Here is a 60,948-nt window from a genome sequence, read left to right as displayed (position 1 = left end):
CATGCCTCTCGGGTGGGGGTGAGGGAAGGGGGAAGGCGAGGATTCCGAGTACATGCCCACACCATGTGAAAGATATCGCAGATCTCTCCACAGTGCGGGCAGCGCCCATCTGTGTTCGGATCGAAGTGTTTTGCTATGGCAGGACAGAGAAGAGTTCCTGTCTGCAGGCGGCGCAGAGTTCGCTCCTCCGCCTTACTCAGCCCCTTGGCAGGTACTGGGTAGAGACGGTGGCTGTCGCAATAATGAATTAGGATTTCGCGGAACCGCAGAAGCGGTTTATGAGCTTCTGAGCCAGGAGAGCTAGGATGAGGAGCCCGGTGTGTGAGTGCTCGGGCGGCCGCATCAGCGGCCTCATTGCCTCGTAGACCCTGGTGGCCAGGAGCCCAGATCACTTGTTTGTGTCGTTTCCTTTCTCTGTGTTCGTCTTTTGCGCTGAACCGAGTGCCAACTATGTCCTACCAACTAGCCCAGCCCGAATTTTTGTTAAAGTACCCTTATTTTTGCACTGGAATCGAACGCTGTTAGCATTTCGTGTTACTCGACTTGTTACATAAAGAAAGCAGGCTCGCTGGCCACATTGCTGCCCTTGAGTAAGCTCAGGAACATGTTAGTTTAGCCTGTGGACGCTCCGCTACAAATCGCCACACACACTGAAGGATCAACATTATGTACAGCGCGAAAAACGAAGACAGGGGAAGAAACACGTGTTTCTTTCCCTGTCTTCGTTTTTCGCGCTGTACATAATGTTGAACGCTCACCAACTCGCCCAGTTTTCGGTTCTGCAGTGAAGGACACTCTGTGGAGTAAGAAATAAGGTCTCACTCTGAACATTTTGCAGATATTCCGCATATCGTCCATCGATCGTGCAGCTCAAGGAGTCCCGCCCGAAAAGGAACACCGCTCTTCAAGTTAGCACGCTGCCGTATGCATGGCCTCAACAGCTGAAAAACCTTTAACTCGAGGAAGGGCAACTACTGGCGAGGAGGAAGAAGACCGGGAGAGCAGCGAGGAAGAGGCCAAACTGGGACGAAAGTCAGCGGTTCCACAGGGGCGAGTGGTACTTGGCGCATCGCGCCCCACCTGGGACAATGAAGCTGAACTGTTCCTCTCCTGTCTTGGCTTGTCTATGGGCCTGGGAAACTTCTGGAGAATTCCGACCCTCCTGCGGGAAAATGGCGGAGGTAAGCCTTTGCAGAGGTGCCATGGCCGCATCGCAATCGACGCCATCTTCGTGATGATAAAAAAAAAGCTCTCTGCATTTTGTCGTTGTGAGCCTTCTACAGAGTGAGGACGCGGAGGGCGGTGAACGATCCACATGTCACTTCATTTCAGAAAGAGGATTTGCGATGTTTCGAATTGATAATCAAATGTTTTTATTCCTGAAGAGAAGAACGCATGTGAAAAAGTGATTTCCTAGCAGGTTCACAAATGCTGAGGGCCATTTAAACGTGATAGACACAGTAGCGTTAAACACAAGACACAATAATGTGGCATAACATTAAATTAAGGGCGCAAATGTAATAACGTTTGAAAAAAGGTAATAGAAGCGCAACTATGGAGCCTTAGGCTAGACTTTCTTCAAGTTTTACGATTGTCGATGACTATCATCTTTGTTGTAGAAATACGCTCCTTATTTGTGCATCTTTAGTAACGCAATGGGCCCCATCTGTTATTGCAGAAACAGTTGTACCGGTAAGACATTGAGATGTCGTGTCAGCTGCGGTGTGTATGTGCCATGCCTGTGTCAGGTCAGCCACCGTCTTACATTGCCTCGTCTCTGCCCAGTCGCCTTCCTGGTGCCTTACGTGCTGCTCTCTCTCACCGTGGCCAAGCCGGTGCTCTTCATGGAGCTCTTTCTGGGGCAGTTCTCCAGCCAGGGGTCCGTCGGCATCTGGCGTTGTGTGCCGATAGGCAAAGGTACGCAAGTGCGCCCCTCATGCGGGCCCCCTGCATATCAGCTTGATCCTGTCGCCTAATTATCCTTGCGGCTGAACGTAAGCCGCATCGGAAACTGCAGAATTGTCGCATACTGTTAAACCGTAAACTGCCAAGCGTAAAGCAGTGACAGCTTTCCAAAACCTTTATTAAATGAGATATTGGCTTGTTTGAACAATGAATCGGTCGTTCATCCCATAAAAAGTATAATTAATTATGTGATTTACCTGGAAACCCCACTAAGCCTTGCATAGATGTTCTAGCGGAGTGTTGGTAGCCGCCACCAGGTATACGATACGTGGTATTGTGGACAGCCCTTGCTGCAAATGTACTCTTTTGTGTCAAACGGATCACCTTTCATTCCCAACCTGAACACGCCGTGATGAGTAGGTACTGGGTCCAGGGTAAATCATTTGAACTACCTTGAATAATTTCCAGTTCTACGTATAATTCTTGAACTTTGATTTTGTATTTACGGCAAGTAATTAGAACCATATCGTTCAATGGGTTGTGGAGCCCTTCTACTCGTCGGACAAAAGCGGATGTAGTTTCCTTCTTCGTTGGCTCCGTGCTGTTCAGTCGCTTTCTTCAGTCGACTCCTCGCCCACCGACGGTGTCTTCTCGCAGGCATCGGCCTGTGCATGTGCATCGTGAGCGTGCTGATGAGCGTGTACTTCGTGTGCTTCATGGCGCACTCGATGCTGTTCGCCTGGAGCTCCCTCACCGCGGAGCTCCCCTGGGCCGTGTGCAGCGACCGCTGGGGCGCCGACGCCGGATGCTACATTCCCCGACCAGGCGTGGTCAGTGCACGGCAACTCATTGCACCTTGTCAATATTAAGGCGCAAGCCTTTAATGCCTCATCGTTGTAAGCAGGGATTGTCGACAGAAATGTCACGCTTTTCAATTGGTCCAAATGGTCGTGACGTCACAGTCAGGGTGTCGAACCGGCATTTTTTCGGGTTCGGTTCGGGTTCGGGTTCACGCCTTTCGGGTTCAGTTCCGGGTTCGGCTCCAGAGGGCCATTTCGTTCCGGTTCGAACCGGTTCGGACCGTCCCGAACCGGTTCGAACCGGTTCAAACGGGTTCAGGACAAAAAAAAATTGAACGCAGATGAGTTTGTCAACCCTGCTATGCGTTTTCATTTTTCCGGCACATCGTATACATAATAAAAAATGCAAAGATTTGTTTACAAGAACATAAAACTGGGCTAGCTGGTAAGAGTTCATGCTTAAGCAGCGCAATAAACAGGAAAAAGGAAGACTGGAGACGACACAGACGCCGACTAACAACTGGTTGTTACATTCTAGGAAAAGTGTATGAAGGCGCAGGACACAGTGAACCATGCAAAAAAACAGAACAACAAAGATTAAAACTAAAAAAAACATACTGCACATGCCCAGCATAGTCGAGTCATGACATCTTTTTCAACGAAATACGAAGACTATATTCCATAGTAGACAGCAATTCCCTATCTTCTGGACTTCATACAGTTGGGAAGAAAGCCTGACTCCTGTATACAAATTGACGGATGGTGAAGCAACACGCCCATCTGCTTCCTTACTAATCATAAAGGCCTCCACCATGTCCCTACAAATTCGATCTGAGTGAATAAGCAGGAGACTTGTCTTTCTGAATGGGTAAGCAATGAGCATTTGTTCGAACATCACAGATGGGTGAAAAAGTAGCGGTGTCGTACAACTTGGCTTTGCATTGCAGCGAGTGCAACGATTGCTTACCCCGTAGATAAGACAAGTGTCGTGTTAATAACCCTGTTTGCATAAGTAGGGAGTTGGTCGAGGCCTATATGACCAGGAAGGAAGCTGATGAGTGTGTTGCCTCACCATCTATCAATTTGGTAGATAAGGAGTAAGGCTTTCTTGTCAACCGTGTGAGGTCCAGGAGATAGCGGATTGCACTCGTGTCGTCTCCAGTCTTTCTTTTGTCATGTTTACTGCGTTAATTAAGCATGAAAAATTGTTTAATGCGAGATGTTCTCACTTTACCCATTTTACTTATTGTCCGCAGCAAAGACGAATTTACGGCAAGAGCCGCAAAATGAAATGAACTCGAAATTGATGAAAATCGGCTATGTATACGCTATAATCCACCTTATGAGGTGTAACGCGAAAAGCCGGTGGATTTTCAATCTACAAGACCCTCCTGCGTGAGCAATTTGGGAGACCCAGTTGCGCGAGTAATAGGTCTCTTTTGAAGCTTGAGTCAGTTGGGACTTTCTTGTACGCAGTGTAATTACGGGGCCCCAAGATTGCCGACGCACGCGCCCTCTACGTTCCCGCGCACTACTGAGAACAGAAACTGCCATGTATCGGTACCTACATACAGACGGACACCTTTCCGTCGCCCCGAAACCGACTTGCCAGTCACCCCTCCTTTACTAAATGGTAAGAAAATGTGCGAAAATCCCTCCACCGCCCATCTGCCGCCCAACGAGAGCCTCGTGGGAGCACAGGCTCTCCCTAACTTGCAGAACGTACCAAACATATTTTATTTAAATCACCTATTCGACACCACCTTTGTGACTCACGTTATATATCCCGAACCCATATAGCTCAGTATCTTCAAAAACACAGCTAATCGTGGCTTCTCACTATAATGCAATAAGAAATTACGACACTGACTTATTATGATGACGTCAACCTCCACTCTTCTGATAAAAATAGTATCATAAAAACGCATGCTTGGATGGGTTGAGAACGCTTCGTTTTTGCACGGACACAAAATGTCAGCAGCCCCGCCGCGGTGGCTCAGTGGTTACGGCACTCGGCTCCTGACCCGAAAGACGTGGGTTCGATCCCGGCCACGGCGGACGAATTTCGATGAAGGCGAAATTCTAGAGGCTTGTGTACTGTGCGATGTCAGTGCACGTTAAAGGACCCCAGGTGGTCGAAATTCCCGCAGCCCTTCACTACGGCGTGCCTCATAGCCTGAGTCGCTTATGGACGTTAAAATCCAATAAACCAAACCAAACCAAATAAATTGGCAACATGTTTGTTGCGACGTTGAGCTGCAACATTCTTGCAAGTGCAGCATTGTGCGAGGAAGGAGATATACTTGCACTACATTGAATGTTTGAGACTTTTCCTGGGGCGCTATCAAAGGGAACCTTTGCGTCAACAGAATTTTTTGCGCCCTCGATAGAGTGATAAAGAGTGGTTAATCTGGCGTGCACCATTTCTCCACCAATTTGTTTCACGCATTTATTTTCAAAACTACAAACAACCCCTTTCTGGCAGCTATGCTTTCTGGGCGTGATCACTAACGCATGCCAGCGAGCGCATATATTTCCGCATTGCCCTTTTGATTATCCGGTATTTAATTTTTTTTTCTTATTAGTGCATCTCCACCGTTGCCAAGAACCCGCCTTTCGTTGCTTATTTCCGTCGCTGCAAACAAGAATATGCGGATTCCAGAAAAAAAAAAAAAGCTGCACCAATTTAAACATCCTCCTTTTGGTAATACTAGTAGTAATATCGCAGGTTTAACGTGTCGAGTAGACATTGAGGCTATAGGATAGACGGTGTAGTGGAGGGCTCCAAATTAACGGAGATCAACTGGGGATTTTCGGCGTGCGACAGAGCACGCTGGTTTTTGTATTTTTAGAATCAGCAGCCAAGCTCCACAGTCATTGAGCCATTTTTTTTCTTTGTTGCCCTGCATCGTGAGGGGTTTTATTTAGAACCTGCTGTCTGAGACAATGAGCGCCTACAAAAGTATATGTTGCACTACCCACTGCGGTGGCTCAGTGGTTACGGCGCTCGGTTACTTATTCGGTGTATCCGGGTTCGAACCCGGCCCCGGGGGACACGTTTCGACGGAGGCGATGGTGGTGGAAAAAATTTATTTACACATGCACTACTGGAGGTATTGCATGAGCTGACCCAGAGGGGGCAAGCCCTTACAAGTACTAGGTGGAGGTCCCTAGTTCGGGACCCCAGTGGCGTCGGCCGCCGCCCGGGCTCGCGCGACCAAGGCCCGTTGGGCCTGCAGGTCAGAGCAGCCGAGCAGGGTCGCCTCCCAGTCCTCCCGGGTTGGGTTGGGGTGAGGGGGGATAGCAGGGTTGGAGGGGCAGGCCCACACGATGTGGTAAATGTCCGAAGACTTCTCCGCACAGTGCGGACAGCTGCCCGAGAAAGAAGGGTCGAAGTGTTTGAGAGCTGCCTGGGACAGCAAAGTATTGGTATACAGGCGAAGCAGAAGCCGCTTCTCCGCCTTTGAGAGACCTTTACACGCGCGGGGATAAAGACCGTGGCCAGATTGATAAAGTAAAACAATGTCTTTAAAGGAGTAAGCGGGAGTGAATTCGAGTTCCTGATCGTCGGGGTCGGATGGGAATGTCCGGTGAGAGAGCGCGCGGGCGGCGGCGTCAGCTGCCTCATTTCCCTCAAGGCCCATGGTGGTGGTGGTGAAAACATTTATTACGAATGAGCAGGAGGTATGTTTGGATCAGCCCGTAAGGGACCGATCCTTACAAACACTAGGTGGAGGTCCCTAGTATGGGACCCCAGTGGCGGTTGCCGCCGCCCGGGCGCGCCTAAGGCTTGTTGGGCCTGTAAGTCGTGGCAGCCGAGCAGGGTCGCCTCCCAGTCCTCCCGGGTTGGGTTGGGGATAGGGGGAATAGCGGGGTTGGAGGGGCAGGCCCACACCATGTGGTACGTGTCGGAAGACACTGCACTGCCGCTAAAGGAGGGGTCAAAATGTTTTAGCGCTGCCGGGCACAGCAATGTATTGGTGAGAAAGCGGAGAAGGAGCCGCTCATCCGCCTTCTTCAGGCCTTTACATGGGCTAGGGTAAAGGCGATGACAATTTTGATAATATGTTGTAATATCTTTGAATGTATAGACCGGATTAAAATTGGGTTCCTGATCGGATGGGAAGGAGAAAACAGCCCGGTGAGAGAGCGCGCGGGCGGCTGCGTCTGCTGCCTCGTTTCCTGCCAACCCCTGATGAGCAGGGGCCCATATGAGGTAACGGTGTGCGGGGTCCGTATCCCGTATGCAATTTTGGTATATTCGATAGGCTACGAAGGGAATGCAGCCTTGTTCGACATTCCGACAGGCCCCTCGCGAGTCGGTCATTATGTATTTTGAATTGGAATGTGAGACTGCGAGAGCAATCGCGACCTCTTCTGCTTGTGTTGCACTGCGGGCTCTGAAAGTTAGGCCGTTTACTGTGTTGCTGTTGTGAACTACCGCGGCCGTGTACCATCCCCCGTGGTGAGGGCCGGAGGCGTCCACGTAGTATACACCTGTTTTGTTGCCATAATATCGGGCTAGCGCTTCCGCTCGTGCCAGGCGCCAACCATTATGGTCTTCATGTGACATGTTTGCTGGAAGAGGCCGCACGTGGAGGGCACGTCTCCACAGTTCCGGGATGCGAAACCTGTCTTCCATTGGAGGGGTGTGTTGGATATGGAGTCGAGCAAGAAGGCGGCGACCCGACTCCGTTAGCGACAAGCGCGTGTACTGGTTTGTAAGGTGCGCCTCCCGGAGCTCCCGGAAAGTATTCACCACCCCAAGAGCCATAAGCCGGCTGTTTGAAGTAGTGATGGGGAGGTCAAGGGCACGTTTAACAATTTTGCGAAGGTTGACCTCAAGGGCGTCCTCCTCTTGTTTCCGTTGGTGGAGATAAGGAGTCGAATAGAGAATTCGACCATGTGAGCAGGAGCCCAAACGATACGCCGGTGCGCGGGGTCCCCGGTGTAGACGCTGTTTTGGAGAATGCGGTAGGCTAGATATTTTTTTATTTATTTATGTACATACTGCAGACCATGGTTAGGTCCAAGCAGGAATTTTTTTTTGGTTTATTTATTTTCGGTTTACCCAGCCCTGCTCGACGTTCCGACATGCCCCTCGCGAGTCGGAAATAATTGTTTTTGAATTAGAATCAGATGCAGCCAACGCAATGGCGACCTCCTCCGCGTGTGTTATGTCACGGGCTCGGAAAGTAAGGCCGTTCACTGTTTTGGATTGTTGGACGACTGCGGCCGTGTACCATCCCCCATGGTGGGGGCCGGAGGCATCCACGTAAAATACGCCTGGTTTCGATCCATAGTGGCGGGCCAGAGCTTCCGCCCGCGCCAGGCGCCGGCCATTATGGTCTTCACAGTTCATGTTCGCGGGAAGTGCACGTTAAAGGGCAACTGCGCCACCTTTTGAGAATATCGAGATACTCAAGGATTCAAATCTATATAGGCTGTAGGTAAAACATGCTGTTTTTTTGCACTACCATTTAAAATAGTGACGTAATCGACGATTAAATTTTGCACTTTTCAAAACAATGGAGGAGCGCGGGGAAGTTTAGTGTGACGTCATGGAAGGTATGATTTCGAATTACCGCTGCCGTCAGCCACGCCCTGCCGCGCCTGGTTGGACGCGGCCAAACAACGTTCGGCGGGTTTTGCCTTCGGTGGCATTGGTTTTTTTCCTTCAAAGCAGGCGTTTATGAGTTGGAAATGTACCGATACCTTCGATGACGTCATCATGTGTCCCCCACTTAGCGTTGTACGCTGCGGAGAAGCTTGAAGGCCGTCCCAATTTTAATTGGTGATTACGTCAGCGTTTCAAATGCTAGGCCAAAAGGAGTTCGCATACTTTACCTGGAAATTTCACACATTCGACCCTTTTTAGCTCGTCGATTTCTAAAACCTATGCAGTTGCTCTTTATTAAGGATCCCCAGCTGGTAGAAATTATTCCGGAGGCCTCCCCTACTGCACCTGTTTCTCTTTCTTCTTTCACTCCCACCTTCCTCCCTTTCTTACGGCACGGTTGAGGTGTCCACCAAGAAGTGAGACAGGTACTGTGCCATTTCCTTTCCTCAAAAACCACCATCACAACGTTGTTGGATCCTCGCGCTAATATTTCATCTATTTGTGAGAAATGACGCAAATAAAAGGAAGGCATTCTCAATCGGTGCTTAAATGACTATGATGATGATGAAAACGTTTATTAAAGCACAATGCCTTAGTTAAAGGGAAGGCTGATCTGGTCCCTAGTCCGGGACGCCGTTGGTGAAAGCCGCTGTCCGTGCTCTGGCGACGAGGGCTCGTTGTTCCTCGGGGTCCGAGCTGGACAGGGCCGCCTCCCAGCCCTCCCGCGTTGGCTGATTTATGATGTCAATGCTGTCATTTTTCTGACAAGCCCATACCATGTGGTACAAGTTTGCCTTCTGGCCACAAAATTTGCACTGTGCCGAAAAGGACTCGGGCTCAATGGCGTGAAGCGTAGCTGGATTATTGAAAGACAAAGTTTGTAGCCTGCGAAGGTGACATTCCTCTGATTTACTGAGACCCTTAGCGGGCCTCGGGATACACCCAGTTTTATAGCGTGTTTCTCCTTTCAAATGACGCCATAGATATTAGAAAACACGGATCACCGTGTGGTATTCGCCTACTGCCACTAAATAATTTAGAAACTAATTTTTTCTTCTATGCTGCCCGGTTTCATCAACCGAATGATGGCTGTGATGTGAATAAAGCTAAGAAAGGCTGTGATACGAAGAAGGCTAAAAACTGCCCCAGCACACATGAAAAAATTGGCTTACGAAACTTGTGTGCGGTCTTTACTTGAATATGCTTCAGTCGTGTGGGACCCGTACACGAAAAAGGACATAATGGTCCTTGAAAAAGTCAATAGGAAAGCGCGGTTAGGTTTATATACGGAAAATACAAAAGGGAAGACTCTCCCTCGCAGTTAATGATGTCAAATAACATTCCTACACTACAAATCCGCCGAAATATTAATAGATTGGTATTCTTGTTTAATAGTTTAACAGGTAAAAATAAACTGAAGCTTCCGGAGTGCATTAAGCGTCCTCTAGTGAGAAGGACTCGGAACGTTCATGAACATTCACTTATTCCCCTTTTCGCCAAAACTCAGTTTTAAATACAGTTTTTTCCCTAGAACAGTGCAAGATTGGAATTCGGTACCGGAAGCTGTTTTTTCCTCGGAAAATTTTTCTGATGCGTTAAATCGTCTACTTCCCTGTTAATATTGCTTATATGTATGTTTTGTATCCGTGTGCTGCTAATATTGTATAAGTTTATTCTTTTGGTTTTATTCTTTTGATATCCGTGCGCTGCTAACATTGTATAAGTTTATTCTTTTGGTTTTATTCTTTTGGTATCCGTGTGCTGCTAATATTGAATAATTTTATTCTTTTAGTTATGTAGCAATGTAAGTTCACTCCTGTTTGGGCCAAGCAGTGGCCTGCAGTATTCTGATATAAATAAATAAATAAATAAATAAATAAATAAATAAATAAATAAAGAAATAAATCAACATTAAGTCACGTGAGACACGAGAAAACTAATACAAACACTGATGCGTTGTTTTGACTCACTCTAGCACTTAAATCAGCTGGCTTCAAGACCTATAATCACAACGAACGACGCATCAGCAGTCGTATTGCCATTTTATTGCACCTCACGCGACCTAATTTCCTCTACACGTCACAGCCATCGTTATGTTGGTGAAACCGAAACAGGATCATGAAGAAATTCAAATATTAATTATTTATTATGTGTTGGTGAAATACCACGCGGTGCTCCGTGTACACCATTGTCTAACGCATCGTTTGAAAGAAGAAAGCACGCAAGCAAAAATTTGGTGTCTACAGTTTAGTTTAGTTTAGTTTATGGGGTTTAACGTCCCAAAGCGACTAAGGCTATGAGAGACGCCGTAGTGGAGGGCTCCGGAAATTTCGACCACCTGGGGTTCTTTAACGTGCACTCACATCGCACAGTACACGGGCCTCTAGAATTTCTCCTCCAAAGAAATTCCAGCCACCGCGGCCGGGATCGAACCCGCGTCTTTCGGGTCAGCAGCCGAGCACCATAACCGCTGAGCCACCGCGGCGGCAAATAACATTCTATAGTTCTTCATTGAGTTAGAGCAGTGCTAACCATTTGATTAAAGATTTACGCAAATATGTAAAAGGGGAGGAATAATAGCTCAAGATTTCACATAAACCTGAAGTACAAAGAATTGGTGGTAGTACATTACAAAAGCGTCAATTAGGCATCTTCCCAGGCCCCAGACTTCCTGTAAGTTTGCTGTCGCATATAATGGGTACCATTATCGCACTTCCCAGCGCAGACAGCTACGGGTGGTTAAATCTATGCGCCAGATCATCTCATTTTGTCCGGAAACAAGACGTATGCCGAGATGCAAAAAAATGGGGCTGAACCGGGTACCGAACCGGTTCGGAACGGTTCCTTTGAATCGTTCCGGTTCGGGTTCAGTTCCAAGATGGCTAAAAAATTATGGGTTCGGTTCGGTTCCGGTTCCGGGCGAAAATTCGGGTTCGGTTCCGGTTTAGGGTTCGGGTTCGGTTCCGGTTCGACACCCTGGTCACAGTGCGCGCATTTCAAACGGGGCCAATTGTACTTTGGCTAGTAACCATGCAACCAATTAAAGGGATCGTATAGTGATGCTGCAGGTAAGTGGGAATGAGTTTAGTTAAGTGCTTAATTTATCCAGTTAGCCTAAATAACCTTTGTAATCAGGTTAGATAAATAAATAAAACCGGGTAGGAAACTGGTCGAGTTCGGGAATCGAACCCTGTTCTCTGGAGTGCGAGACGAGCATGCTACCACTCCGCCATGCCAGCTCGATGGTTTGGAATGAACAAAGGCGCGTCTAGTGAATAGGGTGTCTTCGTTCACTCCCATCTTCCTCCCTTCCCGTTACGGCGAGGTTCAGGTGTCCACCGAGGTATGCGAGACAGATACATTTCACGCGTTTCACTCTTACAGGCGAAGTTTAACATCTTAACACGTCAGTGACACAAGCAGCAACACTGCGCTTAAGGCTTTCGCCTCAACGCACTTTAGGTCAACGAAGTGACCCCCTGAATTTTTTTGAAAGCGATAGTATTTAAGTGCGTGCTGGAATGTGCTGAAGAGGTGGCGAATTGGAGTGAAATCAACGGGAATCGACGAGCCAGAGGAGTGAATTCGCAATAACTCACAGCATCTTTACACAAGTTGGCCGAGAAGCACCGGGAAACCTAACCCTTACTTAGGCTCTTTTTTTAGAGCGCAGCTTTTAAAACGCAACTGGATAGGTAAGCGGGCGAGTTGGTGATACATTATGTAAAAAACAGCGCGAACAAACGGGGACGAAAGGAGGAATACACTTGAACAAGCGCTGACTCTCAACTAAAGTTTAATCACAGGAAACACGCTTAAGAAGGAAACAGAAAACAAGAAACACCAAAACCAGAACGCACGTGCTACTAAGTGATATCCAGATATGCAACCTCACAGTCACGCAGGAGCAGGGATGGTTTGCTGACACAAAGCAAGATTGTGTGTCAGCAAACCATCCCTGCTCCTGCGTGACTGTGAGGTTGCATATCTGGATATCACTTAGTAGCACGTGCGTTCTTGTTTTGGTGTTTATTGTGTTCTGTTTTCTTTTATAAGCGTGTTTCCTGTGATTAAACGTTAGTTGAGAGTCAGCGCTTGCTCCTGTGTATTCTTCCTTTTGTCCCTGTTTGTTTGAGCTGTTTTTTGCATAATCTTAAAACGCGTGGGTTCAGCGGCGTCCTTCGCCGTCACCTTTTGCCGCGGCGTAATCGGCAGAGCGGCAGAGCGAAGGAACAGCACAGCGGAGAATGAAAGAGAACGAACTCAGTTTTTAGTCATCTAGTGGAACAATTGCAGCGCCACCTGGGCACCGCAGGTTGCCTATACAGTTGCCTTGATTTTTTAAATTGTCGAACCTTTGCCGCTGTCACCCAGCTGCCCTGCAAGGACGTCCCCCGGTGGCTGGCCGACCGCTACGGGCGTGCGAACCTGACGCAGGGACGCCGGGTGTCATACGAAGGACGCGTCGTCCACGTACCGGAGCACGTCTTCAGTAACGTCTCTGACAACTGCCAGCACGGAACGCACACAGCCGCTGAACTATTTTATTTGTAAGTTAAACCCATTTATATTTTCAGTAGATTCCAGCTTGGCTTTACTTCCAACCCCCCCCCCCCCCCCACCCACCCACAGAAGAACACTTCCCAAGCATTAGGGTGTCGCGTAGATCTTCCCTTCATTGGGCCGATATGTCGATCACCATGTCTCGTGGATATATTTGAGCAGCTCGACCAGCTAGGCTCAACAGCGTGGTGGTGGTGAAAACTTTTAATTACTGAAATAGAGTTTGGGAGCCACAGAGTGGCCACGCTACATGGTCGGCGTCCCTAGTCCGGGACACCGCATGACAATGCCCCGTCTCTAGCCCGTTTCACCAGAGCCCTTTGGGACTCAAGCGAGGAGCAGTTGACCCCATGCCTCTCTGGAAGGGGTAGGGGAAGGGGGGAGGTGGGGATTTTGAGTACATGCCCACACCATGTGGAAGATATCACAGGTCTCCCCACAGTGTGGGCATCGCCCATCCGTGTTAGGATCGTAATGCTTTAAGATTGCAGGACAGAGTAGAGTACCTGTCTGCAGGCGCCTTAAAGTTCGCTCCTCCGTCTTACTCAGCCCCTTTGCAGGGGCCGGGAAAAGGCGGTGGATGTCGCTATAATGCGTTATAATTTCCTTGAATCGCAGCAGCGGCTGGTTAGTCTCCGAGCCAGAAGAGCTGGGATGAGGAGCCCGGTGAGTAAGCGCTCGGGCAGCCGCGTCAGCGGCCTCATTACCTCGTAAGCCCTGGTGGCCAGGAGCCCAAATGATTCTTTTGGGTGTTGGATCAGTGGCAGTCCGTCTTAGAATGCAAGCAGCTAAGGGGGAGATCTCCCCTGCCAAGTAATGATCACATGCTTTTCGGGAGTCCGTAATGATGATTCTCGAATTGGCGTGGGCGGCAGCAAGCGCTATCGCTACTTCCTCGGCTCGCATTGAATTCGGGGCTCGAAAAGAGAGTCCATCAACGTGCATTTCCTGGTGAACGACAGCGGCCGTGTAAAATCCCGTGGGCGATGGGCCTGCTACGTCTACATAATATACACCGGGTCGGGAGCCGTGTTGTCTCTCAAGAGCCCGAGCCCGCGCTTGTCGCCTGTTTACGTGCATGTCGGTGTCCATGTTACGGGGGAGCGGGGAGAACCAGAGCATATGGCGCCACAGTACTGGGATACGCTCCGCCTCCTCTGGAGTGCAGTCGTGTTGGATGTGTAAGCGGTTTAGCAGGCGGCGCCCAGGGGCCGTCTGCATGAGCCGCGTGTATTGGTTCACGAGGTGGGCCTCCCGCAGCTCCTGGTAGGAGTTTAGCACCCCCAATGCCTTGAGTTTGGCATTAGAGGTAGCCACCGGGAGATCCAGGGCTCGCTTAGTTGCCTTGCGGATGACGGCGTCTATTCGCGCCTCGTCTTACTTAGTAGTGCGGAGATATGGCACGGCGTAGAGGATCCGGCTAGTCACGAAGGCATAGACGAGCCGAAGCGCGTCCCTGCCCCGCAGACCGCCCCGCTTGTTGGAAACGCGGCGGATCATGCGCCCTACCTGTTCGCCTACTCTCTTGAGTTTCAGAATGGTGGAGTCCGGTCTGAGTCTGTGGTTAATGAAAAGGCCCAGAATACGGAGCTCCTCCACCTCTCTAATAGGACCTCCTGACAGAGAGATGTGAATTGCTGTCCTGTCCTTTGGGTTCGCTCTGACATGCAAAAGCTCTGATTTCGCTGGAGCACATTGGAGCCAACAGTCAATGGCATACGCATCGACTATGGAAGCGGCCTGCTGAAGGCGGGCCTCTATGTCCCCAAGGCTCCCCTCAGTGGTCCAAATTGTAATGTCATCTGCATACAACGCGTGTTGAATGCCTTCCACCCGGGCCAGTTGGCTTGGGAGGTGCATCATAGCTATGTTGAACAGGAGCGGTGATAACACCGCTCCCTGAGGGGTACCCCGTGTTCTCATCATGTAAGGGCCGTATTCCTCGCCCTCAATCCGAAGAAAGGCCTGGCGATTAGTCAAGAAATCTCTTACATACGCGTAGGCCCTAGCCCCACAATCGGTAGAACTCAAGTTGGCCAGGATGCTTCCGTGTTTAACATTGTCGAAAGCTCCTTTCAGATCAAGGGCGAGGATGGCTTTGTCATTGTGTTGCATAGTTGTGGGTCGTATTACATCCCTGTGCAGCTGGAGAAGGACATCCTGTGCAGACATGTGGGGGCGAAACCCGAACATGGTAACTGCAAAGAAGCCCTTACTCTCCAGGTATGGAGAGAGGCGATCCCGAACCATCGTCTCCATAAGCTTGCCCGCACATGAGGTCAGTGATATGGGCCTCAGGTTGTCCGTATTCACGGCCTTACCTGTTTTAGGGATAAACGTCACAAGTGACGTTTTCCACTCGGGAGGGAGTGGACGCCCGTCCCAGATCTGGTTGATGTATTCTAATAAATGGAGGTAGGCTGAGTCCGGTAGGTTCGCCAACAGGTTCACTGTTATGTGATCCCGTCCCGGAGCCGTACCCCGGCGCATTTTTGCTAAGGCCGCCTTAAGGTCGTGCAACTCAAAAGGGGCATCAAGTGTTTCATTAGGCCTGCCAGAGTACATGTACTCAGGCCCAGGCGGGTCCTCCGTACGACAAAGATATCTGTCGCACAGAGTGTCCGCAAGTTGCGCCGTCGTACCTTGATACCCTTGCAGAGCCCGCCGGAGCTGCTTTTGCGTCTCCCCTCTCGTTTGAGAGGGGTCGATTAGACTGCGAAAGAGACGCCACGTCCCCTTCGAGCTCATCTGATGAGCTGCGGCGTCGCAGCGTGCTATCCAATTTGAATCTGAGAGTTCGGCAGCATATGCTGCAGCTTGCTCTGTGAGTTTGACTATGCGGTCGCGTAATTTGCGATTAGTTTTCTGCTTTTTCCACCGTTTAGTTAAGCTCCGGCGCGCCTCCCACAAATGCAGAAGGTGGGTGTCCACTGCGGGGATCTCTTCGGTGGTTTGTAGTGTTGTGACGTGTTGTTTCTGAATGTTGTATATGTGGTTAGCCCACTCCGCGTAGCCGCCGGAAAATAGTACGGGAGGGATAGTGTGATTTCGGAATTTGTGCCAATCGGTCAGCTTGGCCTGACCCCATTTTTTGCGCGCTGCCTTCGCCATGAGTGTAATCCGGAGAAGGAGGTGATCGCTGCCTAGAGAATCTCCCAAGTTCTCCCAAGCAGCCGTTCTAGCATTTTTGACGAGAGAAAGGTCTGGACACGTGTCGCGGGTTACCGAATTCCCCACTCGGGTGGGATACGCCGGGTCCGTGAGCAACGTGAGGCTGAGGGTGGAGATGAGCTCCGCCAGCTTACGTCCTCTTGCCTGTTCGAAGTGATAGCCCCAATGAAGGCTGGGAGCATTGAAGTCTCCAACGATCACTAGAGGCTCTTTGGCTGCCATTTTTATCGCGCGAAGGAAGATTTCATTAAAAGTTACGCGCGGCTTATGCGGAGGGCAGTATATGTTGAGGATATGTATTGACGGGTCGCGGCGTCTGAGAGGCAGTACCCGGACCATTGTATATTCTTGCTCGGTACTCAAGTCTAAGTCGACCTGAACCCCGGTGTAAGCCTTATTCACCAGGATGCACGTAGAGGGGCCCCCCTGAAAGGTGCTGTAGCCTGATAATTTAGCGTCTATGCCGGGCTCCTGCAGGGCAACGAGTGCCGGCATGTCACCTAGGGACTGCAGGTAGAGCTGGAGGTGTGACCGTTTTTTCCAAGCCCTGAAACCCCTGCAGTTCCATTGAATGATTTGGAATTTTTCAAGGTTTTTATCATTCCTATTAGATGTGCTAGCCATGTTGTTCTATTTATTTACGGGGGAGCGGTCTAGCTCTGGCCGGGAGCCAGCGCAACCCCAGCGAGTGGCCGCATCGACCCAACAGCTGCCGAGCCTGAACCGTGTTCCTCCGCTGCCTGGCGGGAGGCTGTCTTACGTTTGAGGTGAGGGGAATCGGTGCTAGTGGCGTTCTGAATTTGGGTGCTGACCCAGGGCTGCACGGCTTTAAGGACCGAGTCAGTGACCTGGGCCATAAGGTCGGGAAGTGCTTGCGTTAAAGCTGCCTTGAACATGTCCTGGAAGGACTCGCGGACTGCTGACATGATTTAATTCGGAAGGGCCGCCACTTGCTCCTCCAGTTGCTCGGTTTGGCGCTGCAGTGCCTCTAGGTCGGCGACGCGACCAGCTGATCCAACTACCGTGTCCCCGCTCTGCCGCGAGACGCTAGTGAGGCAAGATGTTACGGATGATCCGTCATCCTCGTCATCTGGCTCAGCTTCTTGCATTGGTTCCGATGACCCGGCCTGTTTGGCCTCTAATTCCTGAATTTTGCGCGCTAGAATTTGGTTCTGGCGCCTGAGCTCCTCTACCTGCTGCTGTAGGGCGGTTTCGGTAGGGGAGGGACGGGTAGGGGAGGGACGGGTAGGGGGCCCAGAGACTGCCCTACTCCAACTGCTCACCTGTGATTGGACGGGTGCCAAGGGCGGGAAGTCCCTGGCGTTGAGGACCGGGGGCACCGCCTAGGTCGCGGACTTGACAGGTTTCGATGTGCCGGGTTTGGCCTTGATTTCCTGATCGGCTGGCGCTTTCTTGGCCTTGGGCTCAACAGCGTGGTTGTTTTGTTCAGCCCTATTTTTTTTTTGCACCACAGACTTATTGGAAGGCCTTACTCTGGTGCAGACTGCTGAGCTTCGTCTTTTTTCGATCTTTCTTCTTGACCAGGCAAAATGTTATCCAAATACTCATGACCAATCAAGATATATGGGCATAATTGCATGCGCTCTAGATAACATGTTATCTGTTGTCACGTTGTATAGTTCTGGCTTAACTACACTAGCAGCACTTAGTTGGGACGTGTGGCAGGGTGCGAAAGAACTTCCGGGTCAGAAGTCTGGCGCCAAAACTACTGAGCCACCACTGCGGCCCTCACAGGAATGTGTTTTTGTATTTTTTGTGTTTTTGTATACCGCAGTCGTGGCCTAGTGGTTTGAGCGCCCGTCTCGGCTGCGGGAGGTGGGTGGTTCGAAACCAACCCACCGCCGGGCACCCACCGGTCAAAAGGGTACAAGCGTCCCCCGGCCTGGCGCTCGGCTTCCTTTAGGGGTGTACGTTTGGGAGAAGTGAGAAGTGAGTGGGCGCGGCGAAGCGATTGGCATCATGTCGCTTACCACGAAATTCTTTTTCACAACACAGGTTCTCCTGTGTGTGATCGCCGATTCATCAACTGTCAACGGCATGTGTACATGGCCAAAGGTTTCAAGCTGCGCTGTGGACACTGCCTTTTCTGCGCATCCTCCGTTCCTGGCCAGCAAACCGGATACTGTTCTACCCGACATTCGCACATCCGTTACGTCGACACTGAACCCAGCTATAAAAGAGCCTCCACAGCAGTTCTTCGGCAGTGGGCGCGGCGAAGCGATTGGCATCATGTCGCTTACCACGAAATTCTTTTTCACAACACAGGTTCTCCTGTGTGTGATCGCCGATTCATCAACTGTCAACGGCATGTGTACATGGCCAAAGGTTTCAAGCTGCGCTGTGGACACTGCCTTTTCTGCGCATCCTCCGTTCCTGGCCAGCAAACCGGATACTGTTCTACCCGACATTCGCACATCCGTTACGTCGACACTGAACCCAGCTATAAAAGAGCCTCCACAGCAGTTCTTCGGCAGTGGGCGCGGCGAAGCGATTGGCATCATGTCGCTTACCACGAAATTCTTTTTCACAACACAGGTTAGTTGTTCCTTTTCAAAAGTTCGTTCTGGCAACGAAATTTTTCTTGTTGTTGTGCCGTGCCCACGCACTTATATGAACCTGGTGTATGAATTTTACTTCATGTGCAAAATGCTACTCTGCGGCGATGTTGAGCAAAACCCTGGACCTTCAGTCGAAGATATGTTTCAGTGTATTTTGGAAGGTCAGACTCGAATCTTTAAAGAGCTTGAATCCATTAAAACCTGTGTGTCAGAAAACGAGCAACTGTTGCGTGATGTCGATTCTCGGTTGCGTTCTTTAGATGGACAGCTGAAACAAATGCATGTAAAGTCCCCTGAGATTGCCACTTTAGAAAATTCTACCGCTTCCCTTCAGAGCATTATTACTTGGCAAAAGGACAAATTAACGGATCTTGAGGACCGCAGTCGTCGCTCTAACGTTGTTGTGTATGGCATTGATGAATCCCCGGATGAAAGTGAAGAAACACTGAGAACTAAGGTGATTTCGGATGTATTTGGTGTAAAACTGGGCGTCCAGTGCACGTCCGTCGCTCGCATTCACCGTCTTGGGCTCAGCGGAACTCGCAGACCAGTCATTGCGTACTTCCAAGATTTTAATGAAAAACAAGCCGTCTGGCGGAACGTAAGCAAGCTCAAAGGTAGCAATATATACCTGCAAAACGATTACAGCCAGCACACGCTGCGCAAACGCAAACTGCTTTGGGAAAGCTCGAAGGCAGAAAGAGATAATAAACAAAAGGTGTATCTTGTTTATGATAAGTTGAAAATTGACGGTAACCTGTTCGTTTGGGACGAAGTTAACAACACACGCGTCGCGCTTCCTTCTAGGAACGCCGTAGAGACATGACGGAATGCATCCACTGCGCCCAAAGAGTTACGGGTAGTGAACTTGAATGCACAGAGTATTGCGAATAAAGTTGACCAGCTTGAGTTTCTCATTTTGGCCCATGATCCCCACATAATGATAATTACCGAAACTTGGTTGCATGACGGCATTACTGACAGTGTTATTGTCCCCGCGTCACATAAAATGTTCCGAAGAGACCGACCTACCCGTGGTGGGGGCGTAGCCGTCATAATAAAAAACTGTTTGAATGGCACTGTTCTTAACCAGATAGATGATCATGAGAGTTTATTTGTTAGGGTAAACTGCTGGGGTAGTTTGTTCACAGTCTGCGCAGTGTACAGACCACCATCTGCCTCCCCCGATTTCTTGGTTGAGCTGTATGATCATATGTCTTTGTTCAAAGATGACCGCCTTATTCTCGCTGGTGATTTCAACCTTCCTTTACTTGATTGGGCTAACCCTGATTGTGTTTTTAATGATTCAACCAACCCTCTTTTGAATATTATGCTGATGTGTGATTTGGTGCAGACTGTCTCTGATTTCACTAGAGAAGTGGGTAACGCTCGTTCAATTCTTGATTTGGTATTTGTCAGCGCTAGTTTATCTGAATACAGTGTGCATGTTGACACGGCTATCTCTGATCACAAAAGCGTTCATTTGTCTTTGCTGCTTGATGCCCAGAAAAACCATAAGATAGCGAACAATAACACTGTAAAAATTTTTTCACGTGCCGATGATCTTGCGATCCTAGACAAACTCTGGGATTTATGTGATAACCTGCCTAGCGACGTCACAGCAATATGGACTACACTTAAGGACACTATTCACTTTTGCATTGAAAATTTTGTTCCCAACCAGCGTGTACGTACAAATAAGCCTAATCCGTGGATTACTAGAGAAATCATTCATTTGCATCGCAAAATTAAACGCGCTAAACGAAGCGGTCATAAAACTACCTGTTTTTGCACGCTGAAAACTCAGCTAGCTTCTAAGCTTTCCGAAGCAAAAAAAAACTACTTTTCGCAGGCACTGCCCAACTTCTTAAGAGAGAGCCCTGAGAAGTTTTGGCGTTACCTACGTGATTCTAAAGATGAGGTAAATCAGCTATCTATTGACGGCATGGTCTCGGAGATTCCTGTGGATATTGCAAATCACTTCAATAGTTTCTTTCATTCTGTCTTTGCCTCGAGTGATCCAGATTTGGAACTGCAGGTATCTGGATCTGATATATCAGGTGACTTTATAAGCTATGAAGGCGTACTAAACATGCTGCTAAACTTAAAAACGAAATCGGCAGTGGGGCCTGATGATATCCCTAATGAGTTTCTGCGCCGTTATTCCGAACCATTAGCCCACATTTTAACTCGCCTCTTCGAGCTTTCATTAAAAGATTCTGTTGTCCCTGATGACTGGCGCTTAGCTCGCGTTGTTCCAATTTTTAAGAAAGGTGATCGTTTGAACGTTAACAATTACCGTCCCATATCGCTAACTTCAGGTACCTGCAAGCTTATGGAGCATGTTATATCTAAATATCTTATGTCATTTCTGGAAAAAAATAACATCCTGTCTCCCTTTCAACATGGTTTTAGAAGAGGCTTATCTACGGTTACTCAGCTCGTCACTACAGTTCATGAATTCGCTTCATCGATTGACAATGCTGGACAGGTTGACGTCATTTTTTTAGATTTCAGCAAGGCGTTTGATCGCGTCATGCACAATAAGCTCATCTTTAAACTTCAGCATCTTGGTCTTCCAACAGCACTTGTCAAATGGATTAAAACCTATCTTTCCAACAGAAAACAGTTCGTCGATGTTAAAAAATCTCATTCAGGTATTTTACCCGTTACCTCTGGTGTGCCTCAAGGCAGCGTACTTGGGCCTCTTTTATTCCTTATTTATATCAATGATTTGGTTAACTCCGTAAATACGTCCGAAGTCAGTATTAGACTATTCGCAGATGACTGCATTCTGTTTAAGAAAATTAGCAGCACTACCGACCAAGAATGCTTGCAGTCAAATCTTAATAATGTCCTAGAGTGGTGCACCCTTTGGTCCATGAAAATAAATAGCGACAAATCGGTTCTTCTTCAGGTTACTAACAAGAAAGCACCATACAGTTTTAATTACGCAATAAACAATCTTCCACTGCTACAGGTGAGCGAATACAAATATCTTGGAGTCACCATTACAAATCGCCTTTCATGGTCCAGCCACATTAATAGCATTTGCTCGTCTGCTTCAAGGAACCTCGGCCTTCTAAGACACAAGTTAAAACACGCTCCCTCTGAACTTAAACAACTTGCCTTCAACACACTAATTCGTCCGAAACTTGAGTATGCTTCCGTCGTATGGGATCCGCACTTAAAAAAGGATATAAAGAAACTTGAAATGATCCAAAGAAAAGCCGTCCGTTTCATTTTTAACGCTTACCATAGCTCTATCTCGCCATCCGTTCTGATGTCTACGAAGAACATATGCACTCTAGAAAGAAGGAGAGCACTCGCAAGGCTTAAATTTCTGTACTCATTTTACTCTAGTCAATTTAATATTAATCCTGCTCCCTATATATCCCCCCGTTCTACACGGCAGACACGCAATAGCCACAACCATAACCTTACCCCGTACTTTGCACGCACAAATACGTTCAAAAACTCATTTTTTCCCCGAACAATCACAACATGGAACTCACTGCCAGCAAATGTCTTTTCGGCTCAGGATGCCGCTGCTTTTGAAAAGAGTGTCTTATTGTATGTGTAAACTTAACAATATCATTGCCCTCTGTTTGGTTTTCTTCTTTTATTGTTGCCGGAACGCTGGATTTGCGTAGTGTTTGATATTATTTTTGCTTTTTGAATGTTGCCCCCCTGCTTGGTCTCTATGACTGCAGTATGTGTAAATAAATAAATAAAAAAAAACATCAGTTACAATTTCATAGGCTATTATACGATTTTACGACCTTCACACGTTTCAACGTACTGGTCACCACTGCGGCCCTCACAGGATTGTGTTTTTGTATTAAAACATCAGTTACAATTTCATAGGCTATTGTACGATTGTACGACCTTCACACGTTTCAACGTCTCTTTTGCAGCAGGAATGTCCTGTCGCTAAGTGACGACGTCACCACGACCGGCAACTTCCGCATGGAGGTCCTGGTGTGTGTCGGCGTCTGCTGGGTACTATTATATCTGCTGGCCTCCAAGCAAGTTCGGCTAGCTGCAAAGGTGTGGTGTTGTTCAATGGGGAAAAAAAGATGTCTTTAAACGGCTGGAACAGTCTAAAGGCACATTGAAAACTCCGGTCATTTTTTTTCTTTGTAAAACTGGTAATATGGTCCTTTCTGGTTATGCCAGTGTATGTTACCGCCGCGAAAGATATGAATTTGTTGCTGAGAATATTGCCTTTAAGAACTTTCTCTTCAATCGACAAACTCACGACGTCTACATCAAAAAGGATTCCATGGTCATCATTTGAAACTGAATGCCAGTGTAGCCTTTCCTGCGGAATACGTCACTAGAAAATGTTTGACGCATTAAGTTTACTTGCGCAATAGACCGGGGATGGCGACACCCCTTGGAATTTTTTTTGCCGTTTGTATTAAACCTAGATTACGAATGAATGTACCGCGTTTGTCGTTAAAACATGCTTATCAATGAATATAGGCCCACGACATTGTGAGATTTTTCTCGAAACAAGCTTAACCTTGGAAATGAAACTAAGTCAAATTATACAGTACTGGTAGGCGAATATACATATCTCTCCTTCGGAAAGACCAACGCCTACAAAACCTGTTCGCAAATCCTACCGAGATGAAAAATGAGCCAGATCCTCTGGATGTACGGATCAAATGCTCCAAATATACTTGTCAGAACCTTCTTTGTCAGCTTTAGCCTCATAGCTTTTAGCGTTTTGAAAGTGATGATTTCATTTATTTCGACTCCCGCGCTACTTTACAACCGACTGCGTAGGATATGAAGAAATCGAAGGAGGTTTGAACCCAGCGAACACGATAACGAAAGATTCATTAGATAAATTGCCAAGGAAGCAAGGATGTGGCTGTGCAACACGCTACTTTAAATTGTTTAGTTGGGCTAGTTGGTATTGGCTTCCTAAACTGCTCATTACTAGTGAAATGGCAGATGCAGACAGTAAACGACTACGCTAGTGGTCTTCCTGTGGGTTTGTGTTGTCCTTTCCGCGTTTGTTATTTCGCTACTAATAATGAATTTATGATGTCACAGTGAAGTAAAATAAATTTCAGATCCCATTCATTCTAGCTACTTTACTTTCCCGTTGCCGAAGTTGGTACATAAGAAAAGAAGGCTGTCATGTTAGTAGTTTTTACCAAAGTCTACTATTCACTTTTATTTGCTTGCTTTGCTGACGCACCGCAGTGCCCCTGATTGCGCACAATGAACGTTCTAATTGCGAAGGACGTGGGTTCGACCCCGGCAGCGGCAGTCGCATTTCGATGGAGCCGGAATTCTAGACGCCCGTGTACTGGCGATGTCAGTGCACGTTAAAGAACCCCAGGTGGTCGAAATTTCCGGAGCCTTTCACTATGGCGTCCCTCATAGCCTGGGTTGCTTTGGGACGATGAGGTCCATAAATCAAACCAAACCAAACCTTTGCTGATCAAATCATAACGTATATATAAGCATTTTAATGTATCTTTGGATGAGCAGTGCTTGAATTATTGAAGCAGGGTGAACTTTTTGGACCAAATCTGCGTCAGGTCTATAATTTCACATTAAATAGAGCCATACCTAAGGTTTTGATGCTGATGGGACCAAAATAGTTCCATAACTTTTCATTACATCGAGGTGTAGAGTTGCTCTAGCTTGCATGGAAAGCATATCGTATGAGAACTCGGATAACCCTGTAGTTTTTACTGATAAGAAACTTTAGCTTAATTCTCTATTCTGTTTATGCGGACTTGGCTGATTTAAAAAAAAAAGCTCCCTGTCTGTCTTGTTAGCCGCCTTTATACAATAACCGCGGAAATTTGAATGTTTTTTGTTTCTTTTGCGTTGCGCTGCTTTGTTTTCGTAAAGTCTTGCAAATTTCGCGCAGTCTGTGTAGACTTGGCTGATGGGCTCACCGGAAAAATTCGAGCCTTACCACAGAAACAGCCTAGATCAAGTTAAAGCCACGCAGGCAGCAAAAGTAATCGGCCGAATATCGTAAATGGATGATATCACTGTGGTGTTTCATGGCACTGGACTTTCTCAACACATTTCAAATACTGGGCTGATTACTGTGCTGCTTAGGCAGCGGTGTTTAAACGGGGCATGAAGAAAGACTGTAATCCTGCGAAGGCAGGGCAAGCAACTCTCCTCACTTTCTGGGTAGAATGTATTGAATGGTTTCTTGTGACAACGCGCGAAGAGAGATGGAAAAGAAACAACTGTAGTCCTGACTGTAAATAATTGCAAATCATGTGGATAAAATTTTGTTTTTTTCGACAAATCGAGAAGTTGAGTTTCTTGAAAATTTCTTTGAATTTTTTCCGGGTTGAGGGCTGTTTCAGAAGTCAAGAAACTAGCCGATTTATGCGAGAATTTTGCTTTGTTAGATACTATTTCTGAGATTAAGTGTTTTGGCTTTGAGAACTTGAAATGATTTTTGTGCCAGTACCTGACAAGAGCAGTTCAATACATGATAGGACTTTTTCCAGTATCTCAGCTTGTTTGTATTTATTGAAGAGTAGAAAAATTGCGTGAAGTCATAGAGCATCTTGTTTTACCTTACTCTTGTTGCAGCTGCAATGCTATCACTTTAGGCAATGAAGTGTGTTTTTACTGGTTGCTATCTGTTGACGTTAAATTTTTTTATTCCTGATAAAGGTCCTTTTTGTAATATCAACATTTATAAAATCTTTTGGAGTTTTGAGGTCTCGTCTAAAATGCCATCAAATTGAAGTTTTGCCTCCTTCAATAGGTAGCAAGTCAGTCAGGCAGCAAACTATGATTGGACGTTTTTACCAGGGCTAAACAGGTAGTCTTCCTTGACCGTGTTCGTAGGTAGAACAGGCAACCCGCATTCTATTAAGACATCAAAATGGATGCCAATGTCAGCATTTTAAGTGTAATCTGCACAAGCTCTAATAAACTTCGGACAATCTTGAGCCAGGAACAGGACGGGGCGAGTTACAGGCGTTCAGGTGAGTGAGCCGCAACAGCGGGTTTATTTCAGTACTTCTTATATTTAGATGCCAGATAAAATTGGCAATGTAAATGACAACTAGTGGTATATTAAGAAGATGTGGAATGTCAATAAAGAGATCTAATACATCGGAAACCCTGAAATGTACGCAGTGTTTTTAGTGATGGCAGCTTTGAGCCTAGTAATTCGTCTCTGGAAGAGACTCCGAGCAGCTTGATGAAAGTGTGGTGATGGTTGTCATAGTATCCTCAGCATCGGCTCTTAGTGATCTCTTGCATGTTGGTCAGCGTCCGCGTTGACAGAGAAAAATACTCTCCGTCCTGCCTGATATCTATTCCCTCAGGTTACAGCGTTGCTGTCACTCTTCAGCTCCGTCTGCTTTCATAAGTTTTGCAGTACATTTTTGTTTTAAACGCCCAGTGTAGCGCTGAATTTTCCTGCAAGATGCAACGATACTGACAGCCTATAATGTCGCTTTTTAAGTAACTCTTGCTTATTGTCACATGGGCTGTGGCTTATAACGGTGAACAAGTGGAAGAATGAAGGATTCTGCTTACACTTAAGAAGAAAAAAAGCCTTTGAGTGAAGCGCTATTCTCGCCACGCTGACCGCAAAGCAGATGCTCTTCGTTGTAATTTAGGTCGCATAAAAAACTAGGTAATGACGCTGACAGAGTTGCGGCAAGGCGTGACGTTATTGGACGATAACGTAGTGCTAAACCTCAAGGTGCATATGTGGAGTGAAAGACGGCTCATCACATGGCACTCTCCACTTGGTGACAGGCCTTGTACCTTACTTCTGGTGTGCCTTATTCGCTGTTGGTGGTGCTGCTGTTCCAAGGACTGCGCATGCCCAAAGCCGACGTGGGCATCGTGTACCTGCTTTGGCCTGACTGGCAGGTGCTCCTGGCTCCCGGGGTGAGAGTATTGCGCCTCCTCTTCGCCACTTGTACCTTAAAGACAACGCCTAAAGGACTTGCAGGGTCAAGCATTTCTCTAAACGGTACTGACTTCATTGTTTACGAAGTAAGGAAATAAAAATGGGCCGGGCGTTACAACGACTAACCCAACCTGCAGTAAAGTCATCATCATCAGCCTGACTACACCCACTGCAGGGCAAGGGCCTCTCCTATGTCTCTCCAATTAACCCTGTCTTTCGCCAGCCGCGGCCACCATATTCCCGCAAATTTCTTAGTCTCATCCGCCCACCTAATTTTCTGCCGCCCCCTGCTATGTTTGCCTTCTCTTGGAATCCGTTACCCTTAAGGACCAGCGGTTATCTTGCCTTCGCATTACATGCCCTGCCCAAGCACACTTCTTCCTCTTGATTTCAACTAGGATATCATTAACGCGCGTTTCTTCTCTCACCCACTCCGCCTGCTTCCGATCTCTTAACGTTACACCTATAATTTTTCTTTCCATAGCTCGCTGCGTTGTCCTTAGCTTAAACTGAACCCTCTTTGTTAGCCTCCACGTTTCTGCCCCATAGGTGAGTACCGGTAAGATACACCTGTTATATACTTTTCTCTTGAGGGATATTGGTAAACTGGCATTCATGATCTGAGATAACCTGCCATATGCACTCCCCCCCATTTTTATTCTTCTAGTTATTTCCCTCTCATCATCTGGATCAGCTGTCACTGCCTGCCATAAATAGACATATTCTCTTACTACTTCCAGCACCTGGCTACCAATTGCGAACTGCAGTTTCCTTGCTAGGCTGTTGAACATGACTTTGGTTTTCTGCATGTTAATTTTTAGCCCCATCGTTTTAGCAGTAAAGTAGCTGACACCAAAGAAAGAGCCCTGGTGGCCGAAGGTAACTTAGACTGATTACAAGAACGTCGTTTGTTTAAGATGTGCACTCTTGGCATATGACGAAGGGGATAGAAAAATATTTGTTGCACAATTTGCCCTTCATTGCAATAAATAAGACGAAAGAGGATACATAAAGCGTAGAGTTTAATGGTTGCACTTCGCGCAGCGACGAGCGTTGGGGATACTTGAGGTAATTATGTGATCATTAGAAAGCGAGATCTCTATTGTCGAAATGATGAACTAGGAAGTAGGTCTTGACTTCTCCTAACATAAGTCATATGTGGGGCATGGTATATCACCGCAGATGTGCACGTTCTACCATATATTCGAGCTTCGCTCGCTGAATGTTGTTCTTGAGTCCAAAAGGAACACTTAGGCGTGCCAGACAAACCTCTGAAAACATCGAGATAACTTGTTTGGGCTCATACTTCTTGTTGGTTTTCTGGTCGCGCTCTTTGTTAGTTTATAATAATGAACGAGATTTTGAGGGAAAGTGAAGAAGCCTCAGAAATCTACAAGCTTAAAGGGATGGAAAGCGTGAAACGTGAAAGTTAACGATGCGAAGTAAGCATTTGAAACCATGATGTAATCGCAAAATAACGCCATGACGATGCTCAGGTTTCTTCGCAACGCTCAGCGCCGCGCATTGCCCATAGTGATGGTGTTGTACGCTGCGGCGCTGAGTTTGCTGTGAAGAAACGGATGATTGAAGAAAGAAAACCGACGCCGCCGGCGCTAAAGACCACAGTGCATTGTTGGATGGAATCCGACAACGCATGGCTGGATGTGGACGAAGGGAGTGAAAGTCTGCAGTCTCTGCAACTTTTACAACGTATGGTCGTGCAGCTTACACACCGTCACACCTTTAATCGGCGATTGTGTCACCATTTTAAATGCTACTGCAAAAATACTTGACAAGCTTTCTAGGCATGCTTTGCCTAGGAGTTTGTTACAGCCGGCCAAATCTCTAGGTGTCGTGCTTGACAGCCACGTTTTCCGTGCTCATGCAGCGTATGACGGCACAAAATTTCTAAGATATCAAACCTAAGTATATGCTCACTAAACCCCTGCTCAATATTGAGCTTTCCCCAAGTTTGCTTCGTCACAAAGCGCAGCGGCGCAGAAAAAGCGGCCATCGCGCACTCTGTGGCTAAAGATTTGGCCGGCTGCACATTCTGAATCTTGAACTTCATCAAAAAAAAATCAGCGTACTTCTGATGAGCCAAGTACGGAACTGAATTGCGCTAAGTCGTGTTCACAGACGTTAAGACTATCAAAGAAACTGGCTTGTTAACACATGGACCAAACTAAGATCCATGGTAACCACGCAGGTATGGTACAAGGCGATGCAGATGAGCCTGCTGAATGCCGGAATTTCCACAGGGGTCGCTATCAACATGGGCAGCTTCAGCCATTTCTCAAAGGACAACCATTTGTGAGCGCACTCTCCCAAGCTACGCAGGGAGTATTACCTCCGTTATCTTTTTTCGATGATGCTCTTTTTTATTCGATGATGCTGTGTGAAAAGTGGCACCTCATACGCCGTAAACGTGCAAGCTGTCAAGACACTTCGTGGGCAGTTTGTGTCCTGAAGGCGACTTTGAGCCGCAGCTATAGACAACCATGGAGTGAATAGTACGCTTCCTGTCGTCGACAAAGGCTGAAAGCTACACTATCAATCCTCAGCGTGATGTGTAGTGAGCGAATGCTTTTATTCCTCGTATAGGCTGTAGCGTTTTACTGTTTCGGCTAGTGAGATGCGCCACTGTCCTGTACACGAAGCATTACAGGTAGCGAAGTTCGGATACCGTAGCCTTGACATTTTGAAGGCCCTTCGTCCCCCCCAAAACATGGAGATTTTGGGAAAACGCCTAACAATTTGGATCTTTTCTTCGAGAGAGAGAGTTTACGAAATGTCCTGTGATGTCGTCCTGTCTGCCGCTGCTGTGAGGTACCCAGCTACTCGGATTTTCACAACCGAGTACAATGAAGCACAGATAGGCTGTTTTAAGGGTTGTACCACCACCTTAAGTACTTCCCGGTATTTTGTCACTCTGTAATCACGCTTCCAGGACGGTGTGAAATCCGAAGGGTTCTTATTCACGCTTAAAAGCACTTTCTTTTAAGTATACGGCACATGTAAGAAAGTAATTCTCTTAATAAGTAGGAATTTCAGCGCTTACGATTGTAGAATATGTGAGCAAGTCCTATACTTTTTTGCCTAGCTTTTTCTTTGGCAACTTTCGGGATCTTATTGCCTACCCTACCATACGGGTGGCAGTTCCGTCTGCAAAAACACAACGTCTCTCAACTCGAATGCATGTGACCACGGTACAACCAGTGGATTCAGAGAGGATATAAAAAATCCCCCTGAAATGTTTTCTTGCGCAGTTCAAACCGCGAAGAGGCCTTTGATTCTTGTGCGCATGTTACGAATGGCATCAAAGCGAAAGTAACCTCGGTTTATTTCCCTCTCGTTCAGGCTGGTGGCAGGCGTTGCTTTGGCTGAGGTGTTTCTCGGCGTAGCCAGCGGAGTCACTGTCTTTTGCGTACTGGGAAATCAATCCCAGCGGCTGGGTCTTCCAATGGACGACCTTGTACGATCAGGTTAGTATATGACAATGCGCGAATCCTTGCCACCAGAAAGAAGTTGCACTGTTTAATGGTACTCTCAGGGTCTTTAATGTGGCATAAAGCTTTCATGGACAGGGCCTTTTGCGGTTACAGGCATGAAAATAAAACATTCTAGATTTAGCGTAATCTATGAGAAATTGCAATCCTTATGTGGCAATGTCTGGAGCCATTGGTAGAGGGCTCGGTCATGCATGTGACCACTGAATGACAAATAAGTTGGGCATGAGCTTGCCCTGGTTTAATGCGAAGTTTAACACGAGTACGAAGTTTGAGATTCCCTAAGCACATGCACGTAAAAAAATTGCAAAATGTACATACGCAGAACAAGAGCTTTACGACTAGCCCAGCTTCATTTGTTGCCAGAAACACCACCCCCTCTCAGACCAGTTTTTGACCGACTACGAAGTTCAGTTTCGGGTTGAAAAAAATACCGATTCTGTCAGTGGTCACTGCTGCACGGAAGCAGCGACTTTCTGCCTTCTAGACTTGTAGCACAATCGAACCTACTTTTCTGTAAAATAAAGAAATATTTTTAGGAAAGGCTTCTTGCCATTTCCAAGCAGTGTGCTCATGAATTGTAAAGGATAGGAGGGGTTACACGCCATTCTTTCAGGAGCTCATTCTTCTAACTTCCTTTTGTCTGCAACAGTCGACAGTACCACCTAGCCATCGAAGTACTGACATGCGTGCGTAAGGCATGCGTAAAAGTCGTCTTGTTTCTGTTACTGGTTATGAGAGGAGTGATATGAAAATTTCTTTTAATTGCGCTGAGATGCAACAGCCAGCGCATAAGACTGCGTTTCGTTGCGTACTAGTCCGTTGGGACAGACTACCGTCGACTTGATGCAGATATTAAGAGTGTAGAGAAATCTCCAGTGTTAAGGCAAGACGAATTCTTCAGTTAGAGATTCTCCTGGTACTAGATTCACTTTATGATGACAGAAAGGAACATGTCACACGGGATTTATTTGGCTGTCCTGAGCGCATGAGTTTGAATCCAGGCTGAATCCTTATCTTGCAGTTTTGCGTTCATGAAGACAACTCGTCTCGTGTCTTGAGGGCGCAATGTTCTAGTGTTGGGAACATTATCGCATTATCAAGACAACCGATCGGGCGTGTGCAAAAGTTCTCAAGTTCATTTTATAGTGCTGATTATGTTTTCGTCCTTTGATCTCTCCATCAGGACTCGGACTGTACTTCCTGTCCTTCACCGAGGCCATCGGCGATAAAGACTATGGACACGCCTTCAGTGTGGCGCTGTTTTCAACTCTTTTCCTCTGCATGCTGAATTCAAACGTGAGTGGCGATTCTCTTTCGTTCGTCGGGGCGCACTGAAGTTCACCGTGCTTGCGCCGCCGCTTTGTGCACTTCGTTGCTCCGTGAAGTTTATATTTCAACAAGCAGGCTTTCGTGAGTGCATGACTCCATTAATGGAGTGTGTCTAGAGGCTGTCTGTACTCTCGTGACGGTTTTATTGAGCTGCGCGCGAATTATAACCTGCCTCGAATGACCTGCGCATAATTAGCGCCAATCCCAGTTATCCCTAAGACTTACCACCGCCCATTCTTGTAGCTTTCAAAATGGTTTTTAGCTTGAAGTTTCAAGATGCTCTGGGCTTATTAAGTGAGTTCAAGTCCTCTATGCTTATCTAACTCCAGCATGATCTTAGGCAGTAAAACTCATGATGCGGAGCCTTCTGACACATCTTTTTTTAAAAATTCCTGAATTTGGTTCATTTTTTTAGTTGAGTGGCGTCTAATAGAATGGAAACTGATTTTATTGTCAGAAAATGCATATTTCCACTATGAGACACGTATATACATTCGAGCCCTTTTACAAGGGCCTTCTAAACCACCACATTCTTAAGGAAAATTCAATAGCAGTTGTGAGTTGGTTCACCCTAAAATATTCTAAAGGATGCTCCAAATTTAGGAGGAGGCCCACCTAAAAATATAGGTTGAGGTGATTAGTGACCAGATTAATGCGACTTATTTGGTGGACTAAGGCTGAGTAGTTGGTAGGTTGGGTTCATTAGTGGGGAGTGGTAGTAGATTAATGTGAATTACGAGAATTGATGGGTGGATCGGGATAGATTAGTGGGGGGTTGAGTGGGTAGATTAACGTAGAGGGGTGTGTCAGATTAGTATAATCCCAATTTAATTATTCAATGGAAAGCACTAAAAAATTCTAGTACTCAAATTTTCAAATTTCACGATGCTGATGACGTCACGGCAGTCACTAGCAATCAGGGAACTGCATTACGAAGAAACCTGTTCGATTTTTGCACGATGGCAAACTTAATGATAATGCATTAAAACCCTGCAATCATTTCAGTTTCTAATGCAGCTTGCATGCGCCCAGTAGCTTCTTAGTCACCCTGTACTGACTGAATTTCATGGGATAGTTCACGTTGTTCTGCCTTGCAGTGCCTTCTGGTGGAGTCCGTGCTGACGCCTCTAAGTGACCAGTTTCCCCGGCTGCGCAGCCAGAGGCCTTTGCTGGCATTCATCCTCTGCCTGGCTGCGTTCTTTACCTCCATGCCACTGGCCATGCAGGCAAGGGCTGGGGAACTTTACTCTTTGCGTTCGTGAGTGACACTGATAAATGGAGGAAGGACATCTGCGGCACAAAGCTGCTGGTGTTCACGGCGAATCAGTGGCTTTAGTTCCACTTGGCTACGGCACTAACGTACACACAAAAAAGGGAGTGATATATTGTTTAGGCAGTGTTCTGCTTTTGTTCGCAGTCAGGTGGGCTGGTTCTTCAGGATTATGACCTTATCTTTCCTCTATGACCCATTCTTTTATGAGACGTTATGACTCCTGTCTTGTGCGACCCAATCTTTCCTCAGGTGTTGTACAGTTAGTGAGTGGTTTTAAAAGGAATTGAATGTTGACTGCGAAGCGTTTCGTTTAGACTGCTACAAATGTTAGAATTTTACTTGGAGAAGAGGCCCATTTACTCCTCTTGCAGCTTAAATGCCCAGCAGACTGTCGATTCTATAAAAACATTTAGGTTTGGTTTCATAGGGGTTTAACGTCCCAAAGCGAATCAGGCTACGAGGGACGCCGTAGTGAAGGGCTCCGGATAATTTCGACCACCTGGGGTTCTTTAACGTGCACTGACATCGCACAGTACACGGGCCTCTAGAATTTCACCTCCATCGAAATTCGGCCGCCACGGCCGGGATCAAACCCGCGTCTCTCGAGCCAGCAGCCGAGCGCCGTAACCACTGCGCCACCGCGGCGGGGCTATAGAAACGTTTAGGTTTCGCTAAATTTTAGGTAAGCTTAATTTGAAGAGAGAGGCAAATTAAAACGGGAAATATCGCAAAAACTGTTTGTATTTATGAGAAGTGAATTTCAACAAGAATTCCTCACGTTCATCACGTGTCCGCTCTCACAAGTCTCCTTTAGGAAAAAAAAACTGAGCAACTTAAGATGGAGTCCTTATAGGGGATATCGCTCCTAACGGGTGCTAGCAAGAGGACGGAGGGCGTTTCTCTTGCTGTCGCTAGAAAAGTAGAAGCGAGCTGTGTGCAATGACTTCATTTGATTGCTGCAGCTGAGTGCTGAGTGCAGTTACTCAGCTAAAATAGTTGGAAGTGAAGTATTTTAGCTGAGTAACTGCACTCAGCTGCACGTCTTTCAGCTCGCTTTTCGCGGCTGCACAGATTGCATCTTGTGCAACTTAAATAAATGTGATAAACAGAGAAATACAAGAAAAGCGAAGAAACTAAAACAAAAAGTAAAACCAAATAAAATAAACGACAGCGTTGGTATCCAAGAAATGACATACCGAGAGGACCCCAGGCCGCTGAAGGTACATTCTAACGCTATCACGTCTCTCTTAAGACGGAGCTGAAGTGTACCCCCAATTCTTTTTATATCTAAGGAGAAATTCTAACTCAAACTTTCTTCTACAACTATCTTCTATAGCTTGCCTTGTACACCCTGTCTTGTATAGCGCTATCTTGCTTGTATATCGTGGTTGTACAGCCTGTCCTTGTACAGCCCAGAAGAAAAGTCTTCTTGTCTTGAACATTGGCTATGCACCCTGAGGCTCTTCCTCCCTCTTCCCGCCCCTCTTTCCTCCTTGTACACTTTGTGTTGTCGAGAAACCCATCTTGCTGCCCTTACTACCATTGTATACCTTGTGTAATCGCTGCGTTGCGTTCGCGCGGAAATAATTCAACAGTGCAATTAAAAATTAAAATTAAAGTTGGCTCTTGCCATTTGCCTTCATCTCTTGTTCGCGCTCATCGCCTTTTATTCTCCCTGCAGAGCGGAATGTACCTGGCGTTCCTGCTGGACTCGTACGTGCTGGGAACGCTGGTACCCATAGTTGCCTTCGTCGAAGTTGCCCTCATTGTGGGGTTTTACGGTGCGTGCAAGTTTTGGGTACCCTCATTACGCATATTCTGCCACGCCAGAGATGGAGCGGGGGATTGAAGCACCGGTTATCTGATTTAGGCACGGAGCCAGGTTTTTACTTTTTTGTTGGGGGTGGAGAGATGGGAAGGGTAATCATTTTATAGAGTTTGCATACCCGGAAATTCTGGACAGGCACAGTTTTCGATTAAAATTTGTTTATGAACGCAGTTTTTTTAATATATCGTAAGATTCTAACACAACAATCAATATAACCGCATGTCTCCCCTCGGCCAGCTTTATTTTTTTTTTTTTTGCTATGAACGTTTTTTGGTATCGTCAAAAACGTTCCCCATTATATCTCATTGATGATCATAACTATTCGATGCGAGAAGTGGAAAAACTCCACTCCAAAAGAAAGATCTTGCTACACATTAGAAGGATTTGCCATTACGTTCAATATTTTCGTAGCAGTATCTTACAATAATCAACTTTTGCCTCACAATTCAAAATTGATCTCCAAGAATCCTGAACTTCTTGTGTGTGCGGGAAGTGAGGCGGGGGGGCGGGAGGGTGTGCTGGGGTTCTAAGGACTGCAAAGAGTTACGCTGGAAGATGAGCGAATTTTAATGCGACCAGGCAGTCGAAACAGACACTGGGCTACTAAATAGAGCTCAATGGAAGGGATCTTTGCCCTGCAGTGTAACTTCACCGAGCTAACCAGGATTGATTCTCACTGACAAAAACGAACACATGGTTATGCTTGCTGGCGAATTATGTCAGAAGCGTAGTGGATTTCAATCAATCAATCAATCAATCAATCAATCAATCAATCAATCAATCAATCAATCAATCAATCAATCAATCAATCAATCAATCAATCAATCAATCAGTCGATCAATTAGCTCTTTATTTCCTCTCAATTGGAGAAAACTAATACATCAGCCTGCAGACAAACGGTGACTTATCCAGGCAATCAGGCGTGATTCCTGTCTTTTTTATTGTGAAAGCAATACTAGTTGCACTTTTAGCCCGTCGCGTAGCGAGGCCGGTAGCTACCATATTAGCATATTGAATTTGATTGGATTGGCTTGGATTGGATTGGATTGCATATCCGATGCATCTTGTATAACCACCAATAGATTGGATTGGATTGGATTGCACTGAATTGAATTGTATTGGATTGTATAACAGATATGCATCACCACAAGTCTAATCACAACCACCACCACCAGCTACACTACCAGCTGAACCATGGCGTAGCTACGGGTATTGCTTTCGCAATTACCGGGCTTAACCAAGCTAAGCCACAGCCATATTTTGTTTGCAGGCGTGACCAGGCTAGAGTTCGACTATCAGTTCGCGACACGTCGGTGCATGAGCCCGTACCTTGGCCTGTGCCTCCGAGTCCTGGCGCCCGGCGCACTCGGTGTACGTTCTTTCCTTCATTCGCTTTTCCTTCAAGGCTGGCATCCAGATTAGACCTTCCCGACCGACAAACTCCTCCATTCGGACGAAGCCGTTCAATATGCTTTAGCAAACTTTCACAGTTATGCACTGGTCAACGCTGCACGGTTATCATTGCTTCTGGTGGACGAGCAGAATTAACTCCCAATATCCTGGCTACAGGTGTGTTGAAAACATGCAGGGAAAACGCTGCTTTGGAAATTTTAACTGTGATATGACCTTCTGACGGCTAATACCCTTTTCACACATATGCGCAATAAAGGGGCCTTGAAGACTAATTATCCGATTTCTGTTCTTAGTAAAAATAGATTCCAGTGCTCTTTCTGTACTGTTATAGTGATTGTAAGATTTCACTATAACAATCAGTATATCCACAGATGTTCAATCAGCATGGCTTGCATGTGTTTGCTATGGACATTTCTGCTATTCTTAAAAGTGTTCCCTGTTGGTTTTCTATGGCAGTCGCAACTGTTCGATTCGAGCGACGGTAAGAAAGCCGCCACGAATGGTCCCTCCCTCCCTCCCTCCCTCCCACCCTCCCTCCCTCCCTCCCTCCCTCCCTCCCTCCCTCCCTCCCTCCCTCCCTCCCTCCCTCCCTCCCTCCCTCCCTCCGGATGTTTCCAATGCTAACCACTCCCCGGTTACGCATTCCTTTGCTTTCCTTATCATCATCATCCTGACTACGCCCATTGCAGGACAAATGCCTCTCCCATATCCCTCCAGTTAACCATGTCCTATGCCAGCTGGGGCCACCCTTCCCTGCAAGCTTCTTAATCTTGTCCGCTCTCATAAATTTTATCCCTAACTCTTCCCAATCCAGGCCTCTGAGTACTTGATTGAGAAGAGTTGGGGATGCCCTCCTCCTTTCAAGGTAACCGTCCTCCTAGTGGTTGCCACTGGTATCACACTCCTGTTACGCACGACTACTACGACGGAAAACTCAGGCCATTGGCGTCAAACGGCTGTCGCAGTAGATCTTATTCTTTCATGCTAACCAGGCCACCACACTGCCTCTTGTGGGTGTGCGCAGCTGACGCTGTTGATGGCGACAGTGGGCGATCAGCCGGACCTGTTCTTCGAGAGCTACCGTTACCCGCCGGCGGGCAAGATGATCGGCTGGTGCTTCGCTGCCTTCGGCCTCCTCCAGATACCGCTGTTTGCCTACGCCGAGCTGTACGGCGCTAAATTCGTGAGCCACGTTGTTTCTTACTCGCAGCTAGGTGTTATGAGAAGCGCCGTGTGCACTGTTTTTCTCGTTGTTAGTCTTGTAGGGGCTGTAATGCTTGTTTTGGTGTCCTTAACCGTGTGATACCATATGCCGCCAATTCGCAATCCATCGCTTGCATCCCGTGCACTCATTCCACAGAGAGCTTGCATGAAAGATTTTATGTGAAGGTGTTTCCAGTAGCCAGCACTTTCAGGTCAATATGTTTGGCATTTCTGTCATAGAAGTGTGTGAAGAAAAAGAGTGTGCAAATAGGCGACCTACCAGCACCCGTTTCGTTTGTCTTTTGGTGTCTCTCGTTTTTGTCCGAGCCAGCATACAACAATTTCTTGTCTCTCATTTTCTGACAACTGACGAGGGAAAAATGGGGTAAGCCTTATTGTATAAAAACTTTTTGCGTCTCTGGGCCTTCGAATTGATTTAAGGCCTTTTATTCGATCTTCCACACAGCTCGAACTAGCTACACAAAATAGAGAAAATGCTGATTGTTGCTAGCGCAGTATGCCAATTTTTCACATTTTATAGGCGTTAAAAAAATAGTTGATACTGGCTTCTAAGACGGCAGCGCAAAGGTTCCTCTTCAGCGGAAAACCCGGCGTCGTCCCGGCGGTCTTGGCGTTGTGCTAAGAATAAGGGAGTAATTGCCTATTGCCATCCATGCAATCGCACCCATGCCGATAAAAAGGATATAAAGCTTCCACAAAAACTAGGAATTGTTCCCACTTTCCACGCAAATTGGAACTGGTATTTGAGCAATACCGTTTCCACCTCGAATCATTGATCACTTCACTCTCGCCCTACCATATCCTAGCCGCCAGGTTAGCTCACTTGTTAGAGCGAGTGCTCCAGTGAAGCGGTGGTCCTGGGTTCTAACCCGGGCCCGGACAAAGACGAATCTTTGTGCTAAGTTTCTGTGAAACCTGTATAGCTTTCCTTTGAAGCCGCGTGGCAGCGCTTAAGTGGATGGCAATGAGTAATTACTCCCTTATTGTCTTCTCTGCTTAAAATAAAGAAAGGAAAAGCTTAGCAGCCTATGCTGCATGGAACTACGGCGCGTTCTTGCAGCGTGGCTGCATCTGCTACACCTCATGCATTCCGCCTCCCCAACGTGGCGCTTTGTGCCGGCAGCGTTCAATTCTCATTCTTCGCCTGATGAGTAGTGCTGCAAATTTGCATCGGTGCGTCGGGTTAGATTGTTTCTCCATGAGTCCTTCACTACGAAAATAAGCCGCATTGCAGTCAGCATCAGCAGCACGTGAGTAACTAGAGCAAGAGAAAAGAACAGCACCCGAAAAGAAGACTTATGCGACCTTTTTCGTCTTTTTTCTTTTTTTGATGCGCAGAAATTCGCCGATGTCTGCCATCCGAAGCCTATATGGGGTCCGGACGACCCCAAGGTATTCAGTAGGTATTTGGACTTTCTCCAGCAGCACGGCGTCAAATCACCGGCGCAGATATCCCCAGTCTTTACACAGCACAAGGTACGTAGCGAAACAGACTCACTGTACGTTATAGCACATGTTTGGAAAGTTTTCCCGAAACTTGCTATATATGTGGTCTTCCAGGGATAGTTAAAGAGAATTCGGCCGAGAGAATCATCGGGCCACTGCGTGTTTTTCCAGATTTTATTGTTCAGAGCCCCGTTAGCAACCATATATAAGTAGCCGTGAGTGAATACATAATTAGATAAAGTTGTTTTATTATGATTGACTGGACAGAGCGCTTTTATACCTAATTCATATAATAATACGCGCCAAGGCTACTATCTGTTTGAGGTGTCATGGTAGCGGCCCTCTGGTCACTTTCCCCGGTCTCTGACAAACCATTAGACATTGGCAAAGTAGTACACCAATGCTTAATGTACCGAAGAAAGTTGACTGAGTGAATTCGAGGCGTTGCTCTTTCACTGCAAGAATACTGCAGTACATAATGCTTGCAAATATAGAAAACGTGAATATGTTAAAAGCTCTCAGTTCTCACCACCTCTCTTTCTCAGATAAAGAAAGAATGCAGAACAATGACGAGGAAAAATAGGTGTTAACCGGATTAGGCTGATAACTTTGGCAGTAATCACGAAACCTTGTACGATCCCGTTATGCAGATAGGTGCTATTTCAGAGCAGGCCAAGACAACAATATAACTTTAAAGTGCGTCTGGTTAGCCGTCTATATCGACATTAGCAGCCCCTGTGGGACCTTAATTTACACAAATACAGAAGCGACATATTTTTTACGTTTACACCGCTGGAAACGACATCGTCGTTCGCAAGCAAATCATTCTTTGCAGATGGGTGGGCCTACCCCGTGACCTCTTTGCATGAGATGGTATTTCAAGTGTATTGCTAATCTACTTCTACAGACTAGCAGAGAGCAATAAGGCGTAAAATTAGCCATGATTGTATCTTCGCTTCTTTAAAACTACTTGCTTCTAAACTGCATGTTGCGAAAAGCGGCTTTGTGAAACCACTCTTGCTTACGCCGCGGCAATATTCAGCGTAGGACGAGAACGCAAACTGTCGAGTGCTTAAATAGCCATCGTCTTCCTTGAATCGAAACCGAGCTTAACGCTGCCTTTTCTATATTTACACACAGCAGATGAGCCTAGCCGGAGGCATGGAAGCCAGCTCGAGCGCAGGAGACGGGATCACCAACGCCTCTGCGAAGAAGGCTGTAACCAGCGAGGATGCCGCCGGTGTCATCACCAGCGAATCGCCGTCCCTTCGGGAGGACGTGATACGGCGCATGTCTACCTCACTCGGCCGCACGGCGAACCAGCTGAGGCGCATGGAAGTTGTACTGAACCGACGGCGTCCCAGGTTGACGCCCTTTGTGCAAGAAAAACCCTCCTCGGAAGAACCAGAGCTGAAGATGCCTTCCAAAGAGAAAACAGCAAAGCTCCACAAAGAAACGCTACGTCATAAAAATTCGCCACAATATCCACCCGCAGAGTCGGAAATAGAGCCTTTCTCCGAACATGGTGATGAACTGCCCATGATAGGAAATTTCGGAGGCAGCTGCATGCCCATCAATGTCATGACGTCGAAGACTAGTTGCACCCAAGGAGGTCAAGGTGCGCTGGATGTTCCACTTGAATTCGCTGGCTTGGAATCGCAGTTTACATCGGAAACGTATCTACAGAGGCCTCCTGTTCCCTATACTACCCTGGCTCCACTAGGAAAGCCTTCAGCTGCCGTCGGCCCAGCGCCCTCAGGAATGCCCTCCGGTGGCGTTCAACAACGCACGTTACCGTCGCAGTCACTCTCTGGTAGTCTTGCTTACCAGCCTCCAGCGGCTGTTCCTACAGCTGGTCTTCCTGCCTCGCCTGCAGCGAGACTGCAAGTCGAGTATGGCGGCAGAATGCCTCCTCTGAGAAGCACAGTGAGCCAGGGGGACGATGTCAGCAAGGGGCACATGGTAGTCAATGCACCCACACCGTTGACAGTGTCAGAGACCAGTGGCTCGATCAGTGCTTTTCCACCCCTTCACAGCACTGTACAAGGTCCGCCCATGATTGCCTACAATGAGCATCTCTGCCGACCTAGCGTAAAGCTTGCACTACTTGAGCCCATCGGCAGCGAAGGGCCCGTGCAGGAGAAGCAAGTACAGCAGCAGGTACAACGTGCCGTAAGGAACTTTCGGCGCAAATCAGTCGCGGCCGTGAAGAGAATGAACATGGCGTCACCGCAGGTTGGTGGCCCCTTCGAACCACCCGAAACTGATTATGGGACCATGACCGCAACTCCAGTCTTGTCAAGACAATCTATTAGCGGTTCGAGTTTTCATCCGGGCATTCTGTCGCAACGAAAGTCAATCACCGCGAGAAGCTTTGCTCCGAATATTGGTCGTCCGGGATTTTCCGACACTGCAGACAGTTTTTTTACTAACCCGGGAGCTCAACGACGTTCCGTCAGTGCTGCAAGCTTGTACCCCAAGCTGGAAGCAGCACAATGCTCCGTAAGCAAAGGCGTTTTCCCTCCTCTGAACTTCTCAGCTCCACTCGATTCCAACAGCGCCGTAAGCTTTCTTCCAAACTTGGCATCACCGCGGCTTTCAAACAGCGCGAGCTCCTTGGTTTCAAATCTCTCACCTACGCGACATTCCATCGGCACAGGAAGCAATCCTCCGGATATGCAAAATCCGCGACGTTCCATCAGTGCGGGGAACTTCTCTCCGGGACGTCCAACACCAAGACGGTCCATCAGCGGTCACGGCTTCGCTCTTGGTCCACCGCGGTCCATCATTAGTAGCCCCGACTTGCGAAAACGTCATTCTATCAGCGGCGAGTATCCTCAATACATGGCACTGCACCGCCGCTCCATAAGTGGAAGGTCCTGGGACAGTTCAGACGCCATGATGCGTTCCAGCAGCGGAACAAGCCACTCATCCAATTCCTTAGGCAGGGGTTCTATCGGTCCCGGAAAGCGTGCGTTGTCGTCTGCTGAGGGAGAATATAGGGATGGAGGAGATAATGAGGATGGCGAAGAGTATCACGACATCGGCTACGGTTCCCCTGGAGACGCATCGCCGGCGCATTCATCTTGTGTACGGTCGAACTCCAAAGGCTCGTGGCCTGACTAATACGGGTGAACGATTCCGCAAAGGTGTTCTGTACCAGTGGACATTTTTTCGAAGCGTAGTGAAGAAACCGGCCAGTATCACACGTGGCTTTGCACTCTCGCCGATATCGAAGTGGAGAAATGCGACGCCGATTATAAGACGTTTACAAAATGCGGACGAGGAAATTTTTTTTTGCCTCAGATGTGTCTTTTTTTTCGTTCTGTGTTTGACTTGCATTACCTTCCTTCTGATTGTTGAACTTCGTGCGTCTTGTCCTGCGGATTTTAAAGGAATTTTTTTCACGTGTTCCGGGTGGCTAAGCCATGGTTTTTATTCGGTTTGTTTCTGACAGATCCTCCATGGTGCCCGAGATATCTATAATGGGCCTTCGGGATTTACAACCAGTCTATTAGAAGCAGCACAGCTGTATACATATCACTCCAGCTCCGAAGAATGCGGTCGCCGAGTCGTGCCCTGCAAGAGCTTTTTGTGCGACGTTACATTTGCTGGCTGGATACATCAGAAGCAGCCTTTCCTATTAAATCTTTTTTTGGATTAAAGAGCTTCTCTCTCTCGCATTTCTGCTTTTTGTTACATCGTTACCTAAAGGTTTTTGGTAGATATTATGGGTTTCCTCGGGGCACCACAATTGACAATTTGCTCTTTAATGAACAGCATTGGTAAGCGCTCGTGCCTACGGTGTACAGCTGGATCAGTTTTCCCCGCCTGTTTATCTTGGAACACTACGTGGTTCAATGGTCCCGGTGGTAAGAGTCTCATCGTTCTCCCAGTGTCTTTTTTTCTTTCGCCCTTGTACTGAATGCCGTCAGCATTGCGGAATGGAGTGGTTGAATTAGATAGCAATTATCAGAAAAAGCGGCAGGCTAGAGCGCGCATGCGTAATCGAGTATCACGTGAGGCCTCAGTGAGATGAGGCTGTGTTCCAGAGCTAGGAGCGATGAAATGACGCTTTAAGGTAGCTTCGAGCTACCTTGCGCAGAAGTACCAAGGAACCCTTCACGAATTGCACCTCAGTAGGACGGTCCCAGAATGACGTTACTGCGGCCCCTCCGAACTGAAGGCTTCCTTGTTGAGGTGCGGAAGGATTCAGAGTTTTAGGATCTGTTTCAGTTTCGTAGTAATGAACCAACACTGCAAAACAACCAAACTAATTTTGGCATTCGAAATTTTATTAACGCGTACCCTAACGGTAGCACACGAGCGTTTTGAGAACGAAATACTTTCAGCGCCTCTTTGAAACATCAGCTGTACGTTGTCCCGAAATAACGGTGACGTAGACGCTGAAACTAAAGCCTACGACAACGGCGGCTCAGGTGTGAAAAAGCGAAGGAAGAAGACAATGGCTTGGTAGATTAAATGTCATTAAGCCTGAGGACATCCTCATCATCATAATCATCATCATCATCTGTCTTCTGGTGGCTTGGACTTCCGTTGACGTCTACTGGGTCCGGCACCATCGTGGAAGGTGTTGTTACGGCAGCTGCCGAGAGCCGGTGCTGTGAATCCGCCCAGCAGTCATTGCTGCGCAGCGCTAATGGCAGTCAAAACTACGCGGTCGAACGTTCGTCTCACGTTTTCGTGTGGCGGTACCAAGGAAAGGGTATCACTCGGCAGAGTTTGGTGCCCTGTGGTTTTTGGTCGCCTTACACAAAATGGTTCTCTGCGAGATAAGGAAACTGCCAAGACGTGTTTCACTCTCATATTCAGCTTTAGCTTTTCTTGATGTCTATGGAATCTCTATGGATCTTGTTACGGACTATGAGCGCTTTGCTAAAATCTCTGTTTTTGAGGATCTTCAATGACAAACAAAACTAATGAGGCCAGCGTCGAAACTAAACACGAAATTGGTTCTACGAATTAAACTACCGAATAGACTTGCCTAACTAATATGTACAAGAAGAAAGCTAAAAGTCGTGTGCCTCGGTTCCTTAGAATAAAATAAGATTGCGGCCTTTATTTCAGTACAATTAGCATGTTTCTCGCACTTAACTTTTAGCATTGTGCAACAGGGTGAATCAGAAGCGTCAATTTCTCTACATATAGAACTTCCTGCGCTTTCATGAAGCGCTCATGCTCCCACAAACTAGTATAAACTGGTATAAAGTGCAAGCTTTCGTGATCTCTCGGATAATGTACGGGATGGCATTCCTTAACCTCTCCAGGTCGGAAATTGAAAAGTTGGAGACACTCATCAAGAGAGCCTACAAGACGGCGCTGGGGATACCGAACTCCTAACTCAATAGGCTCGCACTTACAAAACCCGGCAGAGAACTGCTCGAGTAGATCCATGTTAATCAGCCCTATACAATTAACCAAAGGGAAGAGGTCCCACGCGATGTAATCTGTACCTTGTATCACTCCTATCTTGGTCCTGACCGGACTGATAGTATCTCTAATGAATAAATAAATAAATAAATAAGACGCATCAACGTGCACTCCATTACGCGGAATATGCATCCCGCATATAACATAGATAGGAGGAAAGCAAGAGGGGAAGCCCTGCAGAAGAAATGGGACAAGCAGACTAACACCCTTTACGTGGACGCAGCAGGACCGAAGAATGGAGTCATGACTATTGTGGTCTCAACGCCTTCAGGGTCGATGCCGAACTCCGCCTCGATGAAAACACCTAACCCCACTCACGCTGAGGAGGCAGCTATTGCATTAGCTGCAGCATCTAACCCCAACGCCGTTGTGCTCACTGATTCCCAGAACGCCTGTCACAACTTCAATAACGGATTAATTTACAGGTCAGGGTTGTCATTTCTGACTAAGCATCCACCCAACCAAGCCTCAGTCATCTGGTTTCCGGGTCACCTGTAACTACCTGGAGGAAACGAAGCCCCTCATAGGCATGCCCGAGCTCTTCTATACCGGGCGTCTCCTCCTGATACCCCATGAAGGGTGCCGCGGCATAATAGGTTTAGCAGTGCACGCTGACAATCTCGCGCCATACAGAACATCCAGAAAGGAGTACCCAACACCCCACAAATCCCTCAATAAGTTAGAACACCCTTAGCAGACTACAAACTAACACATACCCAACGCCAGCTAAGTTAAACCAGTGGTGCCCTACACTATACTCTCCGCAGTGCCCACACTGTGGAGAGGTAGCTAACCTCTACCATATGGTGTGGGCATGCCAATTTAATCCCTTAGCTTACTTCATTCCAAACCCCTGTGAGGAGCAGTGGGAGGCTATTCTGCTCAGCGACGATCCTGACCGTCAGCACTGGCTGGTGGGGAGGGCCAGCGCAGCAGCAGCAGCCAGTGGACTACCGGACTAGGCGGCCCACCTACATGTTCTAAGAATATTGAGCAAATAAAAATAATTTCAATCAATCAAGCACCAGCTTCGTTTCGCAATTCGTGTCCCTTTAGTCAGTTTCTTTTGTTCAGTAATACTGTGAAATGAATAGCGTTAGGCCACCTGCGATAGGTAATCAGCATAACTATGCTAACTTCCGGCAACTGCCGAAGAGTTGCTGTGGTTAATAATTATACAGGAATCTACAGACAACTGACGAGTGCTTCGCCTTGACTCTTTCTCCGAATCTGAATAAGAAAGTATAAGAAAGTATATTGAGGGGCCAGTTGATCTGATAACGTTTGAGCGGAAAATCTAGCATTGAGACAGCACCCTAGATTTCTTCCATAGTCCATGTGTCTTTTCAGGAGGTGTCTCTTCACACCAGGAGGTGTCTCTTCACACCAGCACCACCATATTATTTAGAAAAGATACTTCAATATTTGAATATTCCAATTTCCTGACCGTTATACATTACACCGGCAGGAGCGCCTCAGGAAATAAGGAGGATTGTCTCTAAATAGGCATTTTCCAGAATTTCAGTGCTTTATCTGAAATGCTGCAGTCACACTTGTGCCCAAAACACTACAACCTGCTAAGCCAGGTTTAATAAGAAGCGACTGATGCCTCTGCATAAAATTTTGTTTTCTAGAACCGATATCCGCCGCAGACACAAGAGCACATTCGTGTGAAGTCCACCGATAACAATCACATCATCAAGCATCTCAAAGACCACTTATTCGGAGGTGTTTCCGAAGCGTCCTCATTCAACTGTTCGTCAACAGTTTGCGCGGCACTCTCGTGAGATGAGGTAGGTGCGGCGGGATTTTCATCTGCCGCTGTTTCCTCTTGGACTGTAGCAATCGTCCCTTGCGGCGGGTCCTCATTGTCTCTGTTAATTGCACGCAGATCTGGCAGCGACTGCCATGGTCTTTGATTCGCATGGGGAGTATTATTTTTTCTCGCCTCCGTCTTCGCTGCACTGGACAACATTTGTTTCCTAGTCTGTGTCACCAGCTTCACCGTCGTGCTCGTTGGAGAAGGGTTCCGACTAACGGCAGGTTTCGCGGTCCTTCTTTGCCCTTTCACTTCGGTCTTTGTTGCCAGCCGCGATCGCGGTCGTTGGGCTTTGGCTTTACGCTTATACGGGATGCTACTGCCGGAGAATGGGCTTGGGGAATAATGACGCTTTTTCGTTCTCCGTTTCCGCCCAGAGCTGCTACTTGACGAAGAGCTTCTGGAGCGACGACGGCGTCTGTGCTTTCCCCTGTCGCTTTCACTGGTGCTGGTCGACGTGGGGCTCGATTGACGATGGCGTTTAGAGCTCCGCTTCTTCGACTCGTTGCCACTGCGACCTCCATTGCGACCTCCGGATTGGCGCTTGCGGCCGCCTCGGCTACTTTGAGATATGCTACTAGGTGACTCGTACTGGCTTTGTCCACCATGGCTTGAAAACACGCTGCTCGAGGAGTGCTGTCTACTCACGCGACTGCTTGCGCTGTCACTATCAAAGGACGAGGTGCTACTCCGTCGGTGTCTCCCTTGGTACGAGTGGGCATCGCTGCTGCTGTTGCGCGAGCTAGGTATTCTAGGAAGCCTCTTGTTGCGAACAGGCTTAGTGGGCTGGACTTCGCTTGTGGAAGGACCGGTCCCGTAAGTGGGAATTAAGTCATCTTCTGTGTTCATCGTGCGGGAGATGGTATTGAGGGCCTTTTTACGCACCCTTGACTTCGGAGCTGACGTCGTGATGGCCTTTTGGTCATTCTTTTCTGTGTTCACCAAAGCCTTCGTTGCAGCTGCTTTCGTATTCCTTGTTTTTCGGGGCGAAGCATCGTCGGAGTCTGAAGTGGGACTTCTGGCCTTTCGTGTTCGCTTGGGCGCCGTCTTTTTCGCTGGGCTCTTTGTTGTGGGCAACTTGCGTTTGGACGAACCATTGGACGAGCTGGACTTGTCGCTTGGCATGGTTTGGCTCGCGATGAGCTTTTGCCGAGGACTCAAAGCTGCTAGCTCACCACTGGGTCACCCAGACGACCACCGCCGAAGCACCGGACGAGTGAGCGGATGAAATTGGCTCCAGGTCGGAACAGCAGCTTCTGCACTGTCCGAGATCTGCCCGAGCGTCGTTCGAGCCCACACTTGTAGTGTACGCCGTCCGTCGCAGGGTGTAACCTCCGTGTTCGCAATCGTCATTAAGTACACTGAGTAAGAATGACAGAATGTACAATTTTGGGATGCATCAGTGGACGTAAAAAGGACAAGCGGCCTCGCATGGTGAGGGCCTGGATGCCCTTCCCGCCATGGTGCCAGAACAAGATGATTCAGCTTGCAGCACGCGATCCCTGCTGTAATCGTTGTCCTCTTTGCTTAGTTGTGTCACGGAGAAAGAAGAAGGGAACTGTAATTCGGTTAGAAGCCTAAAAATTCCGTATTCGGAACCTGTATATGAGTAATTCCGCTCAAGAACATCCAAAGGGTGGCTTGTCGACATCCTAAATTTACTTTATAGTATTTTTTTATGTCGTTGCCTGATGACCAGAATAAACAGTTCTGTATTTGGTTTAGGCCCTAAGATTTTTGTCGGTGCACAAGATTTTTAATCACGAACAGGTGAAGTGCCGCGATCACGCGCTCTGCTGTACTCACCAACTTTGGTTATGAATGAATTAATATGTAATACCATAGGTACCTACAAATTTTTACAGCAGTTATCTTTGTCTGTTTTATGAGCTTAGTTGTTTTTCTAAAATTTTTCAAACCTGGCCCACGTAATGTATCTACTTTGAAGCTGTTTATCTGTTCCAGAGCTGCCATAGTTGTACATTGTATTCTACACAAGCATATCTATAAAAGTGAAGAAGTTCATGCTTAGGTGGTGTATGGGTAACCAGATATTCCCGAACATAGCTTAAAAAATACAAAAATAGTGGAGAAATCTTTTTTATGCTTTTATATGGCCGCATATTTTTCAATATATCACCGTTAAGAAGCGTCTAAATACCAAAGCTGCACTAGTTACAGCTCCTCCAATGAGACCTTTTGCGCAAGTGTTGGTACATACTAGTTCTGAGCAGTCTACGACATGTGCGAAATGCGTACAAACTTCCTAGTTTGGTGTTTGGTTTTATGGTGTTTAACTTCCCAAAGCAACTCACATTACGAGGTACGCTGTAGTGAAGGGCCTCAGATTATTTCGACCATCTGTGTTTTTTTAAAGGGATAATGAAAGGTTTCCCAAAAAAATTGAGTGAAGAGATGCACTTTACAGTTTTCCACCCTCGGAATTCGAATTTCTCATCGAAATCAGGCAAAGGAAAGCGCAAACCTATTTTATTTTGGCGAAAAGTGCCGCAGCAGCCTCGGGCCAGCTCGCGCGCCTCGTTGCCGCCTGTGATTGGCTGGGCGCCTCGTGACGTGAACACTGGCGTTGGCTCGGTGAGCCCGGCTCGGTCGCCGCCGATGTAGTACATGAAGCGCGGCGCGCGGTGTTCCGGTTGTTGGTTTGATGCTTATATCACGATGGAACACATCGAAGATTACCAGGAGGATCTTGGCGTCATCCCCTACATGTACGAACCAATCGCAAAGAGCAAACCGCTCCAAGGAAGCAACGATGCTGGCGCAAGCGGTGCTTTTGGCTTGAACGAAAGCGAAGTGTCAGCATCTCCACGTGTTGGAAATGTCCATTGGTAAGCATACTTTTCTAGCCAAACTTCATTCAGAGATACAATAAATTAATTTTGAAGCGAGCAAATGTAGTATAGCACTGCTCCACGAAATTTTCCTAGTGCAATGTAAGCGGGATGCGATCGTCGGCATTGTTGTCTTGCCGCTTGTCGGTGCTGCCGCAAATCTGCTTGTAATCCACACAGACCATTGACAAGCGCAAGAAATTATCAGGCTCTTTTTGCACGCAAATTTTATGCTGGCATCGCTTCATGGTCGCTGCGTGCCGGCTCGGTTCATAACACACGCGAAAGACAGAAGTTCGCGGCGCTTTGCGGCAGAATTCGTCGAGGTGACAAACGTGCGCCTTCCGTTCTGCGTGCCAAGATGGGATCTGGCAGTAAATTGAAATCCTTGTTTAGGCGAATTGCTTCATACTGCAAGCCCTTGTAGGAATATCTCCATCCGTTTGCGGTCGCCTTTATCGCGCTGTTCTCAGATCAAGCGACAAGTGATTTTTTTTTCACTAACTCGATGGCCTCGTGCTGCAACCCAGCAGGCCGAATCGCCAGGCTGGCTGTAGCACACGTGGCGCACAATTATATAATATTATTATTAATGTATGAAGCCATGCTGCACTCGGCAATTTTTTACGACTACATGTGTTATTATAAACGTATTCCTGGCAGAACACTTTACTGGTATTGGCTGCATTAGAACTTGAACAGACTTGTCAGCCTTGTCATCACTTTCAGATAAGTTCGATGCAGGGTCCTCAGCAGCATCTGCCAGTGGCATTCGACTTGTTGCACAGTCCTGATTTGTATTGCTGTTTGGTGTGGATTCTTGACTGCCTGGTGGTGTGCAGCCTCCAGGTGTGATGTCATTTTCCATGCACTCTTCATTTGCACTATCGTCTGGTGCGCAGTCTTGATCTTGCAGCAGTTCGGCAAGAAACTGAAAGGCATAAGCCACATTATATTATTGTTCCAAACAGAACAAAAGTGTGCTTCAGTATGAGCAAAATCTGCTGGTTTATTTCATAAACCATTTTGTTGATTGGCGAGCTCCGTGCGAAGTGAGATCATTTATTATATACCAGGTGTTCCTTTAGAAGGTCCAAAATTTATTTTTAAAAATGGGTAACTAACCTTGAATTAATTTTATCCCTGGGGCTATATTGGGGGATACGGCAGACACCAGTAATAGTCAGAAGGCTTCCATTAGCTCACTAAACTGCATATCTTAATTAAATTTTTATTTTCATATTATGTTGTATTTGCAGATTTGGAGCACCTCCTGCAAATACTATAGCCAAGCAAAAAAGATCTCTTTAAAAACCCTGACAGGCAACTTCAAGCGCTAACACAGAACCAGCGGCCGCGTCCGACGTAGATCGCTCAAAAAGAAAGTGTACGCTTTCGGGCCGGACTGCAAGCGCCATGACTGCACACACTGGGCGCTGACGAGGCTGCTATCAGCCAGGCGCCAGGCGAAACCAAATTGAAAACGAAACGCCGCGCGCCCGTATACCAGAAACATCTGCAAACAGTTTTCTCGGCGCTCCGACCACGAAGAAAAATGTGCCGCGTACTACTCCCTATGTTCTCGCCACTGAGGGCTACGCATGAATCCTAGAATATCTGAGCTCCAACATAATTGAGTAAAGAGTGCATATAACGTCTTTTCACGTGCTTGCTTACCGAACGAAGTTCTCTGCTCACGCGCGGCGCGCAGTCTCCGGTTGTGAGGCGCACTTCGCGTCGCTCCACCTCTTGCAGTATTAGTAGCAGTTTAACGATTTTTATTCAGCCAAAAAATTTAGGGCCGAGCTCTGATATGAGTAATGCTGCACGAGATGCATGATGCAAGCCTGCAAGCATAACAGCTAAGCACTTATTTTGTAAGCTGCAGTTTGCTGCCGTCCTGACATTCTCATCCCAGCGCCGTTCATCTCACTACTACCGAAAGTCTTGCATCCACGAAATTACGCGCCATACACTACACAGAACACCGGTTCACGCAGTAAAATTCTCATAGAGTTAATACACAAATTCTTCCCTCGAGCTTCCTCCTTTTCGCGAAAGCTGGCCTCGGTGGCGGTGACGAGCTCCTGTGCGCGAAGACAGACGGTATTGCGCCGGGTTTCAGTCCAGCTGACTTTGTTGACAGGCCCAATGAACGCATTATCGACAGGTTATGGTTATAGTCTTCATCACGAAAGTGGTCAGAGCATAGCACTGTAGTCTTTGAGGGCTTGAAATCCCTTCGCTTCACAGCAGCGACCCACCTCGCGGAAAGCTTATTATTTTGCGGGAAATTATGAAAGACCACATCGTCGCGGCCGCTGCTGTTAGTGCAGCCGAAGGCTGCGCAGAACGCCGACATGATGGTCCACCGCTTCACTCGATGCTGCCCACGTTTCTGTACGTCATCACAAATATAAAAAAGCACAAATACAGGAACACACGGCAGATCGAAGCCGCTTACGATGGCACGCACACAGGAACAAGCACGGTCGCGGAGGCTGCGTGGCGACGGAACACCAATGTTTACGTCACCACCCCACGGTTTCCGGTTTCGGCTCGCATCGTCAGGGTCGTCAGCAGCGCTCGGCGGACAGCGGGGGGCGGAGCTACCGCGCAATTTTAAACGCCGATTACGTCGCTCCTAAGTGATTAATATGCAAAAAAAATTCACCCGCATGATTTTTAAGGTTCCCTCATCCATACGTGAGCATCTTAATGAATTCGAAAATCTCTTCAGCTTCCCTTTAATGCGCACCGATATCGCCTAGTGAGCGATATCGTATGCAGCGTTTAATATCCCAATGCTGCGCACGAGTTATGAGAGATGCCGTAGGGCGGATTAATTTCAAGCACTTGGCGCTCTTTATCGCGCGCACCGACACCTGACAGCCCACGGCTTTTTTATGCGAAGCATAGTACTAGAGCTACACTACAGCCCGTCGAGCGCGGCGGTGGAGCTACCATTGACCTTTAGCGTGACCACGTGACACCACGTGACAACATGACGTCACAGTAGAGGAGAGATGGGCTGCCGGCTCGCGCGGTCGGCTGCGGCGGTGGAGGCTCCACATCAGAGGCGCGGCGGCTGACCACGTGACGCTACAGCAGCGGTATAAAGCTGAGCTTGCCTCGCTCTCCGGGCACTTACGAGGCGGCCAGGTGTTGGGATGCCGCCTAGAAGCAGGGCTGATTTGAACGAGAAGCGAAAGCTTCAGCGTGCCACAGAGACCGATGAAGAGCGGGATGAAAGTCTGGCTAAGCGGCGTGCTCAATATGCGGCTCGGCGACAACGTTCTTTCCATGGGGGCCAAGAATGCTGTTGTAGCCGGTGCTGAGGCAGCGGTTGTACACTCTGCATTGAATTCACCGATGATCCCGTATATAGCTGCCACGGCAATCCTTGCTACACTTCTAGTGGTTGTATTAAAATGACCAAGTATTCAACCAAGGAAAGCCATGTATTACCAAGCCTAGCCATCAATATGCTTCGCATCTGACTAGGCTTAACCTTAGCTAAGCCTCAGCCATTTTTTCTCATTTCGCGTGCACCGAAAGGCAGCGCAGAAAGTTAGGTGATCGGATGAGACTAAGAAGTTTGCAGGGATAGGGTGGCCGCAGCTGGCAAAGGACAGGGTCAGTTAGAGAGACATTGGAGAGGCCTTCGCCCTGCAGTGGCGTAGTCAGGCTGGTGATGATGATACAAGGTAGCGGGACTGAGTTCCTCGGCTTTGATGACTAGACAATGGGAGGTTAACAACACACAAAGAAACATCAAATTCTAACAAGTTTTGAGCAAAATGGACAAGTTCATAAAGCGTGAGGTAAACTGTTCATCAGTAATTGCCATACCGCGTGAAAAGATCTTATTATGTGGGCTTTCAGTACATTTCTTTGGTCGAAGAACTGTGAACGGTGTCGAAATTAAATCAATTAAACAGAGTTTTAACTATTAGGGCCTACTTGGTGTGTTTCATGCCTTCTTATCAAACATTGAGAAATTACACATATTTAGTTAAAACCTGAATAAAATTCGCGAAGTTACACTTGTAATGAAAATAAATAACCTAAAAATTACGAAAAGTCAAAGTTCTAGCTTGTGCAGTTTGTGCGCCTAGAAAACAATCATTTTAAACCTTTTAGTTGGTCACGCGAATGGGCGAAAAAGTCGGGTGAACCCTTTAAGCTAAGGCATTGCCGCATCGTGCCTAAATTTTGTGGAAACCCCATAAAGAAAACACATAACATCGGTAACGTCAATATCTTTTTCGGGGGACGAGTCGATCAAAACGAGCCCAAATAAGAAACTAACTGAGCCGCTGCTAGCGATTCTCTGCGGTAGTTCCTCGGTGTTGAGTTATAGAAGTTTTTGCAGATAGCCGCCCAAGCCATTGAATTAAAAACAGTAACGCAAGCGACGGGCGTCTAGAGGGGTCCGGTTCCGCGGAAAAAGCATGTTAGTCGCGCGTCCCTACCCGCATTGGGGGTTGGCATTTTTCGGCCTTTCGATTCGCGTGGTCGCACGGTGTATGAGGGCGTCCTCATTGTGAGCTCGTTAGTAACCATTGCTCTCTTCGAGGTGACTTACTGGTGTTCACAGCGTGGGAACCAGCGGGAGTCTTCGCGTTCAGCCACTGTGATCGGGCGCTGGCGGACCTGAGGCTGTACCGACGTGCGGGAACAACTGTATCCTAATTCCGATTGGTGGAAGCGGCGCCTGAGTATAGTTACGTTGTCCTCTTTTGCCTTTGTCGTTGTTGTTACTTTGCCTTGCCTTGTTTTGAAAATCTGAAACATTGTTTGGTGCTTCACAAGTCCTCCAACTGCACCGCATGCGTTCTTCTCGCGTTCAGAATCACCTTTTTGAACTCATATATATGGTACCTATTTCAGTAATGAGCGGTCGCTCTATCACTTGCTTATTTTACCTATACCGAAGCATGGCGTGAGTAAAGTCATGAGGTAAATCGTCATTTACAATGGCTGGCAAAACACTGCATAGATTTTCTCGGCGTGTCCGCATGTGCGAATATTGATACTTTTTTTTTTGTGGCACTAGTAGGCCTAAACATCGCAGGGAAGCACTGGTACAGTTTTCAGCAAAGTCGAAATGGAAAAAGTAGCTCCCTAGCTGTGACCATTATTTTTGCTTGTGGGTAGCTGTACCATGTATTCTCTCGAAACCTAGCTTAAGCTGTGATATACTATGGACGGCATTCTGTCGACGTCGCAGAAAAGGAGTCTCCTCAGAACTACAGGGTGTGCCGAATCTAGGGCAAAGGTCTCAATGGCAAGTATTTAACTACTATAGCGTCGAAAATATGCCAGAAGTTTTTGACGCTTAAAATACCATTTTTTTTGTCCTCAGCAGCTCATTTTTAACTTTACGCGACTATATCTCGTTATGCGTAAACTTCATAAACTTCTTCAGTTTGTTAGACACGCTTGCGTAGATAACAATATATAAATATGCGCTGGCTATTCTTTTAAAAAAAAAGGCTTCAAAGTAGACAAAAAACGTTACTTGGGCCAAGTTTTACAAGCTTTAGAAAAAAAGATACTAAGGCTTGAATCCGACAAGAATAAAGAAGAGCAGCCTAAACTAATCATAGTTTTATTTAAAAGTTTTCAGGTACCTATTGTTAGTAGATTTTAATTTATTAATTGACAGCTTTGACCAAACCAGCACAGAGAGGACGCGCGACACTCAGCAGATTTCGGATCAATCTTTTTGTTTGCTATATACAAAAAATAACTTGAAGCAAAATCAATTGCGTAACTGTTTGTTCTACAGATGACTATATCAAGTAATTTTTATGGTCAACCAGGCACCTTTCGATGATCTCTTCTAGAACCATACAATTCATACTTAGAATCATAATTTGCATCCGCTGCAACATAAATATTCATGTTTAAATAGAACAAACCTAGGCAGAAATATCAGGAAAAGCCTGTTTCGTTCACTCTATGCATTTATCGTAGATAAGTGGGACATAAAATACTGCCACTCTGCCTTTTGCCATGAGGAAAGCGAGAACTTACGTGGACTTTTCATTTGCTCTTTGATTTCGCGTACGTCTTGTGGTGTCGTGTGATTTTTTTCACAAATATTTACCCATCACTATCGCCACGGGCTTCTTTACATACGGACTTCTTTGTTCTTGCTTCGCGGCGGCTTCAATACTGAATTGCACCATTTTCCTTCGGTTTCGGTCACACCCACCCGCGCTATACTCGTGCAGGGGACGTTGAGCTTCGAAGGATCCAGGTCCGGGTTCCCCCTTCCTCGTGCCATAAATTGAAAGTGGCCTCAGTTTCAAGATTCTATCGTCGCCCAGGCTGCGCAGTTTGAAAGTTCCGCAGTACTGAGGCGGATATCCACCACCTGCTCTGGGTCTACCCGGAAATGAAGCCTACGAGGATTCGGCCCCGGGCTACTCCTGGTCTCTCGTGCAAAAACTCTTCATAATATATTGCTTGTACGCAGGGGCCGCACCACCACTCAATACTCGCCTGTGTTAGATCGCACCACCTTTTTGAACTTACTTAACCATGCTTTTCTTTATATCTATCATTACTACTTCGGTACGCCCTGAAGCAATAAACATGGCTCGGAATAAAAAAATTCAGTTGCTTACAAGAACAATGGCGATTACACCTGTGGTTACGCGGGGTTATCAGCGGTACCTGTTCCATATTGTGATTTTCTAATTGTTGAATTTGCTTCGAACGGTTCTCGAACGCATAAGTGTGTTACGATTGAGCTTCTGTTTTAGGAGGGTTGCAACAAACGCTTCATCGTGCGAGAAATTTTCCGGCACGGATGTGTGCACTTGCTCATGTAGCGCATTGGCAGGCAGCGTCCCGAGAGCCTTCGCCAATTGTTTGACCCACCGTACGCTCAGTCGCCCCTGGCGGCTGTACCTTAGCTGTTGCGGTTGCCACTGCGCATGCGTGCAGGATGTCTTAATGGCAGACTTTAGAAGGCGTTCGGTACACGTATTTTTTTTGGCCCTGGCACAGCCCAACGCCGAACGAGTTACCACAAGGAGCGAAGCACGGCTTTTGTGCACATGGTAGTCACGTAATTTCACTCCCATGGTATTACGTTGTCTCGTGTTCACGAACTGTGGCTAATCACGTCACCTTGTTTTTGGAACAAGAACAGCAACTACGTCGTTAAAGCCTGGAACATTATCATTAACAACTATAGCCGGATATAGTCGGTCCTCCTTACCACAAAACGGTTTATAATGAAATAATGAATACAACGAAGAAATGTTGATTCCCCTTGGAAGCTCGGTCAAGAGTAGCTATAACGAAGCTGCGCCTATAACAAAGTAATCGCCAGACGTCTTCAACTTCGTTGTAACGAGGTTCAACTGTATCTCAAATACCAAGCGGCAAGCGCCCCTCAAAGGAAGCCTTCCAGCCAATGGGGCCGACTGACTTTGACGAGGGGATTAATTCTTTTTCCTCCTACAGTGATATTTCAAGGAGTGGTAGATGAAAAGAAATTGACCGCGGATTATTCGGATTAACCGCGCCGTCATGAGCATCGATGGAAGCCATTGGCTGAACGGTTTCCTTTGAGGTGCATCTGCGGCATCGTTCTCTAGTTGTATGCGACTATAGCGCTGTAAAAGCGCGCATGTTGATTGTTGCCCGTCGGCTCTTTGACGCCAGAACTTGAGCAGTAATGAGCAATCGTCAACACTCTGAAAAGAAGGCACGACGCAAGAGCATTTATTGAATAACTCGCCCACTGCGTTGTTTTGGGACATAGTACTCTGATTCACACATTGTTGCCTCTTGGGTTAAATTTTAATCCCTAACATGTGCTCGTATCGATCAAGCTCACGAACTGCCGTTTGTGTTATTCTGTTGTTGGTCTGGCTGAGCATCTTGCAGTTCGATATAAAGAACTATCAGCGTCGATACCAGTAGCAATGCGTCTAAAGCCAGGTCAAGCATCTCATTAATGTTCACTTCATCAGAGGGTGCTTGCGGAGCAGGTGCATTCACTGGTGGCACGCCTCCGGGAAGCTGGTTCTTTGGAGGTTCATGCTCACCATCCTCTTGCCCGGGGTCAGGGTTGGCAGGGACATCTTGCAGAGGGACCTGAGCAGCAGCCGCACCCCAAGGGGATGGCGTGGAGCCGTGGCTTAAAAAGCCCCTTCTGGTTGCTTGAAACAGTGAGGTTATCGCTTGGTCACGGACGGCCGCTAGCCTCGTTTTTCGTGCTCCGTTTCCACCCGCCTGAAAACCCGCGGTAACATCTGCCGGTCCTGGGTCTCGTTTCACAGCAAGTCCCGAAGGTCCCGCCTGGTCGTTTACATAGTCGTCGGCGACACAAGGTTCTTTTCGAAGCAGGCATGCTTTATTTTCTGCTACGGTAGCGTTAGTATTTATAATATATTTACCTGCTGGGCTAGTGGTAGCAGCCAGCTTGTCTTTCCTACGCCTCTTTCCGGCCACCTCCTCATTTCCTGTCGACGTTAAAGGGTTCTGTTGTCGTTTTGTTCTTGAGCTCGAAGGGTCCGATAAGTCTTTTCGCGTTGCGCTACTGCTGGAGACTTTCTTCTCTGCCCCCCGGCCACTGTCCCTGCTGCTTCGGCTGCTATCGCTGGTCGAAGCTCCCCTAAGGGTTCGACACCTGTTGGCATTAAGATCACCCCCGACGCTGCTGCTCGAAGAGGTATCAGTGTTCTCGCTGGCTTTAATTGGAAATGCGCCTTTCGTCTGACCTGCTCGTTTAGATCTTTCCTCTTCCGTGCCAGTGCTGCTGGATGATGGGCTGCGTCTTTTCTTGGACTTGAACCTGCTCTTGGTTACAGTGCTGCGGCTTGATGAGCTGCTAGACCGGGAGCGATATTCATTCTTGAACTGACGCTTCGTGTTTATCCTGCGTCGGCTAGGCGAAGAGTTTTTCACCCGACACGTACTGGGTGACGAGCGCTCGACCGAGCGGCTGCTTTCGCTAGAGGATGACGGCGGGTAGTCATCGGAGTGACGTGGCCTTTTGGATCGGCGCTTGCTTGAATGGTCAGTGGTCGACGAGCTGCTGATGTCTCCAGAGTACACTCTTCTTTTTTGGGGTTTACGGCTGTTCTCACCGGTGTTGGTGCTGCTGTCTGACGGAGTCGACGACATAGCTTTGATACTCGGAATCTCAGACTCATGCGTAGGGCTTTACGCTTCAGCGCGGTTTAGTTAGCTTGGAAGGGTGATCATAAGAGCTGGCGATCTAGCGGCTACTTAGAGACAGCGTCAGCACGTTCCGTTTACTGCACTAGCTTGCCGAAACATTGTCGACTGGGCATGACTACCGGACCCTTGCGGCGCAAAACCGACAGCACCCTATTCTTCTTCTTCTTCTTCTTCACCTCTTTATAATGGCACATACCCATGTGGGGGGATTGGCCAAGGTCCTCTTTGTCTTCTTTCTCACAGCGTAGAACCCAGTGATATCCACATGAGGGCTGAATGGTGCATTGTACGTCCGAGCGGGAAGCCACCGTAAGCAAGCAACCTTGTACTGGAAGTCAGCATTTCCTAATGCACTAAATGGAGCATCAGTGCAATTTTTAGTTTCAGTAGCCCTTCGTTCACCTCGCATTTCGTCTTTTCATCGTTCTCGTCTTTTTACATGATAGTGCCTGCCTGTACCGCCATCAACTGCACCAGAAGATCAGAAAAGTCACAGGGAAAAAAGTCATTTGCTGCGTGATGGAGCCTACCCCTGGGCAGTCTCCTCGCGTGGACGTGTACCATGTCTAATGAGGTCAACAACAGCAACAACGATACTACAAGACAACAGGACGAGGCTGCGCACGACACGTACGGGGCCTTGTCTGCTCTGCTCTGTGTCGGCTGGTTGCGCTACGAAATACCTGTCGATATAAACCACCAAGCCCAGCATGAAGTTTCGCTAAGTCGGTTGGTTTATGAGGTTGAACGTCCTAAAGCAACTCAGGCTATGAGGCATAACTACAGCGCAAACGACAGGACAGAGATGAAGAAGGGACACCACACAGCGCTGTAGTTATCTTCATCCTTCTTCATCTCTGTCCTGTCGTTTGCGCTGTAGTTATGGATCATCGAAAACACCAACTCGCCCAACAAATGCTTCAGGCTATGAGGGTCGCCGTAGTGAAGGACTCCAGAAATTTCGTCCACCTGGGGTTCTTTACCGTGCATTGACATCGCACAGTGTACGTAACGCAAGGATTCCTTCTCGATTGAAATTCGACCATCGCGGCCGGGATCGAACCCGCGTCTTTCGGGTCAGCTGTACTATAACCACTGAGCCACAGCGGCGGTACCATTAGGGGGTCTGCGTACTTTCACCTGATACCGCTTATGTAAACTGCAGTCACCAGGCTAGCGTCACTATAACGCTGGGATTGATTGTTATGCAAGTTCTCGCGCTCTAAGCGAAGATTTTACCATGAGTAGAGAAAAATTTACCAAGAAATAAATGAAAACATTCTCTATGCAGCAGACTTTGCAGTGATCACTTTACCTAGTCGTATATCAATTGAACCGGAGTGAGGACGCGGCTACAACCTGTTGCAGTGTCCACATTGTTCTAAATCTACATCTTCATCATAATCATTAGCCTGACTATGCCCACTGCGGGGCAAAGGCCTCTGCCACGTCTCTCCTATTAACCCTCTCCTTTTCCAGCTATGGCCACCGGATCCCCGTAAACTTCTTAATCTATTGTGTTATGATTATCCAACATAGGGTATCAAGTACTGTTTCCTATTGCACCAAATAAACTGCTAAGCTTGACTGGAATTTTATTCCTGTCAATTGGTGTATTCGAAAGAGAATTCCTCTCGTGCTGTGCACATCTAAACGTTCGAATGACTTGCCCAAAAATTATTTTGCGCGCTTCTTGTAGGTGCCACTACGTAAACGCGACTGTGGTAGGGAGTTAGGTTAAAACACCTCTGGTAAATAAATTAGGTCGTAAAGCAATGAATATCTCAGTACTGAATACGTACTTAGACTAGCGGCCAATCGAGGAACAGGTGACCTGATTTGTGCTGCCGTCTGCCTTTTAATTGGTACGTGAACATTCGGCTTTCCGTTGACCTTAGCTTCATCGTCATCCTACTAGAGCTACGTTGACAGCACAAATGAACAGATAAGTTAAGCTCAAACGTTAGTTTGATTGAAGGCACTACGAGTTTCCCATTTGCCGTGGTTTTCTTGATTAATTAATTTGGACCAAATCGTCCCCTTATGCTATCGCTGGACTCCATGGTGAATCTTTCTGCTGGGCGTTATGAGTTGCGTGATTCCATGAATCTGTATTCGGTGCGCTGTACTTCTTCTTCTCTCTTGTCGAGAAAGGCTTCTTTCTTTTCAGCCTAAATTTCACACATGAAAGAGGGCAATGAACTGACGTGACAGTTGTGCAGTTTTTTTTTTGTCTTCTCCTGCGCTCAATTTATTCGTGGTGCTTAATGATCTTGTGATTGAAGTATACAATAATTTAACGCTAAAAATGTGGGATCTCTTTATTGCTTTCCTATCGTCGTTCTTCTCTCGTGGCAGGAAGGTGACAACTCTGAATAAAGGCACGAAGAAGTGGAGGAAGTCCAAAAATCTGAACATGGCGAGCACACGCATTGGTGTTGCTCCATCTCTCGTCGCCTCAGGTGCTGTAGTCCCAAGCACCAGACGCTGAGCGCCTGCGCTCATGGTCGCTGTGGTGACGTGCGGCTTTACACTGGCCACTCATCTTCGAGTCTCCAAGATGGACCGCAGCCTGGGCTTATCAGCAGAGCCGGTCTTTGGGCGACCTTGTGCTTCTCCAATTTGTCAAGAGGAGAGAAGAGGTTTGGCATGATTTAGGAGCCCTCTTCTGAACGCAACCTTTTCACTAGCAGGCCTAGAGAATGCCGCCAAAGGGAGGAAAGTCAGCAGCGACCTCCAAGCCCACGACTTCCAGAAACCGAACGAAGGCGACATCAAAAACACCTTTGAATCTTAAGTCGGGTTCATCAAATCCAACCAGCAAGCGGGCTATCAGTAAACAGACAGCCAAAGGCGCCGGTGGTCCCTCCATTAGTCGTGCCAGCTGTCGAGCACCAAGAAGCAAGTTATGGCCAAGGAGCCGTGCATCAAGCGAGAGCAGTGTCCGAAGGCGGAGGGCCAAGACGACTCTACGGACGAGCAGGGGGACACCCACAACCGACAGCTTCGTGACGAGAAGCAGA

General features: G+C 47.4%; 2 protein-coding genes across 2 annotated transcripts; one reads left to right on the top strand and one right to left on the bottom strand.

The window, feature by feature from the left end:
* Nucleotides 1-1,066: 1,066 nt before the first annotated feature.
* On the top strand, nucleotides 1,067-41,159 carry LOC149336026 (sodium- and chloride-dependent GABA transporter 2-like; the record flags this gene model as incomplete). The annotated part of the gene is made up of 16 exons (XM_089554061.1): nucleotides 1,067-1,181; nucleotides 1,786-1,917; nucleotides 2,563-2,735; nucleotides 12,700-12,875; nucleotides 22,556-22,688; nucleotides 26,412-26,552; nucleotides 28,778-28,881; nucleotides 29,929-30,053; nucleotides 31,264-31,376; nucleotides 32,507-32,635; nucleotides 34,364-34,463; nucleotides 35,781-35,881; nucleotides 36,948-37,106; nucleotides 38,486-38,623; nucleotides 39,734-40,753; nucleotides 41,133-41,159. Coding segments are annotated over 16 exons (2,886 nt in total), but the record flags the coding sequence as incomplete, so codon positions are not given.
* A 4,575-nt stretch (nucleotides 41,160-45,734) lies between these two features.
* On the bottom strand, nucleotides 45,735-46,988 carry LOC149336025 (uncharacterized). The gene has a single exon (XM_089554643.1). It carries the CDS (start codon nucleotides 46,986-46,988, stop codon nucleotides 45,735-45,737), a length of 1,254 nt encoding a protein of 417 aa, XP_089410769.1.
* Nucleotides 46,989-60,948: the final 13,960 nt, after the last annotated feature.

The sequence above is a fragment of the Amblyomma mixtum genome, chromosome 7, assembly GCF_055824585.1.
Source record: "Amblyomma mixtum isolate Tamu chromosome 7, ASM5582458v1, whole genome shotgun sequence".
Taxonomy (NCBI): Eukaryota; Metazoa; Arthropoda; class Arachnida; order Ixodida; family Ixodidae; genus Amblyomma; species Amblyomma mixtum.
Note: the sequence above shows the minus strand (reverse complement) of the source record. Positions and strands in the feature narration are given on the sequence as shown.

Excerpts from the sequence above, each read along its gene's own strand:
- LOC149336025 (XM_089554643.1), bottom strand. The coding sequence starts at position 46,988 with ATGCCAAGCGACAAGTCCAGCTCGTCCAATGGTTCGTCCAAACGCAAG.